Source organism: Gobio gobio (genome assembly GCF_949357685.1).
Source record: "Gobio gobio genome assembly, chromosome: 22".
Classification (NCBI taxonomy): Eukaryota; Metazoa; Chordata; class Actinopteri; order Cypriniformes; family Gobionidae; genus Gobio; species Gobio gobio.
The window spans coordinates 38,478,959-38,540,175 of record NC_137118.1 but is presented as its reverse complement, the minus strand read 5'-3'; the positions used below and the strand labels follow the sequence as shown (position 1 = coordinate 38,540,175).

The 61,217-nt window shown below is 40.1% G+C and overlaps 2 protein-coding genes across 3 annotated transcripts in view; one reads left to right on the top strand and one right to left on the bottom strand.

Annotated features, from left to right (window-relative positions):
* Positions 1 to 9,840: 9,840 nt before the first annotated feature.
* On the bottom strand, positions 9,841 to 57,006 carry antxr1b (ANTXR cell adhesion molecule 1b). Of its 2 annotated transcripts, none has more exons than XM_079804288.1 (18): positions 56,389 to 57,006; positions 47,349 to 47,420; positions 46,974 to 47,045; positions 46,807 to 46,888; positions 46,690 to 46,723; positions 46,510 to 46,589; positions 46,155 to 46,223; positions 45,953 to 46,033; positions 41,698 to 41,758; positions 41,349 to 41,447; positions 38,665 to 38,734; positions 26,982 to 27,195; positions 24,537 to 24,632; positions 24,182 to 24,223; positions 19,869 to 19,964; positions 19,549 to 19,716; positions 14,560 to 14,640; positions 9,841 to 10,612 (listed from the first exon to the last, which is right to left on the bottom strand). In XM_079804288.1, the coding sequence occupies exons 1-18, from the start codon at positions 56,541 to 56,543 to the stop codon at positions 10,166 to 10,168; spliced, it is 2,019 nt and encodes a 672-aa protein (XP_079660414.1). In that variant the 5' UTR covers positions 56,544 to 57,006; the 3' UTR covers positions 9,841 to 10,165. The 2 variants fall into 2 exon arrangements, with proteins under 2 accessions (XP_079660414.1, XP_079660415.1); XM_079804289.1 differs by having other exon boundaries at positions 27,117 to 27,195.
* A 3,749-nt stretch (positions 57,007 to 60,755) lies between these two features.
* Positions 60,756 to 61,217, top strand: part of npffr1l1 (neuropeptide FF receptor 1 like 1) — a gene marked incomplete at both ends in the record, with an annotated part of 10,985 nt that continues 10,523 nt past the window's right edge. Inside the window, one exon of the mRNA XM_079804241.1 lies at positions 60,756 to 61,032. Coding sequence (XP_079660367.1) covers positions 60,756 to 61,032 — 277 coding nt within the window. The remainder of the gene's footprint in view (positions 61,033 to 61,217) is intronic.

Sequence of the window (61,217 nt, the reverse complement as noted above, 5' to 3'; positions counted from 1 at the left end):
AATGCAAACACCATCAGTAAAAAAAAAAAACAGTGGGGAAGCTGAAAACTGCTCCATGAGAATCCCTTTATTCTGCTGTTGTGGCTAATCTGAGAAGTATTACAAACCTCTTGAAATGTTTACAACCTTTTCAGTAGGGCGAGTGTAACCAGGAATAAATTACAGCTGTTATAATCAAGTCAGCCATGCAGTCATTTTGACAGGTCAGTCTGCCACACTTCAGCGAGAGATTAAATCCTTTATCCTCTTAGGCATTTACTATGCTTGGCTCTTGAGAGCTATGAGCTGATGTCATTAGCCACAGGACTGTGGGTCTTGCCACTGAGAATATTGTCTCACATTAAATAAATCAACAAACAGGGCTGCAAAGCCTTTGTGACAGGGACAAAAGGTATTAACAGAGCCAGAAACCACTGCCACGTTGCTTGAACGCTTCATCAAACTTTATTTACCTTACCAGTAGGAGAATGCGAGCATATACTTTTCTGTAAATTGAGTGCGACGGTTTGTAAATAGTAGCGCTCTTGCGGATGCCAATGCAAGTCTTAAATTTTTAAAACATATTTACTGGGAGGAGAACCTTAATGCTTTAAAGGGGTAGTTGATTATGATTTCACTTGTTTAACTTTAGTTAGTGTGTAATGTTGCTGTTTGAGCATAAACAACATCTGCAAAGGGAGATATTTTCTTTTAAAGGAATGGCTTTTTGAGGACTACAACAAACGGCTGGTAGGGACTACAACCCTACATCCGTCTTTTCACATTTATTGCAATACGGTACTTAACACAAATGCAATAGCATGTCATAAAAGCTAGATTACAACATAAGTTATAACCGTAATTAAATTAAACTATACCTGTTCTATCTCCATGCAGCATATTCTCTGGCTCTGTAGGCATCTTAAAACAGTTCCCGCAGCGATTTATAGATTATCATGACAGAATATGCTAATCAATGACTTGAAGATAGTTAACTTCACATCAGCTACATAAATTCATCAACTAACCATTCAGAAACGTCCTGTTGCTTTCTACATGTTTTCACTTCTTCTTGAGTCTCTCCACCATTGTCCGTCTCCGGTTTGAACATAAAAGGCTGAATAGTTTCAGACCTTTTCAGTTTGTGTCGGAGCTGCTAACATGAGCTCTTGAAGCTCCGCCCTCTTCTTGAAAGGGGGCCGCAGCAGCTATAATTTGCATTTAAAGGGACACACTCTCAAAAGGTGACAATTTTAACATGCTAAAAAAATTATATGTGGGGTATTTTGAGCTAAAACTTCACATGCACACTCTGGGGACATCAGATACTTATTTAACATTATAGGACCCATTTAAAGTAAAACATGAAACTGCATTCACAACCCATTTAACTTCTGTATTATGACATCTCTGATTGAAACAGGATACGCAATGGAAAGAAGCAGCTGTTACTTACCAAAATGGAGTAAATGATGTAAATGTGTTTACATGGACCAGATTTTTGGACCAGAGTGTGGAGTTGGATGATAAGTTCACCCTCCAGAACATCTCTACATACACTATATTGCCAAAAGTTTTGGGACGCCTGCCTTTACATGCACATAAACTTTAATGAAATCCCATTCTTAATCTGTAAGGTTTAATATGGAGTTGGCCCACCCTTTGCAGCTATAACAGCTTCAACTCTTCTGGGAAGGCTTTCCACAAGCTTTAAGGCCTTTGCACACTGAGTCCGAAATTTTCGCATGCGTTTTTTCGTATTCGTGATCCGAAAAATTCGTCACGCACAGAGACCTTGCACACTGAGTCCGATGCGTATTAATGAATGCGTTACGAAAAAAAAAAAGCAAAACAACATAAAATGCCGTCTTCCACCTCCTTATCAAGAAGCTGCGGATTATCCAGACCGATTCAAAGTTGAATGTCAGTGGCTCCGTTTGATGCTTTGCTAGCGATACTGGAGCCACATATTAAAAAGAATACCACCAATTTCCAATCCTGAACAGAGACTGGCAGTATGTCTAGCACACACACACACACACACACACACACACAGTTTACAGGGAGTTGGTATGCTATAATTATAGCTGTGATATTGCAGTATTTTTGATACAATAATATTTGTATATATAATTGTAGGTATCTGAGGAGCACTGGCGATTCATTCACCACCATTGCCAGCAGTTTTAGGTTGGGCATCAGCACTGTAGATGGGAAAACCTGTTCCGATTTTTTTTTTTGACGGACGAAAGTTTCGGAGGCAGTGTGCAAGCGTGATTGACACAACGTGAGGTCGAATTTATTTTTTGACGTGCAAAAATTTCGCATGCGAATTTCGGACTCAGTGTGCAAAGGCCTTTAGGAGTGTGTTTATGGGAATTTTTGATAATATAATTATCTATATTACTATAATTATGAATGCTTGAACAAATTATGAATAATTTTTCATAAGTATGCAGTGTTATAACTACATCTCTGACGTTTATAACAAACAAAACAGTTTGAAAATTGGTAGAAAATTGAGCAAGTTATGGTTATTTAAAAAGTGCAAGCACCATGAAAACAATGTTACGAGTGTGCGAGCTGCCTGTGACAAGATGGCCGCCAGGTGCGGACGTCGACCTCAATTGGCCAGCAGCGCGGACAAGACATCTAGCCTTTATTATGTATATCTATGGTGGCGACTGCTGGGATCCAACCTTCTGCGTATCAGTTCAGTGGTTTAACTCACTAGACCACCATCTGTAAACCTACCACAGTACCACGCTTGAATTCAGTGAGGCTCTGAGAGTGACCCATTCTTTCACAAATGTTTGTAGAAGCGTCTGCATGCCTAGGAGATTATATACTCCTGTAGCCATGGAAGTGATTGGAACACCTGAATTAAATGATTTGGAGAGGTGTCCCAATATTTTTGGCAATATAGTGTAGGCCTACTTCAGTGGTAACGCTGCTATTTCAGAACAATTACTCAGTGTTTGTAATCATAACCTTTGTGACATTAACCAGCATTAAATTGCGGAAGCAGCATAAAGTAACTAAATAGCTGGCTATTGATAAACTTTATTCAAAAGCCAATGCAGTGTAAGTGACCATGCAGAGTTTGACCTGAATTTTTGAAGAACGATTGTGAACATAAAGATTTATTTATTTAGTTTGAAAAACGTACACTGATGAATCATGCACAATTAGGAACACATATAAAATTCAATAGGGTGACTATGCTGGATTTAAGGAGACTTCAAAGGGACCTTGAATTTGGTGAATTACAAATAACCATGCAGCATTTAATATTATTTATCTGAGTGGCTTGACTCAAAGGAGGCACATGACTTATCCTTTAGTACAGGAACACTTCAAAGTAGCATTCAAATATTAATCCGTTATCCATATGTGTTCTGCTAATCGTTACAAAGGATGAGTTGATCGCTGTTCATAAAGCCGATTTAGCACCAGTTCTGTAAATTCGATTTGCACAAGGACGTGTGACTCATGGCTCAAGTTGAGTGTTTCCTTTATCAACAGTGTGGATGGTTTCAAGGTTCAAAGTCAGTCACAATAGTTATACTCACCAAAAGCCATTCAAAACATGCTATTTTGCTGAAATTTTTCTTAGCCCATATAAAAAATGCTGACCCAAATGTAAGACGCAGAAATACAATTTTAACATTTAATTGAAGCGTGTAAAAAACATGCTCATCGTTAACAAATAATTTCCTGACACACACTGAACATCTGCAACAGCTCAAGCACAAACTTTCAACCCTGCATGAGAAATAAAAAACAGTTGAAGTTAAAAAAACAATAGTACAAACTGCAAAAATCTAATGCTGCCGTGTGCTTCAATGAATAGTTTGCAGAATTATAAAAAATTCTGTGATCATTTACTCACTATCATGCTGTTTCAAATGTATGATTTTCTTTAGCAGAATATACTGAGAAATATCAGACATTTTTGGAAAAGAGCATCCTCTATTTGTGTTCTACAGAAGAAAGCGAGTCAAACGGGTTTGGAGTGACATGAGGGTGAGTAAATGATCACATAATTTTCACTTTTCAGTGACCTATCCCTTTAACTGCATCACTGGCAAACAACAGAACAAAAGACAACATTTTAAATTAATGTTTTCATGAATTTTTACTCATGAATATCTATTCTTAGCACAGCTGTTTGGAAAGCATTCATATATACAAAATAAAAGCCTGTATCGTTCCTCAAACATTCAACCAGATCGTAACACTGACCTGAAAAATGAATGCGGTTGACATTTCAGTGTTACAATTTCCTTTGGAATAGAGTTGTTCGGTCATGGGCTAACCTGGAAGGCTAATTTACTCTCTGGGATTTCTAAAGGGGACGTTTACACGACAACAGTGTACTAAAAATGGAAAAGTTTTTCCTTTGCATTTTTCACGTACTGACGACACCATTGTCAAAATGATCCCTGTTCATACGGATCCATGAAAACGATTAAAAATGCTCTATTATTCATGCCAGGCCAGTAGTTGGCGATATCACTTTGTAAAGAAACACTACGCGCTTATAAACTGAACATGTAATACACATGAGCATGACGTCAACGGTTTCACAAATTTGTGTTTTTGTAGTTTACATGGAGGTATCGCTTTCAAAAACGTGCACTTTTAAGTAGGTTTTTTTTTTGTGTATTCGTTATTCCTTAATTGTCAAAATACCTCTCAAAATGCTTGCTACGGATGCGAAAAACTTAGAAAATTTAATCTGATATGATTTATTTTAATGGCAGACAAAAGTTTCAGAGGCAAGTGTGTAAACGTCGTTGACACAACGTGAGGTCGTATTTATTTTTTTAACGTGCAACAAATGTCAGACAAGAATTTCGGACAAGGACCTTAAATTAATGGCCAAAACGTGTTGTGTAAATGGTCCCTTAGAATAGCCATTTTCAATTTATGAGTAAAATATGGTCTGTGTTTAACTTAACTTGAAGAAACTTTCCTATGTCAAGGACTACAATGGTCGTCCAATTCTTCAACCAGTCCCTCCAGAAAAACGTGATTATGCGATCGCATGATTTAATGCATAATCAGCCAAAGTACGCATATTTATGCGGGGGCCGCATTTTTTCAAATACGCCGCACTTTCGCCGCGTAAATTGCCTATTTCCGCGTGCAAAATATGCGGGGCTAGCATGATTTCATAATCCCCGCATTTTCGTTGCAAAAAAGTCATATATACATTAGCAGAAAGTTGAAAAATGTTTGTTTGCTTCACACAAGAACCGCCATTTCCTCCTATTGCCATGGGAACGTTTTGAAGTGACGTAATAACCCGACGTGAACGTCATCGAAAAGCTGCAAACCCTGTGGTGAAACCATAGATATCGCTGAAACCATGATGAAGCACGCAAATTCCCATTTGCCAACAAAAATAACAGCAAAAGACTGCGCAAAGCAGTTTCCTGGTGTGTTGACCAAATTTCAAAAAACAGCATCATGAAGCTTCGAAGCGTTATGAATCAGTGAGTCGATTCAGCGGTTTGGATCGCCAAAGTCACATATTTCAGCAGTTTGACATGCAATCCGAATCATGAATCGACTCACTGATTCATAACGCTTCAAAGCTTCATGATGCTGTTTTTTTTAAATCGGTCATCACTATATAAGTCGTTATTTAGGTTTTAGCACAAAAACTATTCTCGTCGCTTCATGAAGTTATTGTAGAACCACTGTAGTGAGATGGACTTTGTAACAACGTCTTTAGTACCTTTTATGGGTCTTGAGAGTGTAAAGTGCAGTGCACAGGGTCTTTCTGAGCCATCGGATTTCATCTAAAATATCTTCATTTGTGTTCCGAAGATGAATGGAGGTCTTACGGGTGTCTAACGACATGAGGGGAAGTCATTAATGACGGAATTTTCATTTTTGGGTGAACTAACCCTTTAAGAGATTGCACTTTGTGCATTGGAAGCACTCAAATGTCTGTTTTGTATAACTACCTCTGTAAAAGGAAGTTATTTATAATTTTTTTCAGAAGTTGTAGCATATTCCTTTTGTAAAGCTACAGAACTTGTTTGACTCAATGTTTTGTAAATTTGAGCCATGTGTTTAAAAAAGGTCTTCAATAAAACAAGATGAGAACTTAAATATTCCCAGCACTTTCTGTGACGTAGTGCTTTTTTTCTCTTTTTCATCAAACCGCAGTTTTTGCAAGTTCCCGCAATTTTATTGCATAAAAATCCTGCATTTTCCATCGCATTTTTTAAGAAAACGTGCCGCATAATCAAGGATTTTTGCCCGCAACAATCACAAAAAAAAGCTGCATTTTTCTGGAAGGACTGTTCAACAAGCAAATAAACTCACATCCTTGTACAGCAAAACCCCCATGTAAGATTAACACTCCTCAGAGTTTATTTGACTCCACACTCAAGTGTGTTAAAAGTAACTCTGAATCAGTGTTAGAAAAAAATTATTATGATTGACCATTACTGATGAACACCTGCTGTTAACAAGATTCACTGAAGGATCAGTGTTTGCTTTAGTTGAGCTTTTGACTTTGACTTTAAAAAAAAAAATTTCCTTGCTGCTTTAATTGTGTTTATAAAACACATTTGTTGTGGCAAAGAAAGCACATAGAAAATGTCTTCAGGTGTGGTTATGTTATGACAGTGACATAATAATCATGTAGTTAACTGAGATCATTCTCAGCCCAATCTCTTATTTTATTTACGTCAAAACATAACCAACACATTTTCTTTGGTTTGTCTGGCTGCAATAACTTAGTTACAGCAGCCAGACACAATCTAATATTAAAAATCAAGGGTCAAACTAAAACTAAAACAAACACTGATCACCATAATGGTGAATTCATTTAGTGAATCTACTTGTTAACGGAAGGTGTTCATCACTACTGGCCAATCATTACTTAATCAATCACTTAATTATATCTAACTTTAACACTGTTTCAGTGTTACTTTTAACACTCGAGTGTGGACTGAAATAAACTCTGAGGATTGTTAATTTGACACTGGTGTTTTTGCAGATGTATGTAGCAACTAAAGGCAAGACACCACTGGTGAGGGTAACATTTATAGATATCATCATATTTCCCCATGTATTACAAATAAACTTTTATCTAGTTATTGATGCACTAATTTGCATATATTTCCAGAACAGAAATCTGAGCGTTAGATTAAAAAATTCTTGTTTCATTTTGTTGACATATTAAAGTTACAGGTTTTTACTGAGGCAATATTTAAATTTTTTATCACCCCATGAATCAGAAAAAAACTGTCAACAGCCAGAATTTTTTTTTTCGGGTAACACTTTAGGTTAGGGTCCAATTCTCACTATTAACTAGTTGCTTACTAGCATGCATATTACTAGGATATTGGCTGTTTATTCGTACTTATAAAGCACATATTAATGCCTTATTCTGCATGACCATATTCTACATCCCTTAATCCTATCCAGTACTTAAACTTCTAAACCACTATCTTACTAACAATTAATAAGCCATAATTAGGAGTTTATTGAGGCAAAAGTCGTAGTTAATAGTTAGTTTGCACAAATAGTTAGTTAACAGCGAGAATTGGACCCTAATCTAAAGTGTGACTACATTTTCACCATGTTTTTAGGAATAAAATGTCATATAAATGAGACCAGTGATATATAATCAAACGCATCTGTAAAAACCTTAAGAATATAAATATCCCAAAATCTCAAAATTGCCCTTTGCATGAAAAACTATGTTTTTCCTGTAGCGTCTTGCCTTGCCTTTTGAAATTAGCATACAAGGTATGACTATAATTTATGTTGTAGAATGTGAAAGTCTCTTCAAATATTGTTAACACATATCTTATTTTATTTTAATCCATTTTTTTAAACTCCCATTGGATATTCCCTGGAGAATTTGTGGTTCCAACATCTTTTTTTCTGGGTTCAGTTTTTGTCAAAGTTCCCTTCCATTTTTGCAGTTTTCCTGACCTATTCAAAAGGCATCAAAGCTGAACATGATCTCTAAAGTATAACAGGATCTGAATACTGATGCTTCTCGTTCAGACTTTTCTTATGTATCTGCAAAGCTAATAAAGATGCTAATAATGATACAATGTAAATAATTTACAGAAACATTTTTACTAAAGACAGTAGGCATTAGAATAACTATCAACAGACTGCCGAATTGTAAATATTAACACATTAGTCTTCTATTATTTAACGATCTATCTGTTTGAATACACCATTACCTCATGTTGATGTGTATATACAGTGAGGAAAATAAGTATTTGAACACCCTGCTATTTTGCAAGTTCTCCCACTTGGAAATCATGGAGGGGTCTGAAATTGTCATCGTAGATGCATGTCCACTGTGAGAGACATAATCAAAAAAAAAAATCCAGAAATCACAATATATGATTTTTTTACTATTTATTTGTATGATACAGCTGCAAATAAGTATTTGAACACCTGTCTATCAGCTAGAATTCTGACCCTCAAAGACCTGTTAGTCTGCCTTTAAAATGTCCTCCTCCACTCCATTTATTATCCTAAATTAGATGCACCTGTTTGAGGTCGTTAGCTGCATAAAGACACCTGTCCACCCCATACAATCAGTAAGAATCCAACTACTAACATGGCCAAGACCAAAGAGCTGTCCAAAGACACTAGAGACAAAATTGTACACCTCCACAAGGCTGGAAAGGGCTACGGGGAAATTGCCAAGCAGCTTGGTGAAAAAAGGTCCACTGTTGGAGAAATCATTAGAAAATGGAAGAAGCTAAACATGACTGTCAATCTCCCTCGGACTGGGGCTCCATGCAAGATCTCACCTCGTGGGGTCTCAATGATCCTAAGAAAGGTGAGAAATCATGGTCAATGACCTGAAAAGAGCTGGGACCACCGTTTCCAAGGTTACTGTTGGTAATACACTAATACGTCATGGTTTGAAATCATGCATGGCATGGAAGGTTCCCCTGCTTAAACCAGCACATGTCCAGGCTAAGTTTGCCACTGACCATTTGGATGATCCAGAGGAGTCTTGGGAGAAAGTCATGTGGTCAGATGAGACCAAAATAGAACTTTTTGGTCATAATTCCACTAAACGTGTTTGAAGGAAGAAGAATGATGAGTACCATCCCAAGAACACCATCCCTACTGTGAAGCATGGGGGTGGTAGCATCATGCTTTGGGGGTGTTTTTCTGCACATGGGACAGGGGCGACTGCACTGTATTAAGGAGAGGATGACCAGGGCCATGTATTGTGAGATTTTGGGGAACATCCTCCTTCCCTCAGTTAGAGCATTGAAGATGGGTCGAGGCTGGGTCTTCCAACATGACAATGACCCGAAGCACACAGCCAGGATAACCAAGGAGTGGCTCTGTAAGAAGCATATCAAGGTTCTGGCGTGGCCTAGCCAGTCTCCAGACCTAAACCCAATAGAGAATCTTTGGAGGGAGCTCAAACTCCGTGTTTCTCAGCGGCAGGCCAGAAACCTGACTGATCTAGAGAAGATCTGTGTGGAGGAGTGGGCCAAAATCCCTCCTGCAGTGTGTGCAAACCTGGTGAAAAACTACAGGAAACGTTTGACCTCTGTAATTGCAAACAAAGACTACTGTACCAAATATTAACATTGATTTTCTCAGGTGTTCAAATACTTATTTGCAGCTGTATCATACAAATAAATAGTTAAAAAATTATACATTGTGATTTCTGGAATTATTTTTTTTTTGTTTAATGTTGTCACAGTGGACATACACCTACGATGACCCCTCCATGATTTCTAAGTGGGAGAACTTGCAAAATAGCAGGGTGTTAAAATACTTATTTTCCTCACTGTATTGCTCAGTTGTTCAAATAACTATGCATTCATTTTTTTTTTTATTCAAATGTTTATATTTTGCTCTAACTCTCTTTGTCGTTCTGTTAATTCGAAGAAAAAAAAAGAAGAAAAAAATTCATAAAGAACATGGCATGGTGATACTGAAAGTCAACAAACCTAGAATTCATAGTTGTGCAGTTTTAGAAAATGAACACCTTTGAATGTTTGTCAACCAATCAGAATGAAGTGTGCAATACAGTCACTGCCATTTGCAGCCCTTGCCAGTTGTATTAATCATGCTGCTCCTTTCTAATGCCTGGAAAATGTAGGGCTTAATTTTTGCACCAGCATAACCAGCAGTTTTTCTTGTGCAAATCTCTTAGATCTACTCAGTCCTGGTAGAACTGTGGTTCCTCAGGGCCTGGGCGTGGAGGTGGACGAGAAGGGGGCGGGGCTCGTCCGGGCGGAGCTGCCTGAGGGGGCGGAGGCAGGGTGCTGGGTGATGAGGGCGGTAAGAAGCTTGTTGGTGGTGGCGGTGTGGGAGGAGAAGGAGGCAGAGTCACATTGATGCTCAGACAGGTAGGAGGAAGAGCTCTGGTTGGAGGTGGCGTGTAAGGTGGAGGGGTTATGGATGTTGGGGGCGGAGTTGATGGCAAAGGGGGCAGGGTGGAGGTTGGAGAGTGGGCGGAGCAGCGTGGGGTAGGCGGCAGGGTGCCCTGTGGGACTGGAGGGCATCTGCTATGGGGGAGGCTGTAGATGTGGCTCGAGGGGTTGTTGTAAAGGGGGTATCGAGGAGGTGGGCAGGATTTCACATGGGTGAATTTCATACAGCGACCCTAGAGAGTAAAAAATGCAAAAGTCCATTTATAAAAGCTTTTATATGATTTTACACTTGAGTGTGCTAAGTTTCTGAAAACACAAAAAGACATTGTTTGGAGTTAGTAGGATTTTTTTGGATTCCCCAAGGATACATTAAATTGAGCAAAAGTTACAGTAAAGCATTTATCATTTTACAGAATATTCCTATTTCAAATGAATGCTGTTTGTTTTAACTTTATATTCATCAAAGAATTTTGACAAAAAAAAAAAAAAAAATGTATGACGTTTTCCAGACTGGAGTAATGATGCTGAAAATTCAGCTTTGCCATCACAGGAGTAAATTACATTTTAAAAATAGAAAACAGTTATTTTAAATTGTAATGATATTAAACAATTTTACTGTTTTTTTTTTTTTACTTTTTTACTGTTTTTACTGTTTTGATCAAATAAATGCAGCCTTGGTGATAATAAGAGCCTTACTAACCACACGTTTAACGATACACTGTAAACCTGAATAAGTTGGCAAAACTAAAAAAAAATTGAGGCAATCAGTTGCTCAAATTTGATAAGTTAAGAAATGTAAAGTAAGCAGAACTTGCAGATTTTTATTTTGCAGTCATACATTTTAATTGCTCTGAACTTGAAATATTTGAGTAAGTTAATTCATACAACTTAAAAATATCGTGTGATCTCAATTTTTAGTAGTGGAAACTTGACTAGCTTTAACTAGCAAATTCCACATTGCTAATTGGTGACACAATGCTTTGGTAGCATTAGCATAGCACTTTTTGAATGAGGACAGCAATATAATGCATTTAACATAAATCTGTTCTCAAACATCTCATGCTCCACTTGTCACCATAAAACCCAACATAACAGAAACTCTTCTAAACTAGCATAACACAACACTATACACTACTAAATCTCCCACTTAATGTTAATCTTGCACAAAAAAAGATAGTATAACACTTAATTTTGGCATTTACTGTCCCTTTTGAGTGACGTGGCAAAGCATCCTGGGAAATAAAAATCCCAGCTCAATTTCGGTTAAATTGAAGTTCTAAATTAAAGGAACACGCTGACTTTTTGGGACTTTAGCTTATTCACCGTATCCTCCAGAGTAAGATAAGTCCATACATACATTCTCATCTCTGTGTGTGCCATAACTCTGCCTGACGCACACACTGCTAGCCTAGCTTAGCACAAAGACTGGAGGTAAACAGCTCCAGCTAGCCTACTGCTCACTAAGTGACAAAATAACGCCAACATTTTCCTATTTACATGTTGCGATGTGTATAGTTACATCATGTACTAAGAAAAAATGAAAAGTTGCGATTTTCTAGACCGATATGGTTAGGAACTATACTCTCATTCCTGCGTAGTAATCATCGAACTTTGCAGCTGTACCATGGGTGCAGCAGCGCAACGATATTACGCAGTGCCTGAAAATAGTCCCCCGCACGCTCTCTGTGCAAGCAGGTTGTCATGTTGGTTATGATGCTGGAAGTTAGCCTATTTTCAGGCGCTGTGTAATATCATTGCGCTGCTGCACCGACATGGCATCCATCATTATGCAGGAATGAGAGTATAGTTCCTAGCCATATCGGTCTAGAAAATCGCAACTTTTCATTTTCCGTCTGTCTTAGTACATGATGCAACTATACACATCACAACATGTAAACAGGAAAATGTTGGCATTCATTTGTCACTTATTGAGCAGTAGGCTAGCTGGAGCTGTTTACCTCCAGTCTTTGTGCTAAGCTAGGCTAGCAGAAGGTGTGTCAGACAGAGTTATGGCACGCACGGCGATGAGAATGGTATATATGGACTTATCTAACTCTGTTAAAGTCCCAAAAAGTCAGCGTGTTCCTTTAAAAGAAACAAATTCATAAAACTCAAAATAATTGAGATGAATTAAAATGTGTCAGTTTTGAGAACTCAAAAGAAGCTGTTGCACTATTACTATTCAAAGCAAGTTTTTAGTACATCAAACTCTTATTTATTATTACCCTTTAGGAGTTTCTACTTGTTTGAAAAAAAATGTTCCCACAGTATGGCTCTGAATTATAAAGATGGAATTCGTGCTGTGAATTTAGTACAGTTTTGTGTCATGTAGTTCACTGCAATTTAATATTGCTTTAAAATGCCAACAGACATTCTTGTTTCCCTGTGAAGATGCAAAGCAGTCCAATTGCTTTAATTTTAAAGGCCATCTGATTTTTGTTCAGCGTTCTATTCTATTTACCACAGCAGATCAGACACCCCAACACTCCCCTCTGTGCATTCCTCTGAGGGAAAGGGGAGGGTGGTTAATGCTCTAAGCAGACTATGGTGCATTCCTTTTGGCAGGAGCAATTTTAGCTGACTGGGTCCTATTGGTCTGAGCCAATGCCAGAGTCCTGAGTACCTTCACTCTGCCTCTGTTTCTGACTGAACTTATTGCTCACAGCTGGCCTCCTTTCATCCTCAATATACCTCACAATGGTTTTCACGTGATCCTCACAATCTGCCTGCAACGTTTTTAACAAGAACGGATTCTGAAAGAACCCAGAGGTCTGCTTTTTTGAGCCTTAACTACTATTACCTCCTTATGTGGAAACAGATTCTGCCTTTTGATGTAGTGTTTTTCTAACTTAAAAAATGTCATAGAGATAAGCAATAAGCACAGATTATAATATGTGTGTGTGTGTGTGTGTGTGTGTGTGTGTGTGTGTGTGTGTGTGTGTGTGTGTGTGTGTGTGTGTATACACCGATCAGGCATAACATTATGATTATCTCTTCATCACGGCACCTGTTAGTGGGTGGGATAGATTAGGCAGCAAGTGAACAGTTTGTCCTCAAAGTTGATGTGTTAGAAGTAGGAAAAATGGGCAAGTATAAAGATTTGAGCGAGTTTGACAAGGACCATATTGTGATGGCTAGACGACAGGGTCAGAGTATCTCCAAAACTGCAGCTCTTGTGGGGTGTTCCTGGTCTGCAGTGGTCAGTATCTATCAAAAGTGGTCCAAGGAAGGAAGAGTGGTGAACCAGTGACAGGGTCATGGGCGGCGAAGGCACACTGATGCACGTGGGGAGCGAAGGCTGGACCGCGTGGTCCGATCAAACAGAGCAGCTACTGTAGCTCAAATTGCTCAGGAAGTTAATACTGGTTCTGATAGAAAGGTGTCAGAATACACAGTGCATCGCAGTTTGTTGCGTATGGGGCTGCACAGCCGCAGACCAGTCAGGGTGCCCATGCTGACCCCTGTCCACCACTGAAAGCGCCAACAGTGGGCACGTAAGCATCAGAACTGGACCACGGAGCAATGGAAGAAAGTGGCCTGGTCTGATGAATCACATTTTCTTTTACATCACGTGGATGGCCGGGTGCATGTGCATCGCTTACCTGGGGAACACATGGCACCAGGATGAACTATGGGAAGAAGGCAAGACAGCAGAGGCAGTGTGATGCTTTGGGCAATGTTCTGCTGGGAAACCTTGGGTCCTGCCATCCATGTGGATGTTACTTTGACATGTACCACCTACCTAAGCACTGTTGCAGACCATGTACACCCTTTCATGGAAATGGTATTCCCTGGTGGCTGTGGCCTCTTTCAGCAGGATAATGCGCCCTGCCACAAAGCAGGTGGTGGTTTGAGGAGCACAACAATGAGTTTGAGGTTTTGAGTTGGCCTCCAAATTCCCCAGATCTCAATCCAATCGAGCATCTGTGGTATGTGCTGAACAAACAATTCCGATCCATGGAGGCCCCACCTCGCAACTTACAGGACTTAAAGGATCTGATGCTAACATCTTGGTGCCAGATACCACAGCACACCTTCTGTGGTCTAGTGGAGTCCATGCCTCGATGGGTTAGTGCTGTTTTGGCAGCAAAAGGGGGACCAACACTATTAGGAAGGTTGTCATAATCTTATGCCTGATCAGAGTATATATACATTTGTGTTATGCTACACTATTTATTACCTTCTCTCCAGGTTGAGGTCTCATCACAGATACACGGTCATATCCTCTCCTAAGCCACACCCACAGGGCATCCAGTTTCCCCTGAAAGATTCAAACACAACAGTGGTTCAAGGAGATCAACATTTCAGAGCTTGCTGGTGTGAAATTCAATACAAAAATCATTGTCAGGGTAATCTATAATTGACTACCCAGAGCTATTCAAAGAGACTGAGGACCAAGGTACTTCATTTCCATTAATTTTATGCAGGTTGTTAATTGAACAGTTTCTAATTTGATAATTTCCTGTCTGAATCAAATAAATATAATAAGTGGAACAGCAATAAGAAAGAAATGCGTGTTCCTAAAATGGGAACATCTAATTGACTGACTCTTCACTTTGTATTTCCAACTCAATGACATTTAAGTTTCTCATTATTTGGTAGGAAAATTCACTGCTTAGGATGAAGCAGACAGAGATGAAGCAATTTTCAAACAGCAGCTGCTACTAGTCTCAGATATTGAGGACTAGGAGTGCCACATAAATAAAAATAAATAAATTATTAATGTATTCAAAAATAATAAAATTTGCCTTTGCATGTCTTAAGTTCATTGGTTGTTCCCACATATGAGCCAGTTGCATTTTTTAAAACTTGTTTAAAGGACACCTATTATGCAAAATTCACTTTTACACGTTGTGTGAACATAATTGTGTGTCGGCAGTGTGTGTACACAACAATAATGGTAAAAAAAATCCACCCACTCATAGTATCTCAGAACAAGCCGTTTGCTTTTGTGACTTCACATATTCTTAGGCCCCGCCCATGATTACTGACAGACTTTACGCTATTAGCATAGACCCTGCCCTGAGTGAGCTGTACACAGTCCGCCATGTTTATCTCCTCGCCAGAGCATTTAACAGCAGCATTCCTATAAGAAATACATGGCTACTAAAGTAATTTAATCAAGAGTGATTTTCTGTTTTTTTTAATTCATATTAACAGCATGTTTAGCAGTAGGTACTATATATTACGCTGATTTCACTTCATATACACATGCAATTTCTTTATTTGCTGTTTACATTCACACAGACACAACCGACTGAGTTTATGTGAACTTTTTGACAGTTTAAGCACAATAACAAGTGAAAGAGAACTTAGTTTGATACTGATGTGACGTGCTGTCTGAAAGCCAGCTTTCTGTGTGCCTTTAGAAAACCATAGAAGTTTTGACTGATATAAAACACATGCAGATAATAAACTTTCATGATGTTGAGGAACTGCAATGTCACATGAACATGATTGTGATAGCGATTGTAATCAAAACCACAGATGTTTAGTTTAGTATCCAAGGCATGAGCTGTACTGGCTCCGCCCTCTTCAGCAAAAAGGGCGGGGAGCAGCAGCTCATTTGCATTTAAAGATACATGCACAAAAACAGTGTGTGTGTTTGTTTGTTTTTAAATGGTATAATAAATGATCTGTGGGGTATTTTGAGCTGAAACTTCAGTCACATTCCTGGGACACCTGACACTAATATTACATCTAGAAAAAAGGGGCATAATAGGTCCCTTTTAACAAGTGGATAATTAAAAATAATTTTAATTCTATGCATAATTTTGTTTTTAATATATTATTTATTGTAACATTTAACAATCATTTTAATCATGATTTATGTGAACATTTTAAAAAGGAAAACAATTTATGTATTGATAACTGATTATTTGTGGAAACAAATCATTAGATGTCTGTAATATGACAAAACATCCAAATATTTCAATATAGCTCAATAGAGGATTGGCTGTTGGAACCACCTATAACTCCCTGAGGTAAATCATTATCTCTAAGAAAACGGTTATCAGTAACATTTGCCACACACTGCCCTGGATAACATCTCACTTCATTTCTTGTGATTTTTTTGTTGTTGTTGCAGAATCTGTCAAACACACAAAGATGTTTTGGCCACACTTTATATTAGGTGGCCTTAACTACTATGTACTTACATAAAAAAAATAAGTACAATGTACTCATTGTGTTCATATTGCAAAACACCTTTGCTGATATTAAGTTGGGATACGGGTAAAGTTAGGGACAGATGATGTGGTAGGGGTAAGTATGTACACAATAGGTGCATTGTATCAAATTATTAATTAAAATGTTAGTACAAAGTAGTTAAAGCCACCTAATATAAAGTCGAAGTTTATCTTTATTTTTCTTAACCTGTATGTGTGTTTAATTTCTGCCTATCATAATGGACTGTCACCCGACATAATCCTGAGGAAAGAAGGTGGAAGAGAAAGAGAAAAGGAGGTTGTTTTGTTGGGAAATGGACCAGCTCTGCAAAGCTCATCTCCCTGGGGTCAGCTCAGTTCAGCGTCTGGTTTAAATTAACCCTCCCCTTCCATCTGACAGAGACATTATGAAACAATGCATTAACCGCTTCCCGGACTAGCCGAGGCCACCACAATAGCATCCCGCTTCTTTTGAGCTCCTTCCAGCCTTCCATACGCTGGCCACATCATTTGTTGTCCACCAGATAACGTAAGCATGACGCTGTACTGGGTCATCCATAGCTGTTGTGTAATGTGTTTTTGTGAGGACACATTGGGATTTGAACATTTTCTGGCTTCGTAAAAGGTATTCAATACCTTTTACGTATAATGCCATTCCTGGCCAGTTGGTTTAAACAAATATGAATTTGGTCCAAGCTGGTTAGAGCCGGTTTGGTTCTGGTCACTGGTTGACCAGTAATGCAATGCTGCTCACAAGCAAAACTTGGTGAATCAAGAATTAAAATTTGATATCAAAAGAAAGAAAAATATAATATATACTACGTAAGTATATACGTAATATATACTGTAATTTTTTGTGAATTAATTTAAGTCGGTTAAGTAAAAAGTAAAAAACGAACCCTCTAATGTGTCACAATACATTGATTTGGAACAATACAACAATATAACGTGTCAATGAACACATAAAAAACTATATATCTTTTAAAATATCTATAACATATGTTAGAAGGCTTGTTTGACTGTTATAAAAAAACATATCACTAAACTCAAATCAAATATTTAATAATTATGGAAGCTTGTTTCTGCCACAAAATAAAACATTTTAAAAGATAGTTGCGACTTTTTATCTCGCAATTGTTATGTCCTATTAGACTGGGTAAACCCAGCTTGATCTGCCGGCGATTTGATTTCGCCTTGCAGCTTAGCCTGGAAACCTGTACGTTCATTTCTACTGCTTCTGTTACACTTTTGCGGGAACCAATCACAGACTGGCTTATCCACCTGGCACACTATTAACACGATTTAACACGATGACGGACAGATGGTGCGTTCAAGTCATGTCGTAAAGATCGTATTTACGAGTTGAACGCACATGAATGCCACCACGAAGTCGTAAATACCAGTGGAAAGTTCGGATTTTCTTTAAGCCCCGATCTGTACGACTTGGGGGCGTGTCAACATGCCGGAATCAATGGATGCAACGTCAGTTGAATATAACAGGTATTTAGCAGTGACACTGTCAGGCTTTGTCATTTACAGCAAAGTAAGCTAGCACTGTAATTAGCCTAATATATAACGATACACATTACAATGGCTTTATAGATGAATTAAAAACGTAAAAGATTAAAACTCAGCTGACGCCCATTCTTTTTCATCATTTTCCATAAGCAATGTTAACAAGCCTTGCTGTATTTTCGTGAAACTCATTAAAAGAAGGTACACCGCCGTCTTGCTCCAACCAAAGAGACTTGAACGCACATGATGTCGTAAACACAACTTCCCACCTCGTAAATACGAACATCCCAGGAGGACTTGAACGCACCAAGAGAAGCGATGGGGTTGCCCGTTGATCACGTCTCTTGTGGTCTGATTGGTTGAAGGACTATCCAATTGCATACAGAGTCCTTTGAATTTTGCTCGTTTATCACACCTCTTGTGCAGTAGAAAATGCATAGCAGACTCCCCAGACCAATGTTCAATCTTAAATTGAGCTTGGTCTGGTGATAGCCAGACAAATGTCCTATGACAGTTTTGTACTGGGGGTATTCCAGAAGAAGTTTATGCAACACACCCGGGTATGTTTAAGAGGTAACTTTCAGAGTATGTAAGTAGCAATAGCAACTCACTCTCTGGACATAGGCCTAACCTGCTCCGGAGGTTATGATAGTTAGTGTAAATACTGCAAATAATGAAATCTCTGATGAAGTCCAGTGAGTAGTTCTTGTGCTCTTGTCTAAAGTGTTAATTCCAACCCTCAATGTTGTTAACTCAAGTCACAATCTTGTTTGTTTTTTGTGTTCAATTTCGTATTTTAGTTGGAGTGCGTAGGAAGGAGGGTGCCATTTTCTTTGTTAATTCTTTTTCTCCTGTTTTTTGGGATAAGCTAGGGAGTTAAGGTGGTGCTATTGTCTTTTTGTTTCTTTTTGTTTTCTTTCGGTGGTTAGGTAAGTTAGATTGCGTTAGACACTGTTTTGTTTATTATTTTGGCTATGCCCCCTCCGGAAGCCATTTTGTGTTCCTCTTTTGATTTCCTCATACAATAAATCAAACTTGCAGTAGTTTTCAGTGGTTGATGGTGTTCTTTAGTGCTGGGACTGGGAATGAGAAGCTCCATGTGGTCTCCCCTTTCGTCTTGTTACGTTTTCCCTCAATCCCCTAGACTAATGTTGAAACGGAGAGCGTAACACAATCCTGTCTTTTTTTCCTCAGAATTGTGAGTTATATAGTCAGAATTGTGTGATATTAAGTCAGAATTGCAAGCTTGTTTCCGCCACAGAATTTCTAACAACTTTATAAGCCCCTGAATTGAATCAAATGCTAAGAGATTCGATGTCAGATGAAGCGCCTGATTTACACCCAAACCAGCATCTGCTGAGGCATAATAAAATGGATTTTGGCCACAAAAAGTAAGACATTTAAATATAAAAACATCATTGCATTAACTAACTGCTTAGTTAATGTGATGAACTAAACCTGTGGTTACTCTTCTTAAACAGATCTACCTTGATTGGCGAGTACCACTTCTGAGGGGAGATGGGTTTTCGCGTGCCATTGTTTAGGGTCCGTGTTGTCGAAAACTCAAACTCTTGCTCAGGCATCTTCACCCGCGCATTCTTGGCCATCTCCAGTTTGGCTCCTTCTTCAGTGGATCCCTTATCTCCCCAGCGCACCTGTAGTTGTGACGGACACACACACACACACACACACACACACACACACACACACACACACACACACACACACACATACACACATTCGTATCACTGCACTGGACCGGAGCGAATGCAAGCTGTTCTTTTCTTTCCAAACACCCTTGACTTACCTCCATCCTTTTGATGCCACCAACTCCTCTCCCACCGTAGTACGAAGCGTCCACTGTTGGCCAGTTCTTCTTTGGGTAGCCTTCATCCTCTTCATCCTTTAGAGAAAGACATTATAAAATTGGCGTTAAATATTCAATGAGAAACTTTGAGCAGGACTTGATTTTATAAATACAGAATTGATTGGAGTGTGAAAATACATATCAATGCTCTAAGTCAATAAATAGTTGATTTTAGTTCATCTTAACTTCTGTTAGCTTTAAATTGCCATTGGTACAACATCTACAAGAATATAGTGAAATATTTACCAATACTTAATAAAAAAAAACAGTGAAAGATAATAGAAAAAAATATTTTTTGCATAGATAATGGTGTAGTTACTGCATCTGCCAGCAGGGGCTAACTGACTTATGCTAACCAGTCAAACTAGCACAGTTATTGTGCATGAAAGAGATCCAAGTGTTTGGAAGAGCCAATTACAAATGAATGCATCCTTTGTTTGATTTAATTGTGCTAAGGGCGCAAAAAGAACAAAGTAATTATATATTCTCATGAATTGAAATCCACTTTGAGTTCAAAACCATGTAATAGTAATCCTTTCCAAACACGGCCAGGAAATGATGTCAGCCTATAGGCTACCTTCCTGTCATCTATCTGGATTTCGGTTAAAAGAAATCAGACGGAATTGGATTTCCATATGTTCCCTCGCAGTCTGAACTGCAACCGTTTTAATGAGCCTGGGAGGACGAACTCTCTTAGAAGAACTTTTAGCACAAGTCTTTTTTATTTTTATTTTGAGTATTACCCTCTGCAGAAACAGAAACTTTTGGCAATCTGGTGAACCACTTCAGTGATCCACAACGTATCTTAAACAGTCTTCAGAGTTTAAGAAAAAAAGAATAAATTAACACATTTTTAAATGCAACTTTTCAATTCTGCTCCTTTGGGTGAACTGTTGACTAACTGACCAATGGATGAAGAAAATAATTTGGCTTTCATAACATTTGTTACTTTTAAAAAATGTGTTACGTTTGGGGACAGTACGTCTTAATATTGTCTTTTTTTCCTAAAATACTGTCTTCAATAGAGTGGTGCAGGTATGACATCACTTTATAGGCCAAAACGCGGAAGCAAGTTAGCATTTTAGCACTTCCGGTTCCCTCGTCCCGAAGTCAATGGGTTTTTTGAATGGGTTTTAGTTAAATGGCTGAAATAAGGTCTGTGGTGAACACAAGCTCAAGACACTTTCACGTTTTATTCCACAACATAAAATACATCGGTATTAGCCCACTCGTTATTTTTTGAAGCTGTTACATGTTTTGTAAAAGACGGATGGCTAAAAGGGTTAGGCTAAGTGGCTAAATGGGACTACAGAGGCTAAACACCATCACACCGAGCAGGTAAATTCAGTCCGCTTTTACAGCCTTATTAGGCTCATAATTGTGCTCTTATAAACTAGTCTAACGTAAACGTTCTGGGAAAATGTTTTAGATAAAACTGAAAGAGTTGTCGGATGCTTAGTGATGGTGACGTTGAAACCATGGGACCGTGGTGTAGTCCGTTTGTAGCCTTTCTTAAGCCATTTACTTCTTGCGACTGCATTTAGTCTTCAAAATTAATAGAAGTTGTGTTATGATAATTATCTTGATGGACAAAACATGTAAGTATCATAAACTTTTGTCGATCACAGATCACTTTAAAGCCTATGGAAAAATCCTATTGGGTTTTTCATGAGGGAACCAGTGCAATGCTAACTACTGGTTGGCCTGTAAAGTGACCACTCTATTTGAATACATTTTAAAATGTCACTTTAGTGTCAAACGAATAATTTTAATATGCTGATTTTCTTCACAAGAATCATTTCTGATTGTTATCAATGTTGAACAGTTGTGCTGCTTAATATTTTGTGGAAACCGTGATAGATTTTGTGACAGAAAGTTAAAAAAGAACAGCATTTTTAGAAATATAAATATTTTATAGCACTGTTAATGTTTTCAATATCACTATTCATCAATTGAATGTGTCCTTGCTGAATAAAAGTCATTCTTAGTAAATCTTAGAATAAAAGTATACTGACCCAAAGTTTTTGAACAGTAGTTATATGTACCTGTATTTTTGAATTGTTTTCAACCATCATGGCCCATCCCTAGTACAGCACAGTTGATCTTTCTGAAGTCAAAAGCTAATCATTTAGCAGTGATGAGCCCTGAGGCAGGATTCAGGGATCAGTTTGTACTTCCACTGCAGACTGTTACCTCAGATACTGCAAGACCTGCTTTAAGCTTGTGGAATTTCCTGTTTTGAAGGAGAAATCTGAGACTTGGAAAGAGGAAGACTTACAACGTGTCCAGGTTGAAATGTGCTATGGACAATTAAATTGTTCTCAAAAATTCATAAACTTGAAGAGGTAGTACAAAAATTAGTGTGGATCTGCTCTTTGTCATTTCGTCTCCAGATGTTTACATTTATCCTAGTCAAAAGAGTGGAAATAGTTCAAAATCCATCAGCATTGCAGGGTGGATTATTGGATCAAATTTGAGACCTTAAAATCACAAGTTTCTGACACTTTCTGTCTTTTGTCATTATCAATTTGGCGCCCGTGGCCACATCTGTGAAAACTTTCCTGAGCAAATGTTTGGAACTAATGTCAGTTGGCATCTCCTCACAAGCAAAACCCTCTGAAGAAATCTTGCTGGAGGAAAAAGGTTTCATGATGAGAACACACTGTGGCTCCTACCAAAACAGCAAGGCATAGCATTGAAAATCGACATTAAATTTAAATTATTATTTGCTAGAAATCTACCCATCTGTTTTGGCTCTCAAATCTAATTTGAGCTGTTTGAAATGTTACTTGAGAGTTACAGCAGAGGGTATGATTTTCACTGAAAAATGCTTTAAAGTCCCCATGAATTCATGGGACTTTTAGTATGAATATATTAGCCTTACTGTTATCTAAGCTAGTGTGCTCCAAAACAACGACAACATTTAGAAGATATAAGCATTCAAAACGTACAGTCCTTCTCCCTTCTGCCAGTTTGGATCAATGATTTTCACTGCACTTCAGCTTCTCATCAGATTTTCTGTCCAATCAAATGCTCTCTAGAATCTAACGCGTCTCGCCCCCTATATTATAAATAGATGCTGAAGCTGCGGCTAAAATCGGTCACTTGTTCACACATTTACTGTTTTCTACATGGTGAATGACACAAAATGCACTATATGGGGGATAGGGAACTATGGAATGATATTCTGGACAATTTTCAAAATGAATGGCAAATTGTATTTGCAATTTCATTTTCAATTTGTGCACGCTTACGTTGTGACAATGGAAACACAAATGCGTGATTTGCAATCGCGTTTGGATTTTCTTTACCGTGTATGTAACATGTCTGCCAAATTTCAAATGGACATGCAGAATACGTTTGCAATTGCATTTACAATATCTTACAAGTTATGACCATTTTGCAATAGCGATGGAAAATCACCCATTTGCTATTTCACTTCCTCCGTGTCCTGCCACAACCCTCACAAAATTCGAATGGAATCGCAATCCCCTTTGCACTTGCATTTCCGATGCCTAACAGACAACTGTCAATCAGTCCTGAGTTTGGGGTTTATTGATAGTCGGAAAGAATGCAAGTATGAACATATTCTAGCTTCATGCATACCTTTTTTATCAACACTTTAAATATGGGTAAGTTTCATAAAAAAAAGTTTCAAAAGCATTCCGTGTTTGGCAGGGAAGCGTTTTCTCACAAATAACGGAAAATTCCGTGTTTGGCAGGGAAGCGTTTTCTCACAAATAACGGAAAATTCCGTGTTTGGCAGGGAAGCGTTTTCTCACAAATAACGGAAATTTACGTGTTTGAAGGGGAAAGAGTTGTTTGGTTACCGTCAATCTTCAAAATATCTTTTGTGTTCAGCAGAAGAAAGAAATTCATACAGGTGTGGAACAACTTGAGGGTGAGTAAACGTCATTTTTGGGTGAACTATTCATTTAGTAGCTCGAGTTACTGTCCATTTTGCATGTACAGAAATAACAGCCTGGACATTTTCCTAACTTATTTCCTTTTTGATTTCAACAGAAGCATGAAAACAACATGAGGGTGTGTAAATGATGACAATTTTTTTTATTTTTGGATGAACTATCCCTCTTAATACGCTAAATTACCCAACATGCAGGTCTGGAGATGGACATAAAATCAGATTTTTCCCACTGGACTCTATATCTTCTGACTGCAATATGTGATCTTGACATTGTCCAGGACTCTGGAAACATGGAAGAAAAGCAAAACCAAAAGAAAGCGTCTCTTACCGAACTGTCGTCCATCATGGGTGGCGGCGGCTCATGGACGATCTGTTGCGAATGAGAAGAAACTGTTTTTACAGTCTTTCATGTCATAGGAATTATCTTTGATGGAATGGAAATCATATTTTAATGCAAAATGTCATTTAAAAAAAAAACTTTCCTTTATCCCATCTCACTTCTTAGCAAGACTTTTTCCATTGCCCAGAATTTCACATTTATTTGCACTTCAAAAAAGACATCATGGGCTGAAAAACTGCTTGAAAACCACTTTTCAGCACTGTAATGACTGGATTTTCGGGCTCCGGTTGGGGTAACTTCTAAATAAGAAAGCTGAGATGAGGGGCTTCAGTGCGAGACTTACCACGGTGCAACAGAGGGGCCAAAACCACCAGAGCGTCGCCATCGTGATCAACAGCAGCAGGATCAGCAGAGCTATGGCCAAAAACGTTCCGTCGGTCTGATGGACAGAGCAGAAACACAGATCCAGGCGAGGCTTATGGTCCAAGGGAAATAAACATTGAATAATCTTCCTCATGCCACACTCGAACCCTTCTGGATGGGGCTCCACTTAAAAGTTTGCGGTGTAATGGAGTTTAGGGAGAGAATATTAATAGGAATTTATGTAAAGAGCTTTTTTAAAACAATATCTTGATCTCTGTGTGAGTGACAATGCCGGGAAACATTTAAAAAGCATCTCATATTCATATTTTTACCTTAAAGGGATAGTTCATCCAAAAAATATTTTTTTATAATTATATATATATATATATATATATATATATATATATATATATATATATATATATATATATATATATATATATATATATATATATATATAATATATACACTATATTGCCAAAAGTTTTGGGACGCCCTGCCTTTAAATGCACATGAACTTTAAGGACATCCCATTCTTAATCCGTTGAGTTTAATATGGACCTTTGCAGCTATAACAGCTTCAACTCTTCTGGGAAGGCTTTCCACAAGGTTTAGGAGTGTGTTTATGAAAATTTTTGACCATACTTCTAGAAGCGCATTTGTGAGGTCAGGCACTGATGTTGGACAAGAAGGCTTGGCTCACAGGCACCGCTCTAATTCATCCCAAATGTGTTCTATTGAGTTGAGGTCAGGACTCTGTGCAGGCCAGTCAAGTTCCTCCACACCAAACTCGTTCATCCATGTCTTTATGGACCTTGCTTTGTGCACAGGTGTGCAGTGATGTTGGAACAGGAAAGGGCCATCCCCAAACTGTTCCCACAAAGTTCGGAATATCAAAATATATGATGAATGTATGTATGCTGAAGCGTTAAGAGTTCCTTTCACTGGAACTAAGGGGCCAAGCCCAACCCCTGAAAAACAACCCCACACCATAATCCCCCTCCACTAAACTTTACACTTGGCACAATGCAGTCAGGCAAGTACCGTTCTCCTGGCAACCGCCAAACCCAGACTTGTCCTCCAGTTTGCCAGACAGAGAAGCGTGATTCGTCACTCAAGAGAACACGTCTCCACTGCTCTAGAGTCCAGTGGCGGCGTGCTTTACACCACTGCATCCGACGCTTTGCATTGTACTTGGTGATGTAACGCTTGGATGCAGCTGCTTGGCCATGGAAACCTATTCTACTAAGCTCTCTACGCACTGTTCTTGAGCTAATCTGAAAGCCACACGAAGCCTGTATCTATTGACTCTGCAGAAAGTTGGCGACTAATGCACACTGTGCGCCTCAGCATGCGCTGACCCCGCTCTGTGATTTTACGTGGCCTACCACTTCGTGGCTGAAGTTGTTGTTGTTCCCAATTGCTTCCACTTTGTTATAATACCACTAACAGTTGACCGTGAAATATTTAGTAGTGAGGAAATTTCACGAATGGACGTATTGCACAGGTGGCAACCTATCACGGTACCACGCTTGAATTCACTGAGCTCCTGAGAGCGACCCATTCTTTCACAAATGTTTGTAGAAGCGTCTGCATGCCTAGGTGCTTGATTTTATACACCTGTGGCCATTTATACATCTGAATTCAATGATTTGGAGGGGTGTCCCAATACTTTTGGCAATATAGTGTAATACATTCATGGCCAGAAGTCTTGGCACCCCTGGTAAATATGGTCAAAGATGGCTGGAAAAATAAATCTGCACCATTAATCCTTTTGATCTTTCATTCAAAATTTTTTGGAAAAACCTAACCTTTCATTGAAGTAAAAGAATTGAAAGTGGGGGGTAAATCACGTAATGAAATAAATGCTTTTCTCCAAAACACATTGTCCATAATTATTGGCACCTTTTTGTTCAATACTTTTTGCAACCTCCTTTTGCCAAGATAACAGAGAGTCTTCTCCTATAATGCCTGATGAGTTCGGTGAACACCTGACAAGAGATCAGAGACCATTCCTTCATACAGAATCTCTCAAGATCCTTCAGGTTCAGGTCAGGGGATTTGGGATGGTCGTGGCAGAAGCTTCCTTTTGTGCTCAGTGATACATTGTTGTTTTTACAGCCATCTTTGATCATATTTACCAGGGGTGCCAATAATTCTGACTGTATATATCTTCTGGTTTTCAGGTGAAATGTGACCTGGACATGTTTTCATGAGATCACTCATATGGTATGAACAAAACAGTCGTGTTCACGCATTCAACACCTTAATAATGGTGTTCAATCAGTTCACATGCTTTTTGGCCTCTGGTGTCGCAGCAAAAACAGCACCAATCTGCTGCAATCTACCAGTGTGCTGTTGGAATGTCACCCCACCAGAGGAGCGTTCGTTTTTAGAGAGGGCAAGTAGGACAGAATATACTGACTGTGTTCAGAGGGTAGACTGAAGATGGAGCTGAACTAGAGGTACTGCCCAGTGTAGAGGTACTGGGAGTGGCTCTGCCCAGTGTAACAGTGGTAGTGGGCTTGGCACTGGTGCCCTGGAGGGTTACTGTACTCACACAGCTGACAGTCGTGATGGTCACAGAACTGGAGATAAAACTCAGGCCGTTGTTCATACTGACATGGAGGGAGGCAGACCTATGAACGAAATTTTTTTATGAAATATTTTGTCAATTTTAATTGTGCTTTCATATTTAACCCTCTGGTGCTTTTCGGTCCTTTTTGGCTGAGGAATTTTATGTTTTTTTTTTTTTAAAGGTCCCATGGCATGGCATTTTTCTATTATTTTATAGTGTTTCCTGAGGTGTACTTATATTGTTAGTATGATTTTTACATCATAAAATGTCATAATTTAGAAATAAAAGGCATTTTGTCTATACTGCTGTTTGCCCTGTGGCTGAATGCCCTGTTTCAAGAGGCGTGTCTGCTGTGAGACTTCAGTAAAAACGCCCACTGTTGTGATTGGCTAACATCTTTGCATTTGAAATGAGCGGAGGGGGCGTGGTTTAACGAGGTCTACCAGGCACGAGCTGCTGCCAGTGAGACGGATGGACCAGAGTTCACTTCTCATCAGTTCTCTCAGCATGTCTCAGTTCAGGGTGAACTGTTGTAGTTACTAGAATATACTTCAGGTTATTAGTTTATTTCTAGTCGGAGGGGCTGTCACTCATGTCAGAAAGTTAGTAACTTTAGTAAATTATGGATCAGCGCTGACTCGAGACGTGAACCGTTTAGAACGATTCAGTCCGATTTGGTGAAACTGGTTCGGTTCACTAAAAAGAACCGATTCAAAAGAATGATTCATTCGCGAACCGGACATCACGGAGACGGAGCGATTGCTAACAAAGTTATTTATAGTAACTACTGAGTTATGAGAGCGCTGTCTGTCAGCGCGAGTTTATTGTGTTTGTATCTGAGAGTTCTGAATAAACACGAGTCTCAGTCACGCCGGGCCCGTCTTCCTTCTTATTCTACCAACTTTGTAACACATGCAATGTACCATTACAGCGAGATGAACGAGTTAGTAAGTTTGATTAAAGCATTATTTCTAGATATGTTCCAATCATATGAAAAGCGTCAGTGACGCGCATTGAGTAACTTACACAGCGCAAACAAAGACACAACAGCAGTAATCGAATGTAATCCAGTTTATTGTGGGGAAAGCTGGCTAGCCTAGCCGGATACCCTCACGCTTACCCCCCTTCTGCTTAATCTCACGCCGCGTTTGGTGCCTCCGCTGTGGGCCAGATGCAGTACTGGGGGTCGGGGATGTTGAAGGCCGAGCTTCGGCGTGCGTGAGGTTTATCTCTAAAGATGTGGCTCTGCCGATGTTAAGCAGAAACTCTCGACTGTATGCACATTTAAGAACAGATAGACGCGACGAGGACGTACAAAAACACTGACTCACAAGATAGAAAACACCGCTCTGTCGGGAGAGAGAGAAGCCGCAGTGTGTGCACGAATAATAAATAATTAGCTACACATAAGAAATCACTGATCACAGATCAGAAGGAACTGAAAAAAGACTTCTGTTTTCATTTGTACATCCAAACACTGAGAAACTGCCAGCATTCACTCGTTCACAAGTAATGATCTCTCGAGCGTTTGCATGGGCGTACCAGATTCTCTGGGCGGAGGAAAGGGAGGTTCCCTTACGAGAGTACTCTCGTATTGCGTTTTGCTAAAACGCTATGGGGAATTCCTTTCCTCGAGATATTGAAGCAAATTTTTATCCAAAAATACCTTTTATACGCAGTGCAGCTGCACAACTCTCAGCAGGAAGCAGCTGCGTGCTGATTGGCTGTGCCGCTGCAACTGCAGCAACCTATAGCGAGACCGTGGGGCGGGACGGACCAATCAGGTCCTTCCAAATTCCCGCCACAAGGGGCAACAGAATTTGCATAGCCTAGGGTATATAAGACCCACTCTCGCAAGGTTAGTCAGATTAATTCTTCTTCAGCGACTTGCAATCGTTGAGCTCCGGATCGAAGCCTGCCGTCGACACGCACCCAGCGGAACACGCGGCCTGAGGACGTCGGATTATCCGCCTTCAGCCTGCCTTCCAGCTGCGCCATCCGGCACTATATCCTTTCATACCTTACTGTGTTTTTCACATTCAAAAAAGAGCACGAGACGTTGTTTCAAATGTCTCGTTCCTGCGCCTCATCAGAGGTTCCATCGCGGACGAGGATCGGCACATCATCTGGATAGGTTTAGTTTTCAACGGGACATGAGAGACTGCAACATCTATTGTCTGTCCGAAACATGGCTCACGCCAGCGGTCCCGGATACAGCCGTGACGCCGTCCGAGAACTTCTCTGTTTTTCGGATGGACAGAACAGCCGAGGCCGGGAAATCTAAAGGCGGTGGAGTGTGTTTCATGATAAACAAGAAATGGTGCGATCCTAGGAACATCTCCATTCTTTCGCGATCCTGCTCGCCTCACTTGGAACATTTAACTATCATGTGCCGGCCTTTCTACCTGCCGAGGGAGTTTTCCTCGGTCATCACCACTGCCGTTTATATTCCACCACAAGCAGACACGGGGCTGGCTTTATCTGCCCTCCATGATGTGACCAGCGGCTTCATAAACAAACACCCCGACGCTGCTTTCATCGTCGCGGGTGATTTTAACAAAGCAAACCTAAAGAAAGTATTGCCAAACTTTCACCAGCATGTCTCCTGTCCCACACGAGGAGCAAACACACTGGATCATTGCTACTCTCCGTTTAAGAACGCCTACAAAGCTCGTTCACAGCCAGCTTTTGGCAAATCGGACCATGCCGCCATTTTCCTCACACCGGAATATAAACAAAGGCTCGTTCAAGAGCCCCCGGTGAGGAGGGAAGTCAAACGCTGGTCATCCCATTCAGAGATCACGCTACAGGCAGCTCTTGATGACGTCGACTGGGACATGTTCCGCGCGAGTTCTGAAGACGTCAGCGAGTTCACAGAAGTGGCGCTCTGCTTTATTAACACACTGACAGAGCAAGCCACACAAACAATAACTATAACGTCCTTCCCTAATCAGAAACCGTGGGTGGACAGTTCAATTCGCACTGCAGTAAACTCGCGCACCACCGCTTACAATGCCGGTCTCCTAACGGGGGATATGAGGGAGTACAAAGCTTCATGTTACGCCCTCCGGCGCGCCGTTAAAGCCGCAAAACTCCGCTATAAAGACCGAGTGGAATCTCATTTCCAACTCAACGACTCCCGGCGGATGTGGCAGGGACTGAGAACCATCTGTGCTTTTGGAACTAAATCCTCTGCAGAGGTGAGAGCTGATCCGTTACTGGTGAACGAGTTAAACTCTTTCTACGCTCGCTTTGATGGTAATCGCGGCAGCGCGACTCCGGCGAGTGACGCGTCAGAGAGAGTCCCTCAGAGCAGCAACGGTCACGTGATCTCTGTCTCGGAGGACGAGGTTCGGAGGGCACTCAAACGTGTGGATGTCAGGAAAGCTGCTGGGCCGGATGGTATTTCAGGTCGTGTTCTGCGCTCCTGTGCTGATCAGCTCGCAGGGCTCTTTACATCCATATTCAACGAGTCCCTTGCTACATCTGTTGTCCCCACCTCCTTCAAACGATCCTCCATCATCCCTGTACCTAAGATCAGTAAACCCTCTTGCCTAAATGACTATCGTCCAGTGGCTCTCACATCTTTAGTCATGAAGGTCTTTGAGAGACTCATTAAAAACAACATTTGCTCCTCCATTCCTGACACTTTGGACCCTCTTCAGTTTGCCTATCGTCCCAATAGATCGACTGAAGATGCCATTTATCACGTCCTTCACTCCTGCCTCACTCACATCGACAGCAAAAGTGGGAACTATGTCAGGCTGCTATTTATTGACTATAGCTCAGCCTTTAACACCATAGTTCCCATTAAGCTAACACACAAACTCCTGGATCTAGGCCTGAATTCTTCTCTCTGCCTCTGGATTGAAGATTTCCTCACTGGCAGACCCCAGGCGGTGAGAGTAGGCCAGTTCACCTCCACCTCCATCACCCTGAGTGTTGGAGCTCCACAGGGCTGTGTGCTGAGTCCCCTGCTCTACTCTCTCTACACCCATGACTGTTTGTCCACACACAGCTCCACCTCTATCATCAAGTTTGCTGATGATACTGTTGTCCTGGGTCTCATCTCCAACAACAATGAGACGGCATACTTGGACGAAGTGGAGCAACTGACATCATGGTGCCAGGACAACTGTCTCTCTCTGAATGTTAACAAGACCAAAGAACTGATTGTGGACTTCAGGAAGAGACAGCATCGGTCATACTCCCCTCTCATGATCAGCGGGACACCGGTAGAGAGAGTGAGCAGCTTCAAATACCTGGGTGTGAACATCTCCGAGGATCTGACCTGGACTACACACATCCAGACACAGGTGAAAAAAGCCAGGCAAAGACTGTACCACCTGCGCCAGCTGAGGAAATTCAGGGTTTCACCAGCCATCCTGAAAACTTTCTATCGAGGGGCGATAGAAAGTGTCCTGACTCAGTGCATCACAGCGTGGTACGGGAACAGCACCAGTCACGACTGCAAAGCCCTGCAAAGAGTGGTGCGCTTATCCGAGCGCATCTCAGGCTCAGCTCTCCCGTCTCTGCAGGACATCTTCACCAAACGCTGCAGAGGTAGAGCTACTAAAATCATCAGAGACATTAATCACCCTGCAAACTCTCACTTCACCCTGCTGCCATCTGGTAAGCGCTTCCGTAGCCTGATGGCAAAGACTGAAAGACTCAGGAGGAGTTTCTTCCCCCAGGCCATCAGACTCCTGAACTCAGTCACGTGACTCACTTCACCCCCGCACACACATAAACATCCAGTCTTTTAACATTAACATCCACATACTGCAATTGCACTGCACTTTACGTCCCTATTGTTACTGCGTAACAACCTGTAATAAACCTTGCACATTATACTTCTTTATATATACATATTATATATTTTATGTTAACCACTTATTTTTAAGTCTACAGTTTATCTCACTTATCATATCCACATATTTTTTATATTTTTATTTTTATCTTATTTCCTATTTTTATCTTAACTTGATTTATTTATAATTCTACTTATGTTAATACTTTTTATTCTAATTTTATTCTATTTCTATTTAATTTCTTGTAACTGTTATTTGCACTGTCCATGGAGCGGACCTGTTTACATTTCACTGCCAGTTGTATATTGTGTATATAACTGTGTATGTGACAAATAAAACTCTTGAATCTTGAAATCTTGAATCTTGAATCATCTGCGTGTCATGTCTCGGACGAGACCACACGCAGACTGCACTCAACCAGGACGGCTGCCCTGAGTGCGACGAACTGGCGCTGCAGACCCTTCGGGCTCGGCTCGCCAGCTTCGACTCGGATCCCGTCCCGTGCTCCCAGCCTCTAGAGCCACGGAAGAAGAAACGTCGTGACCAGAGGCCACCGGAGCGCTCTGACGAGCACACGCCGGGCATGTCCCCGCGTGCCTCGCCATCGCCCGTCTTGTTCGTCGACGAGCAGCACAGCTCCCCTCGCATGGCGGCTGCTGCTGTTTCGTTCGGCGGACCGGATGACGCCGCGGCATACAGAGTTTCACTCCTTCCTCTGTCATCTCCACCGCTCTAAAATGGCCGTGGACAGAGAATGTTATATCCCCGCTGTGGACATACAGAGCTCTCCCTTTCTCTCATTCCGTCGCGCTGAAACGCGCCGCGGACCGAGAATGTTATATCCTCGCTGCGCTGATGACGCCGCGGACATATGGAGCTCTACACGCGCTTCCCTCTCTCTCCTCCGCCGCTCTAAATGGCCGTGGACAGAGAATGTTATTCCCGCCGTGCTAATGGCTAATGGCCCGCGGGGGCATACGGGGCTTTTCACTCGCTTCTTCTCTTACTCAGCCGCCCTGAAATGGCCGCTGACAGAGAATGTGATACTGCCGTCACGCGGACAGAAGATGTGCACTTCTGCACACGAGTGAACATAAACATAAACTCAACATAAGCTAAGCGATCTCAGGCTGCTGGATATACCGAGAACGCGCTTACGTCACAGCCGTTCTCGCTGCAGCGCGCGCTTCTGCCAAAGGTAAACAGCCTTATATGGCAGCGCGCGCTCTCTGCACAGCGCGCGTTCGCTGACTAGAGCGCGTCATAACACGCGCTCTCCGTCTAGAGCATAACGATGTCATAAAATGGCCGCCTAGCTTGCGCCTTTTTTTCCCTCAAATATCACTTCTCCCAGTCCCCCTATTCAGGCGGCTGGAGTGGTTCAACACTGTAGGTAATGTGTCCACTACATAGTGTGCACTCCTGCATAAGCACTGTTAATTCAGTGCCACAAAATCACTCAATAAACCTGATATTCTCCCAGTTCCCTTAGTTCAGGTGACTGGAGATGTAACATTGCAATAACTAGCCTGTGGCCAAACATGCTCAGTTGCACATTGACGCTGTTGTGCGTTTACCTCTGTGAATTCGCTCGCTGGCGTGCGCCGCGAGTACTCTAATGTAGTGGCTCCCATTATACAGTGCGCGCCACCACACATTATTTACAATGAATCAGAGATTTTCTAGTGGCTAGGTAGACTTGCGCCTGCAGAGCACGCGCTATCCATTAGCCCTGCCGCTAACGTGCACGTGGACTAATCGGCAAGAATGCGTCCACTTTACAGTAACACTATCCAAACAAATACACAAATAAAGCGTGCATAAACCATTCAGTGCACGCCGCCTCTCACAGTGCTACTAGCACAATGCATCCGGGCTAACAGGTCCCTGTTACTCAGTGACCCGCCCCACAAATTAATTCAACCCTTGGCTTCGATAACAAGGTTACTCGCTACAGTTCGCTCACAGACCACCGTGCTTTCGCACTGTGGTAGAGACAGCGGTGAGAAGCGACATGAGTCACGTGCTTCGAACTGAAATATCAAACTGTTAAATAAAGGGAGCGGTGGAAACCGTGCACCCCTCACAGAGCGAGTCAGGCTTTTACAGTTGCTACTTCCTTGTGCCAAAAGAAGGGGGGTGGCCTCAGGCCATTCTAGATTTCAGACATCTGAACAAAGCCCTTATGAAGCGCCCGTTCAGAATGTTGAGAATGAAACAAATCCTCGCGCACATTCGCCCGGGTGATTGGGTTTTCACTGTGGATCTAAAGGATGCCTTTTTCCACATACAAATAGCCCCTCATTACAGGCCATTCTTGAGATTCGCCTTCGAGGGGAAAGTTTACCAATACAAGGTGCTACCTTTTTGGTCTATCTCTGGCTCCCCGCACGAAGTGCATGGAAGCGGCGCTAACCCCGCTGAGGCTTCGGGGAATGAGAATTCTCAATTATCTCGACGACTGGCTCAGAATAGCTCAGTCAGAGATACAGTTATTAAACCACAGATCTTGGCTTCTCAACCATTTAGAATGCTTGGGACTCAGAATCAACGTGGCAAAGAGTTTATTGTCTCCCACACAAAAAGTTTCGTTTCTGGGAACAGTATTGGACTCACTGCAGATGAGCGCGCGACTGACGTCACAGCGCGCGCTCTCTGTTCAGAACCGAGCGGTTTCCCTCAGGTCCGGTGCACGCATTCCTCTCAAACACTTTCAGAGGATGCTGGGTCTCATGAACTCGGCGGCGCCAGTCCTCAGACTGGGTCTGTTGCACATGCGCCCCCTACAGCACTGGCTGAATCGCCGCGTTCCAGCTCACGCATGGCTCTCGGGCCGATTGCAAATCAAGGTAGACCACAGCTGTGTGTTGGCTCTGGCTCCTTGGAAAAATCTGTGTGAGTTTGGGCACTGTTACGAAGTGGAAAGTTATCTCGACAGATGCATCCAACCTAGGTTGGGGAGCCCTTCACGAGGGCAGGCCAGTCTCCGGTCTCTGGTCAGACTCGGAGAGGAGCCTTTACTTAAACTGTCTAGAGATGAAAGCGGTCACGCTATCGCTAAGAGCTTTCCTTCCGTACATAAAGCACCACCATGTCCTGGTCCGAATGGACAGCAGGTCGGTGGTAGCCTATTTAAATCGCCAAGGCGGTCTGAAAATTATTGATCTGCACATAATGGCGGAAGAAGTCCTAATATGGGCAGAGCACAATCTGAGCTCGCTGAGAGCGACTCATGTGCCAGGCATTCTGAATTTGGGTCCGGACATGCTGTCCAGGTGCAATTCAGACAATTTGGGCAGTTCTTGGAGAGGCAAAAGTGGATCTTTTCGCCTCACAAGACTATGCTCAATGCCGAATATAATTCTCCAAGCACAAGGATGCGTTGGCCCACGAATGGCCCAACCTTCCTCTTTATGCTTTTCCCCCAATCTCAATGTTACCTCAGGTCATAGAGAGGATCAGGGAGAGCAAATGCGTTGTGCTTTTAATAGCCCCGCTTTGGAGAAATCAACCTTGGTTCTCACTGGCCCATCAACGGGTACATGAGAACCTCTCCGAAAATGTATTGAATACTATTACTGAAGCTAGAGCTCCCGCGACCAGGCGGCTCTATTCAGGCAAATGGTCAGTCTTTTCAGACTGTGTAAAGCGCGAAGTCTGACCCCACATGATTGTGAAGTGTCAGAAGTGCTTACATTTTTACAAGAGCTTCTGGACGTGGCTCGTTCCCCCTCCACGCTCGAATTTATGTGGCTGCTATAGCAGCGTATCACATTCATGTGAACGGACTGTCACTAGGAAAGAACGATCTCATTGTTCGCTTCCTTAAAGGGGCTAGAAGGCTTCACCCACCTCGCCCCCCTTCAGTCCCTATATGGACCTGTCCACGGTCCTGGATGCCATGAAGAGCTCTGCATTGAGCCTCTGCATTCGGTGAGCTTAAAGCTCCTGTCACTAAAGACCGCTTTTCTGCTGGCGATCGCGTCAGTTAAGCGAGTGGGTGATCTGCACGCGCTCTCTGTGAGCGCCTCGTGTCTGGAATTTGGGCCAAACGACTTCAAGTCGTCCTCAAACCAAGACATGGATATGTACCTAAAAAGTGCTTTCAACTCCGTTCAGAGCACAGGTCATTCTCTCTTCAGCACTTTCATCGTTGTTAGATGAAGAAGAGGCTAATTTGCTCTGTCCTGTCAGAGCGCTGAGGATATACATAGAGCGTTCCGCTGCTTAGGCAACTGAACAGCTCTTTGTGTGCTTTGGCGGCTGCACCCGAGGGTGCGCGGTTACAAAGCAGACCATGTCACGATGGATAGTGGATGCTATCTCGCTGGCTTATGAGTCTAAAGATCTCAGCTGCTCTTTAGGCATCAAAGCCCATTCTACTAGAGGCATGGCCTCTTCGTGGGCTTGGTCTACTGGCATTTCTCTGAATGATATCTGTGCGGCGGCAGGCTGGGCCTCCCCGTCCACTGTTATCAGATTTATAATTTAGATGTCCTGGCCTTATAGGCTGGGCTTCTTGCTGTGTACAGATTTAACCCCTTAAGGCTCGACAAGGCCGGTCTGGGTTAAATATTGTATAAGTCATAGCACATTCCTTATACGGCTCGAATTATCTGGCCATTCATTATTCCTGGCCCGACTATGTCTGGTCTATACATTATATTATTACACTTATATCGTGTTCATTCTCACTAAGGGCCCGACTCAGGTCTGGCTCATTTTGGGACTTCTTGATATCATATTTCGGGCCCTCCTAGGTTGGCCTGGGTTTGGTGTCGTCGACTTTAGAGCCGTTAAGCAAGCACGGCGTTTTGCATTGGTCCCCCATAGCGTTTTAGCAAAACGCAATACGAGAGTACTCTCGTAAGGGAACGTTTCGGTTACTAACGTAACCTCGGTTCCCTAAGATGAGGGAACGAGTATTGCGTTTTGCTTGCCGTGCTTGCTCACTTGCTCAGGAGTCGCTTCAGTCGATTAACCTGACTAACCTTGCGAGAGTGGGTCTTATATACCCTAGTCTATACAAATTCTGTTGCGTATAAAAGGTATTTTTGGATAAAAATTTGCTTCAATATCTCGAGGAAAGGAATTCCCCATAGCGTTTTAGCAAAACGCAATACTCGTTCCCTCATCTTAGGGACCGAGGTTACGTTAGTAACCGAAACGTAACCGTTCCTGCTTGGACGTCAAACCAGGAGACTTCAGGATTGGCTAGTCTGGCCTGTCATTTTCTCAAAGGCAGAGAGAGACAGCCAGAACTCGGGTTTACACCGATCAACATTTCTATCCACTTGGGGACAATATTCAGACTAGGGGAACTCATATTAATGTTGAAATACCTCATAAAATGAAAATTTCATGCCATGGGACCTTTAAAGAATTTTTTACTTCATCGGAATGGTACAAAACTTGGTTAAAAAAAATAATGGACATGATTTCAAAAGGTTAAATATTCCTTATATTCAATTATATTATATTGTTTGCATTGGAAACACATTTCATTTATTGGAAACGTTTGGTATTGCGCATAAACAAAACCTTACTGAAAGCAAATTTTTTGATCAACCCTCAAATTTAGAACACAGCTTGTTTAGATTTATGGCTTTGATTTTCTTATGGTTTGTAGAGTAAAACGTGTTTTGAAAAATATATATAATATACTATTTGAAAATATTATATGTGCATTTTTCATAACAATAAACTTACAATTGTATTAAAAAAATTCAAGTTCATTTTTAAAAAAAATGTTTCACTTTAATAATTGAGCAATTATTGCAATAATCTGCCAAGTTTCATCTTTAAAAAGCGAGCAAACTTAAGTATGTGCTCCATATCATTCAAGATTTATGACTGTTGAAGTTGGAAACTTAACTACTGTATAAATATAATTTAGTACCGTAAAATCGCCTAAAAATACAATATATATATATATATATATATATATATATATATATATATATATATATATATATATATATATATATATAAATATATTATTGAAATATAGTACAATCATTTAATTTAAATAAAAAAGGGGTTATTTTTTTACCTACACGCGACAGTACCAGAGGGTTAAATCTATTCTGCATTTTCCCCACAAAATACAACAACAAAAAAATCCAGAACACAATTCTGTAAAAAATATTATTATAACTTGAAATAAATGTTCTCTATTTGAATTATATTTTAAAATGTAATTTATTCCTTTGATCAAAGCTGCATTTTCAGCATCATTACTCCAGTCTTCAGTGTCACGTGATCCTTCAGAAATCATTCTATTATGCTGATTTTGCATTCTGAAGGATCATGTGACTGTATATTTAGGTATATTATCCTGTAAAATCTAAAAATGGTAATATGGTAATATAAGCATAACAACAGATAACAGATATATATTTAATACAATAGAATCGGGTTATGCAGGGACTTCTGGAAAACAACATTTTACTGTTTCCACTGTAAATTCAAATGTGACTACATGCATTGTTTAAATTGGATTTCAATTAACTGTTTTTTACTGTATATAAACTACATATCAAATTATGAAGATGTTTTACAATGCTTCATAAGCTAAAAAGCCTGTGACAAGAATGCCTTTTGAGAGAGCTGGGCGTCTTTCTGTCCTATATTTTAATTTGTTTCTTGGCTTGTGTGTTTCTCTTTCCATTTTAGCTTTATTTGCGTCAGCTGAAGAAAGAGTTTCCAGCAACACTTACGTTCCCTCCTCCTTCAGTACAGGCGCTGGGCAGAGCAGGTACGTGTCTTCGACTACCAGAGGTCTCTTCACTGGAGAATAACACACAGGAAAACAAGAAGCTTGGCAAGTGCCCTTAGGCTTGACATCAGTGATTCTGTTTAATTTAATCATGTTTGTGGTTTGTGGATAATTTAACAGCAGCTGAGCTCAACATATAAACCAATCTGAACCACCCTTACAAAAATAGTTTAATCATACTCTACACCGTTCAAAAGTTTGGGATCAGTTAAAAAAAAAAAAAAAAAAAGAAATTAATACTTTTATTGAGCAAGAATGATTTAAATATATAAAAAATGTCTGAATAAAGACTGTTACAAAAGATTCATATTTCAAATAAATGCTGGTCTTTTGAACTTTCTATTCATCAAAGAATCCTGAAAAAATTTAGAATGTTTTCAGGGTGTTGGGAAAAAAACATCAGGGGGAAATTATGTAAAAACAAAATGGGATAGGAGGAAAAATATATATTTCAATGCTTTTGTGAAAAATAAAATATTGCAATGCTTTTAGGAAAACATTTGTGAGTGAACGCAAAAGCATTGAAATATATTTTTTCCTCTTATCCCATATTTTAATTTTTTTTCCCCACCACCATTTTCCTTTAGACTTGATTAAAATAGAAAACAGCTTTCAAATTTCAAATTGTAATAATATTTCACAAATGACTGATTTTACTGTATTGTTTTAACAAATAAATGCAGCCTTGGTGAGAATAAGGGACCAACGCCAAACTCTTACCAACCCCAAACTTATGAATGTCAGTGTAATAAACTAGATTTTTATATTTCTGTAGCATAAAACTAGCCTGACAAGCCAGACCCACATCAAGATGTTGGGTCTGGGAACACACCATTGGCAGGGCTCAATCCGAGGGGCGGGATAAACGGTTGTCTTTCAAATTCCCTCTGCACACAATAGGATAGCGCCACAACCAACCAGAGCAACGAAGAAGGTGAAGCAGAGCTAGTTGATAGATTACATTTTTAGATTAAACGGCAAAACTCTGAACACATCTTCCTTTTTTAAGAATGACTTCAGTGGCGTTCTTTGTTCTTTCCTCAAAGAAAAGCTTAACTCCAAGTCTTCCAGAGTCGCGGCCAAAGCCAATTCGAAAGACCACTGTTCGCCAGCTTCTTTGTTTACGAGTAGCATGCGGAACTGCCGCAACTCTGCTGTCATCATGTTAAGCCCGCCCACCGACTCTATACACGATGTGATTGGCCTGACCAGAGTTTGGTTTTTCCAGCTCGCAAGCCAACGGAGAGTTGCTAGACAAATGTAATTTGCAGCCGCTAGGGTGCGTCTAGATTTCTAGGCTAGCATAAAACCAGTGCTTAATGCAGAACTGCGTAGATGCTACAGTGTTCTGGTTGGTTGCCAGGGTGTTACTATGCAGTTGCTAGGCTGTTTTGGGTGGTCGCTAGGTGGTAAATTCCTGACTCAAGTCAGAAGTGTCCACACTCAAGCCTCTATAAAATTTTGTTCTGTAGATATGACTCAAATCCCTGTTGAATTGTAAGTCTATGGGGTTGTTTTGCTCATTTTCTTTTAATAGCACACCTCTTCTCAATAAGCTGCATGATTTGAGGTATTATTCATGCCTATACTGCACAAAGTTATTTGCAGACATGTTAAAAGCCCCCAACCCTACGTATGAGTAATGGAGATGCTTGCCTTAGCAATTACCACTAATCATTATTTTCAGAAGAAAAACACTGAAACTACATTGCATATCTTTACCATTCAGGGCTGAAGGGCAGAATTTTTCATTCTCTTGTCATTTTTCCACATGACAAATGAGAAAGTGGAAAATGTTTGACTCCAAAGCCTCATTTACCCTGGCCGAGACTCACACTGGTGAGATGGGCCCTGCATTCCCCTGTGCCATCTGATATTCTTTAAGTAAAACAGCAGCTGAGAGAGAAGGATAGAAGCTCAGCGCTCAGAAATCATTAGGACATCAACACCGCAGCAGACCAATTTCTAGCTGTTCATTTCCAAGATAAATCCAGGCATTCCAGGCGCTGTGCGTTGAGCCATTTTATACCAAATGTAACAGTTATGCAAGAGTCATACGATAGGGAGTATAATTTAGCAGCATACCTTGAAAGTATTGAATTTGTTCACCTGTATGTTTTTTTTATGACATTGGTCTAACTCTTACACATGCATATACAAAACAATTAAAAACATCTAATATCCTGGACCATGTCCTGGTAATATTTTCCACAGTGTTTTTTAATAGTGTGTTGATGTGTATTTGTGCACATGTGGTTTGCGTTCAAGGCAAGTCTTGTGATTTACAAGTGCTGCGGCCAACCTTTCTCAAGCCCATTGCGAAAACACGGCAGCCGTACTGACATTTGGATTCAATTGGCTTCTTTATCTTTACGAAAGACAAAAACAAAGCTGTCTGCACTGCCACATTCATGAAGACAATGCTTATTTTTCTATTTCCACTGGTGAGTTTAGCTTGGCCTGGACACAATGAATAAAACTTTCAGTCATTTAACAACCATTACTTTTGTTTCTTCTCAAATGAGGGTATCGTTTTGGGTTAGCAGCTAATGCTAACACAGGATGGCCTATTAATAATTCAGCTGGCAATGCAAGGAACAGGAATCTGTGCTGTTTTTCACTTACTCACGGTGAGGGTGTTGTTGATATGGAAGCTGCAAAGGATTCTGCTCACGTCGCGGGCGTGAAGGAATCCGTTCCCTCGAACCACCACCTCAAAGGATTCTGGGACGGAGGAAACACATTGTGTTTGATGTTACATACATGTGTCCTGAACGGGAAAAAAACATGCAATCCAATATGACCATTCAGGCTGGAATGCATTTCCTAAAATCCTATTTTAGCACTTGCGGTTTAGATTGGTTTCATTCAATTCAGATTTCATGTGGTGTTTTGCAGTTGTATGTGTCAAAAAATCTGATTTCTGTTGCCTGTCTGAACTAGGTCTTTGCTCCAGGCCATGACATATGTTTACCTCCTGCACAAATACTTGAGGGCTCCACGGCGAGGATCTCTATACAGGATCTCTTGAGAATCTGAGAAAAGAAAAAATTCATGCATTTATGTTAGAATCTTCTGAGCCTGTCATAGATGTAATTTTATTTTAGAGATATCCATTAGTTTTGACAACTTGCACAATTTCTGTAACTTTTACTTGTGTGATATAAAGATTCTGTTCCAAAACCTAGTGAGCTGGCTTGCTCTCTAGTGCATACTACAGTAGGCACCACCCTAAAGCCCGAAGTGTACACTTTAAAAAAAGGTTCTATATGGCACCAAAAATGCTCGTAATCATAGGGGAACCTTTTTTAGTGCTATATAGCACCAATTTTGGTGCTTCAGTGGTTCTTCAAAGGGGCTATATAGCACCTTAGTCAAAGAACCGGTGAAAAACCTCTGAAGAACCGCTGAAGAACCACCTAAGCACCAAAATTGGTGCTATATAGCACTAAAAAAGGTTCCCCTATGATTAAGAGCCAAGAACCATTTTTGGTGCCATATAGAACCTTTTTTTTAGAGTGTACTTTGGCCGTCTGTGTACAACAGCACATGTGTGAGTGACTTGACTGCTTGAAAAGTCCAATAGATATTACCAGCAGCCATATCACTTTGTAGGCCAAGACTGGTCACCCATATCCCTTTTCCACCAGCATGAACCTGGTGCTAGTTCAGAGCTAGTGCTAGTGGCGTAATTTGTATAGACGGATATTACAATCGTGCAGCTATTAGCTCGATTAGCTGCTATTTCAAAAATCGCGGTCACAAGATTGTGTTCGTCTTGGGTGTCAAAAGACAAAGAACTGATTTGAAACTAGGCTCTGGCTCCGAACCAGCACTTAAAATGCCTTTGTGGAAAAGCGGTACCATTGAAGCTAAGCAGGGTTGAGCCTGGTCAGTATCTGAATGGGAGACCTCCTGGGAAAACTAGGTTGCTGCTGCAAGAGGTGTTAGTGAGGCCAGCAGGGGTGCTCACTCTGTGGTCTGTGTGGGTCCTAACGCTCCAGTATAGTGACGGGGACACTATACAGTCAAAAAGCACCGTCCTTCGAATGAGATGTTAAACCGATACCCTGACTCTCTGTGGTCATTAAAAATCCCATGTCCTTCGAAAAGCGTAGGGGTTTAATCCTGGCATCCTGGAAATATGCCCATTAGCCTCTGTCCATCGTCATGGCCTCTTAATCATCCCCATATATACTGATTGGCTTAATCACTCTCCTCTTCCCCAATAAGCTGGTGTGTGGTGGGCGTTCTGGTGCACTATGGCTGTCGTTGCATCATCCAGGTGGATGCTGCACATTGATGGTGGTTATGGAGATTCCCCCCTTCCATGTAAAGCGCTTTGAGTACAGAGTAAAGTGCTATATAAATGTAACTAATTATTATTATTTGATTGCACACATGCGTGTCTTTCTGCATTCACGGCCAAAGGAGTGTACTTTGAAAGGCTTGTGCACTAGGGCTGGGACAAAAAAATTGATGAATCGCTATTCGTGGATTGCTGAGATTTTCCGAATGCATTGCGATTCTCTCTCGAACCGATTCTGAGCGTAGTTTTAGGAGCAGATGGCGCTCTAGGCTAGTTTTTAACTACCCACTCAAACGCTCACGAAGAAGATCATGTATTTGGCTGAGTCTGAGAATGTACCTCTGAATGCTTTTATGACGCGAGATTAAAGGGGTGATGAATTGAGAAATCAACTTTTCATTCAGCCTTTGATATATAAAAGTTCATCGTGAGATAAGAATATCCTGTACGTTTCGGAGCTGAAAACTTCCTTGTTAGTCAAAGAAAAGCTTTTATTGACACCAGGCCCAGCAAACGCTCGATTCTAAGAATGTGCCAACCTGTGACGTCAGAGTGTGGTGAAACTCCGCCTCAACAGAAGAAGTACGTCTGATTATGTAGCACCGCCCACCGACTCGTGCAAGAAATGTAACATAAATAACATAGGCCTACGTGGAGCTAAATGGATAGTACTACCGAGCAATAAACATGCAGATGATAGCAAGATATTGCGCTGTGCCTGGTTGTGGAAGAACACAGTCGCTGCATAAGCTTCCTTCGGATTCTAATGTGTGGTTGAACTTTATTTTTAATGAATATCCAGCTCACGTGGGGAAGACATTGCACGTTTGTCCCTTCATTTCACCACGGATTCGTTTGTAAACAGGAGACTGGATTTGCCAACCCGTTCTCACTCCCAAGGCGTCAAAATCCGAAGCATGGTCAAGTGCTTTCCGCATCACAATAAAGACGCTAAAGGTACCATTAGGCGTCACTATATCATTTCAATGACAAACCTTTGACGTCATACACAGACACGTTGGGCATGGGAACGTTATCGTCATGATGATCATATATTGGGTTATGATTTTGCCATTATGACATGTTGGAGTGTGATTCTCAATTTAATCAGCCAGCATAATTTTATTTACGCTATCTAGACACGTTTTAACATGTAACCCAACCCCATTCCATCCCTAAACCTACCCATTTGTGTGGTATATAAAACACATATATAACAGGCAGATACAACTGCATGCAGAATTTATTCAAAAAGTACAAATATTCCAAGTGTTCCGAGGCCAAACGATTGATTTGTGTGAAGGAAATCCCCAAAAGCGATCAGCATCTCCATCCACAGAAGATTATGAACACATTCAATTTCAAATATTGCCGCCCGTTACATCAGTTTTCAAAGTGAAATTGCATTGGCTCTCATATTTCTCGTGACCAATTGCGTCATTACGTCAGCTTTGATTGTAAAATGTCATTGGCTCTTGTGTGTCTTGTGACTGATTGCGTCATCCTAAAGAGTTGTGTGTATTATTTGAATGAGATATGAATGAGTGCGTTCACCTGTTTTTGCAATAAATATATGTGTCTGTACTTGTATTTGCCTGCTACGTGTTTTATATTGTTTAGAAGTGGGTAGGTTTAGGGTAGGAGCTGGGTTAGCTGCTTCAAAATATTAAAGTAACCTTTAAATATTAATAATATCATGTCTGCTTTTACAAATGCAAAGAATAAAATACGTCTTGATCTGACGCATTGGGTAAACAACTGAAATGAATGGAGCACCCAGCGCGTCGATATAGTGACGCCTAGGGGTGCCTTTAGCGTCTTCGTTGTGACGCGGAAGGCACTTGACCATGCTTCGGATTTTGACGCCTTGGGAGTGAGAATGGGTTGGATTTGCAGACAGGATGAGATTACATGAATGAATGAATGAATGAAGCAACACACTGTGAGTAAAATTTTTTTTTATATGTGACAGTATTGCGTTGTTACAGATCGTTTGATGCCATATCTATTGATTATTTGTACGTGTCTAACTGAACATAACTTAGCACGCTGTCACAGGCTGGAGAATCCTTTATTTGAGGTGTTGTTGGTTGATTGTGCTGCGATTCGTGATCAGACTCGGACATGTATGGGCCAGGGCTCGCAAAACTCAACGTCCCGGGGCTATGTTTTTTCCAGACGGGCTACCAAAACATTCCTTTCTTGATGTGCGTTGTTCACTCTCTTGACTTGATATTTGAAGGAAAAATACAATTGCGGAAGTTTTGATCATGCTGATTTGTCTGACTCTGCAGTGAGGCTTGTGCGTGTGCATGTGTAAAAATAGAGTTCAACCATGCATTACTAATATTGTAATCCGAAGGGCTTAATTGCTTGGAAGTTCGATCCGGTTTAGCTCCACGTAGGCCATGTTATTTATCTATAACATGTCATGACATGTCATCGGTGGGTGGGGCTACAGAATTAGGCGTTTGTCTTGAGGCAGTGTTTCACTGAACTCTGACGCCACAGGGAAGAACATTCGCAGATCGATCGTTTGCTGAGCCAGCTGTCAATGAAAGCTTTTCTTTGACTAACAATGAGGTTTTCAGCTCTGAAACTTACATGGTATAATTATATAACGATGACCTTTTATATATCAAAACATCAAGGGAAAGTTGATTTTTCAATTCATGACCACTTCAAAAGATAAATGTTGATTTTTTTCACGGAGTCACCGAGCCAAGAACCATTTTTGGTGCCATATAGAACCTTTTTTTTTTTTGAGTGCATGCAACACTGCCTTTTTGTCTGAGAAGTGCACATTTGATGACATAAAATGCTGCCTAGGCAGCTCACAAGGTTTGGAACATAGTTAATTATCAATAAAATGATCAAAAGAAAGATGTGAGAGTAGTTTAATTTGATTCGATCCACTCACTGAATCAATGACCCCTTGTAGCGCTTCAAAGCCATCATTAACAGGAAAGACGTGATCTTTGCTGTCGGCTATTGTTGCCAGCTGTGACCAAATGAGAAATCATGAAAATATGCTTCTGCATTCATTTGCTCTTCAGTTGCATATCAGTTGCTGAAAAATTCAAATTGTGGTGACCTGCTCACAATGAAGGGGCGAACCTTACCTGGGTTTCATTAAAGTCCTTCACTCCAACACAGTACACAGAAGCTCCCAGCTGACGCGAGCGACCGGCCTGCCATTTCATCATATCAAAGACAGGGTTCAAAAGATGTGCTGGGTTGCATACACTCAATTAGAGCCAGTACGTATGAAATATCAAACTATGCAAATATTATCTAGGTAATAAAAGAGGTGAAAGTCTGAGAGAAAGAACGTCCCGAGTCCAGTTTATTTTTATGAATAGCTGCTGCCTCTGTGGGTAAAGTCAGAGCTAAAGGCTGTTGGTTCTAAATACATTTTTCATGCTCGGGGGAGAAAGAATAAGAACATATGTCAGGATCTAAGGTGTAAGGTCTCACCTCTCTGGCTGCCAAGTCAAATTCATTCTCGCGCAATTCTCCATCTGTCAGAGCAATGATGACACTCGCTGTGCGGTATCCTAACAAGAGCAGAAGTCGAAAATTGAAATCATCTTACCCAGACTTAACCATATATAGCTACTGAATTTAAAAAAAATGATAATTTGATTCATAACGTACTTTCACCTGTTCCATAATAGATTTGCTCGCTTGCCTAGAAAACCACACAAATATTTTTTTTAATAAACATTGCATTTGTTTTGATGTACTTTACTGTATTGTACAATAACCTCTTACCCTCTGAAAACCTTTGTGCATGAAGGTATCTCCACCTGGTAAGACATGCTGAAGTTCCTCTAGCCCAACACGAATATGATCCCTGAATATTAAGATTTTTAGCATTTTTACAGTTTTGCATGGCAATTTAGAGATGTTGGCAGTATGAAATAACAGCAAACTCTCGCCTGTCTTCTGTAAGTTTCATCAGGATCCTTCCCTCCGTTGAAAAGACTATGAAGGACATGCGGAGCTGGGGGCTGGAAACAGAGCATAATAAGCAAAATTAACTTTTTTTTATTTGTAGACCATTATGCTGCAGTTGCCGCCAAGCTGACATTAATAGGGTCTACTTGGATTTCCATCATAGCTATTCCTGCTATACAAGCTGCCATTATCCCTTAGTACTTAAATTGGCTTTGCAGCCTTTTAATTACAGTATATAATTTTTGGGGGGACAGTCAACTTCCTAAAACAGTTTTTTCATAAATACATTTTAGTAATAATGCCAATAAGCGGATCACAAAGAATAATACAGCATGCTGAGCTTCTGCTGGAATCACCTGATGAACTTGTGTGCAAGGTGATCGACGAAGTAGTAGATCTCATTCCAGTGGTGCTGTACACTTCCAGACCTGAGAATGATGTCAAAGAGTTTATGCATTAAGGATTCAGTATTAGGATTGCACAAAAGAACAATGTAATCAACACTGGTTTGTCATACAAATGCATGGACGCTTAAGCAACATTAAAAATGAATTAATCATTTCATTAGATTAAATATCAAACTAAGAGGTGTCTGCAAATAAATACTGCAGGAGTTTTGTAAACAACTAGGGCTCTATTTCTTAGTTTGATACCTGGCGCAAGTGTTTTTTGTGATTTTCAGTCCGACGCGGTTATCACTCTCACGTCCTGTGCCACGTTGTTTAAATTTGACGAGGTGTGTTAAGGCACATTGTTGGTGTGTTGCTATTTTGAGGCAACTGAAAACGACTGCGCCATTGACCAACAAAAACCTGGTGTAAAGTCAATAGCGCACTTTTTTTTTTTTTGTTATTTAAAGGGTCATGAAACACCCTGTTTCAGCAGCCGTCAGTTCTCACCACAGTTTTGAAAAATGCTATAAAAGTGGGCGTGGTTAAAGGAATCACCCAAAAATGAAAATTAGCCCATTATTTACTCACCCCCAAGTCTTCCGAGGTGTATATGACATTATTCTTTCAGACGAATAAAATTGAAGTTGAAGTCCAGGCTAATCCAAGCATTAGAATTTTTATTCACAGTTGCTCTGTTTTTGAAGTCCATAAAAAGGGCATCTGTCCATCAAATAACGTGCTCCACGCGGCTCCGGGGTGTTAATAAAGGCCTTCTGAAGCGAATCGACACGTTTGTGTAAGAAAAATATCCATATTTAAAACTTATCAAGTAAAATTTCGACCGACCGCCTTCCGTGGAAAAGTGTTGAATGTTGAAAGTGAAACTCAAGATGCATACGTGACGTCATGACGAGCCGACCTGGTCGCGTTAGTCTTTCGATCGGCCGGGGAACTTTCAACAATTTTTCCATAAATTGAACAGAGAAGGCAGTCTGCCGAAAGTTTACTTGATAAAGTTTTAAATATGTATATTTTTATTACACAAACGCATCGATTCACTTCAGAAGGCCTTTATTAACACCCCAGAGCCACGTGGAGCATGCTATTTGATGGGCAGATGCACTTTTTATGGACTTCAAAAACAGAGCAACTATGAATCCAATTCTAATGCTTGGATTAGCCTGGACTTTTGTAATATAACTCCAATTTTATTCGTCTGAAAGAAGAATGTTATATATACCTAGGATAACTTGAGGGTGGGTAAATTATGGGCTAATATTCATTTTTGGGTGAACTATCCCTTTAAGCTGCGGAGTGGAGACTGACTGACAACAGTTTTATGAGCCGTTTGATCGGTTAATGGGCCGTAAAGAGCGGTTACATGCACAGTGTGGATGAATCGCGTTTGTTTCGAAGACTCAGGAATTACTGAAGAGAACTTATGCGACAGAAACTCTTACAAAGCAAAAACAAACACTCGTTTTTGACCCATTAATGCGATCTCACTCTTTGAAGCGCCTGTAAGTCAACGCGTGCTGCTGTGTTAAGCGAGGCATCTTCTCATAGGATAAGGACACGCAGTCTCATGAATAATTCAGCGAGTCGTCTTCTCATAGGATAAAGACAGCCAGTCTCATGAATAATTAAGTAAGGCCTCTTCTCATAGGATAAGGACACACAGACTGATGAATAATTATGAGACAGTGATTGAGTCATCGCCGTACTATCCATAGTTTTCAGTCACGTGACTGTCGCGGAGCCTTGGAGGGCAAAACCGCCATAGAACTCCATTGAACGGCAGCACAAACGTGTCAAATTTCCATCTTAAAACTAAAATATGTGAACAAGATGCACGTGTTGGGCACTTATGATCCATATACAGCACCTGCTGCAGTATTTCAATCACTGAAAACAGTGGGACGTTTTGAAAACGCTTAACGTGAAAAACACTATAGGGTGAGCTGCACCAATAAGGATTAAATTAAGCAAAGTTTAACGGATTTGTTGATATGGGTTTTATTTTAAATCGAGTCGTTGCACCACTTCATTTTAAACACAGATTAATTACGCAGTAAAACCGTTATCTGATCAAGCAGCAGACGGAGGTGATCTGAAGACAGGCTAAAGAATCATTATTAGTGCAACCCACCCTTAAAGTGCCGTAATGTACTAAAACAGTGACATTAAAAGATCAAATTCAGTTTACACCTTTTTGATGATGCATACAATATACAGGCGAGTAGATGAGGCAAGAATGTGAACGCAACGCGTTTTCTTTATAATGGGTTTCGATGGGGAAAACACCTAACGAGAAACCTCGTGTTGCACTAATATTCTGTGTTCGTCTGCTTTCCTGTACAAAGTATGCAACATCATTGAGGTGTATATTGAATTTGGTATTTTAATATCACTGTCTTACCACATTAATACTGACTGTGACAAGAAAATGTCACATTCTATGACGTTGATACAAAGATGAATTTAACCGCGGAAGTTGAATACAGCGCAAAAATCTTTACAATGAACTCGTTTTCTCCAACAATCAAAACGAATGGATGGTAACATTGACTTCTATGATGCTCAACACTAACAACACAAAATTTGACCCTTTAAAGAGCACGTTAGTAATATGCGCCTAAAGACGGGTGCACAATGCGTGTACACTCTGCTTATAGAGGGTATGCATGTGACGTCACTGTCACCCAGAGTGACTGCGGTTATGTCTACTGAGTGGCAAAAAGACAGAGACAGCATTGGTTTTCAGCGTGAATGCTGCGAAAAACACACAAAACCAGGCCTGTCGTCAGAGGGGGGGTCAGGCGATGATTGGCCACGGACCCCATGGATATCCCAGGGCCCCAATCTGAACCGAGGGAGATGGACTTGATAATAGCGTGTAATTTTCTCAAACCACTGCCGCCTGCTGTTGCTACTGATTGCTTTTAGACAGAAAATCCACCTAACTGCTGGTCTAGGATCTGTTTTCTTCGTAATAATAGCATATTATTAGCGAAAAAGAGTTGGCAAAAAGATCCAGTGCGTATCTGTATTTGCGCTCATCAAATGATTAGCCAATTAAAGGGGTTGAAGTTAGAATCCACTCACCGCCCAAGCTTTTGTCCAGCGCTGAGTTATGCACGTGCGCTAATGTAAATGTCAGGAAGGCATGTTTCCTGGCAGCATGTCAATATCCATGGACCACAGGATCTTTGGTAAGTTGTGAGAAACACTATATCAAGTCCAACCTTTAGTTTCAGCGTCATCATCAGCGTTTCATAGTTACGCTGATGATATTCAGATTTATTTCACATCGGAACCAAACTCAGCTTATCCTCTTGCTTGTGTAAACTCCTGCCTTCAGGAACTTAAAACCTGGATGACTGAAAACATCTTGCAGCTTAATACTGATAAAACTGAAATCCTGTTGATTGGCCCTAAATCACAAAATTTGCCACGTGATGACGTTTTTATTGACATTGATGGTGTCCAGATTACACCTTCAAAAACTGTGTGAAACCTGGGAGTATTGATTGACTCCACGCTATCTTTCGACTCACATATTGGTCAGACAGTAAAGTCATGCTTTTTCCACCTGCGAAATATTGTTCGTATCCGTCGATCCCTCAACTTTAACGATGCTGAAACTGTTATTCACGCTTTTATAACCTCCAGATTAGACTACTGTAACGCCTTATACAGCGGCTTACCAACTAAGGCTATTCATCGCCTCCAAATGGTGCAAAACTCTGCTGCTCGAGCGCTAACATTTAATAAAAAATCCGTACACATCACTCCCATCCTCAACCAACTTCACTGGCTTCCTGTGGCCAGTCGCATCGAGTTTAAACTGTTAGTTTTAGTCTATAAAGCCAGTCACGGCCCTGCACAAAAATATAATGCTGAGTTAGTCCAACCTTATGTTCCTGCCCGGACCCTCAGATCCAGCAATGAAAACCTGCTTGTCATCCCCAAGTTTAAACGCTCTACTATGAGAGGAAGGGCTTTTAGTGTTATTGGCCCTAAATTATGGAATAAGCTGCCCCCGACTATCCGTAACGCACCTACTCTCCAGATTTTTAAATCCAAAGTTAAAACTCATCTTTTTTCTCCATGCAGTAAATAATTATTTTTCTCTCACCGTCTCTGCCTTCAAGTGATCTCACACCTCTTCATGTTATGCTACATGACTAGCTACTGTTAATTGTTCTTTGATTCTATAACTTCTTTGTTGTTGTTGGAGTTATTTGTTGTTGGAGTTATTTGTTGTTGGAGTTGTTGTTGTTGGACTAGTTGTACACCTGCTTGTTTTATTTGCTATAATGAACAGGCTGCTTTTCTGATTGTAATTGATTGTACTCCATTGTGAAGCGACCTTGGGTTCTTGAAAGGCGCTATATAAAATAAACATATTATTATATTATTATTATTATTAGTTTAAACTGATAACTGTTTGTTTTACTCACATTCTCCCCCAATTAACTCTAGTCAGGCAGCCGCTCTTCTGCCACTCAGTCCGGGGGCATATTCCGGCGGGAAAGTGAAGTTGATGCATACCCTCTTTTACAAACACAGGGACGCGCAGCAGCACACAAACATTTTTAAATATTAAAAATTAAATTCCTCTCTGAAGAAGTGTTGAGTCTTTCCGCTCACAAATTCCGCCATGTAAATAGCGAATCCGCCATGGTGCGAGTGCAACTGGCTTTTAAAGGAAATGAGAGATCAGACTCTGATTGGTTTATTGCACATTACGCCCAAAACACACCCAAGACTCATTAAGAGACTAGGTACAACCCTTTTGGACCATGCAGCGGGCGCCCTGACCATTTTTCCGTCGTTAAACTAGCAAAAGTGGATTCTAACACGCCCTAAGTGCACTTGCACCTCGTGCTTCAGACCATGATCTCATTTTCTTCATAACGTGAATCGTGTTTTGGTTTTATTGGACGTACAGTATATGATGTCAGTACCTCTTCTGTAGTATTTCAGATTTTCTTTATTATTCAAAAACAAACGTCTTTTGATTGAAAAGTGTGCTTTATCTTTTTTTTCTTGACAAGCGCCACTTGATACTTTGACGTCTAATGCAGTGACATCCAAATAATCTTTTTTTAGGCCTCTGGAAAAGACAATCAACTACCAGGAAGGAAAAGCATTGAACGTGGTGGAATTAACACACACATGCGGGATGAATAAAGTCAGTGAATGCAATCTTCTAGGTGTCATTTTGTTAGAAACACCTTGTGTCATATTGATACTGATATTGGCATTACAAGACTAGAGGAGATAAGTCTGCATCGATTGTCTAACAGCAGAAGGTGTGACATTTGCGCCTGAGACATTACATCATCTGCCAAAGTACCGATCCTACTTCGGGAGGAGGGGACTCTTTGGAAAACTTGTAAAGTTCACATGATGGATTAAATCCACAGAAGGATTTAGGCTGGTCATATGTTGTGGTGGTGATTTTCCCCTGATATCTTCCCACTCTTTCCCACTCTTGATATCCAATTAAAGGATTATCTCAAGATTCATTACAGATTTGCATGGCTGCATGTCCCTGTCCAACTGTCTTAAAAAGTGGTTTTCAAAAGCTTCTGACACTGAGAATAATATCTGAGCATCTTGTCGGTAACTTGTCGTTAAGTGGGCTTCTTTAATGGCTCAGCTTGTGTAATAGCTCATCTGGCGGGGCAATTGTGGTGGAGACAAATCAAAAAAGAATGTTAAGCTTACGTAAGCAACGTCGAAGCCATCCAAAGTCAGTATAAGCTTTCCTCTGTGCACATCCACCCCCACAAACAGACCAGTGCTGCTAATTCAGTCTTGATAAATTCAACAGATGGTGATACACATTGTTTTAAGAATGTGGACAGTCTATTATTGTCTCTAACTCTGTTGCCATTCGATTTGTATATAGTTTATATATATATAAATATTTGGTGTGAAGATATGAAATTGGAGCCAATACCAGACCATTTAAGACCCAAGTCTAAACTTCTCAATGCTAAAATACAGACAGAGACATGCATTTTAGAAAACGGAAAAAAAGACTGAATTTACTTTATTCATATGAAACAACTTTTTTGTACAGTGGTCGTTACATGGATTTCTTGCAAATTCTCTGTAATACCTCACCGACCTGTGGTTGAGGTCACTATCACCTTTAATGCTTTGGAAATAAGTTGTGGTTTTGTCTGAAACCATAAGTCAAGATGCAAATCCAGGCCAAGACTTTAAGTTTGACACCCAGACCACTTTTTTTTTTTTTTTACATTTATGCATTTAGCAGCTGCTTTTATCCAAAGTGACGTACTAAAAAGGAACAATTTGCAAAAGAGCCAACAATTTTTTTAATATATAATTGTTGGTTTATTAGACATCTAGGTCCAAAAAGATGGCTGTCCATTTTAATGAGTTAAAAAATTCTGAATGTATTTCAAAACGCTGAACCACTTGCCGATCCATGGTTGATTTAATTATCACATTTAACACATTGGAAATTGACTGTGGTCTTGTCTGAGACCATAAGCCGAAACCTAGACCAGGACGTACATTTTTGAGACCCAAACCAAGGCCAAGACGCTGAGTAATGAGAGCCAGAGCAGACTTTTTATGCGTCCTTGAAAGGTCTCAAGATTAAGACTCCCAACTCTTCTCTAAACAAAATGAACAAGTAGGCATATTGATTTTCTATGGAGACTTATTTCTGCCATAGAATAAAAAATAAAAAAGGTAATTGCTAAAGTTATAACTGATTTTATATCTCAATCTGGGAAAAGAAGTCAGAATTGCGAGTTTATATCACGCAATTCTGACTTTATATCTTGCAATTCTGACTTTATATCTCGCAATTCTGACTATATCTCGCAATTCTGAATTTATATCTCACAATTCTGACTTTATATCACACAATTCTTACTTTATATCTCACAATTCTGACTTTATATCTCACAATTCTGACTATATCTCGCAATTCTGAATTTATATCTCACAATTCTGACTTTATATCTCACAATTCTGACTTTATATCTCGCAATTCTGACTTTATATCTCACAATTCTGACTTTATATCTCGCAATTCTGACTATATCTCGCAATTCTGAATTTATATCTCACAATTCTGACTTTATATCTCACAATTCTGACTTTATATCTCACAATTCTGACTTTATATCTCGCAATTCTGACTTTATATCTCGCAATTCTGAATTTATTTCTCACAATTCTGACTTTTATTACACAATTCTAACTTTATATCACGCAATTCCGACTTTATATCTCAAAATTCCGACTTTATATCTCAAAATTCCGACTTTATATCTTGCAATTCTGACTTTATATCTCACAATTCTGACTTTATATCACACAATTGTGACTTTATATCTCACAATTCTGACTTTATATCTCGCAATTCTGACTTTATATCTCGCAATTCTGACTTTATATCTTGCAATTCTGACTTTATATCTCGCAATTCTGACTTTATATCTCACAATTCTGACTTTATATCTCGCAATTCTGACTTTATATCTCGCAATTCTGAATTTATATCTCACAATTCTGACTTTATATTACACAATTCTGACTTTATATCACGCAATTCTGACTTTAAATCTCAAAATTCCGACTTTATATCTCGCAATTCTGACTTTATATCTCACAATTCTGACTTTATATCACACTATTATGACTTTATATCTCGCAATTCTGACTTTATATCTATAAAATATAATATTTTGAGATTACGCTTAAAAACACAGACATCGATCTTTCAGCATATCAGCCTTGTGCATGTACTCTGCAGTGTTCCAATAGGAAAATGAAACTTGCATTTTGAGCCAATTCTTTGCGATGACCTCATCAGATAAGAACCTACAACCATCACTAAAAAGACTTTTCCAAAATCTGGGCTGCAGTCCTGCACAATGAAGGCATTGTTTTACTCTGCCACCAATGAGAAAGCCAATATTACATTTGCATAATGCACTCTAAATTCATCACAGGATGTGTGTTTTTCACATGTCTTTTCTCGGAGTTCATCTTTGCTTTTAAATGAAGAATGTTACAGTCATGACTAAACAATGGCATACATTCTCCGTCTCTCCCTCCCTCCCGGTCTCTTTCTCATCTCCATATCATTTGCGCTCAGATTCAAGACAGCTCTGAGACTTTGGAACATCTGGCCCTGCTGGTGAAAAGGTTCAGCAGATGAAGAACCCAAACAGCCCTAAACGCTACACTCACCTTCACCTCATGACACCTGGTTTTCTATTAAATAATGACCCTAAAAAGTGACTTCAGACTGCGGTATTTATTATTGAACTGAATATTTCAAAAATCATAGTCAAACCGTCAGGAGAGCCAGACAAAGGAAATGAGTATTTTTCACTGATCATCTTCTGGTTTTTCTTTTCTTTTGTCTATGCCATGATCTTTCTGGAGGTTGTCCTCATAGTTAGTTTGTATTATAAATGGTTATGCATCCACGTAGTTATGAAACATACAATACAAAAGTACTGCAGTGCAATTCTGCGTTTGAGGATTTGATCTGCACATGTGGAGCTTGTATAAGTGTAAAAGTGACAGATTATTATATGGTTTTGACCAAGTCAATATGTTTTCATGCTTCCGCAAAATTGCCCAGGTCATAAAGGAGTTGACCCTCTTAAACGTCTCTGAAATGCTGCACAGAATATAATTTCCATGTAAATTATACATTTCAAAGACCTTCAGGGTGCAGGAGAATGATGCCAGGTATATGGGCACATTCAAACCTAAAATTTCATACATGATTTGCAGCATCAAGAGGATGAAAGACTGTAATGATGCTTCAAGCTGTCTGAATCGCTGGCTGATGTGTCTATTTGGAGACATAATGACTATGATTGCCTGCTTGACCTTTGGTTGTCCGTATGGATGTTGTATTGACAGCGTCAGATTCTCAAGTGCCATTACATTGCCTAAAGGCACCCTCAGAGCTTATGGAAATGCAAATACTTACTTGTCCAGCACAAAATAGAGGTCAAACCCTCCATAGCACGATGACCCAGCCTCCCAGCGTTCATAGCTCTGTCCAGCACAGCAGCTGAGCCTCAGGATGAGCATCACAAACAAGCCTGCAAGCAGCCTGTCACCTCCACGCCAGTCCATGGACATTATTCCAGTATGGTAACGGCAGCCTTGCACAAGTCAGTGGCACTTCCCAGCACACCCTCAAAGCAAGACATCCAACTTTGGTGGAGATGATTTACTCTGCAGCCTCTTTTGTCTGTGATCCATCCAGGTCGGAGCAGGTCTGGTCTCAGTGCATATCTGTGGCAGAGTCCCAGAGCTGCAGTCAGATCCTGAGGCGCTCCAGTCAGACTGGCCGGAATCACTCCCTCGCGCTCAAATAACTCTAATACTGCTGTGCTGTTGCCACAGATGTGTTTCAGGCTTCTTCAAGTGCTGGCCCTCAGCGTGCCCCTGAGACATGTGTTGACAATGACTTGGGATAGTTTGAAATCTTCATAAACTAATTTGATTTGGTCTGGTGGTGTCTGGGTCTCTGTGAAAATGGGGGTTTATCTTGAATAAGAGGGAGTGACATGGTTACTTTTGGAAAAACGTTCAAAACAGTTTTACACTGACTCTCTCTCTCGCTCTCTCTTTCTTTGTTGCGCTCAACTCTCTTTCCCCCAAATGGGCTTTTTGTTGCAGGTATTTTTCTTCTCTACTGCCACAGTGTGGTGACTTCTATTTTTGTTGTAGCAAGGGGGAAAAATTAAACAAATGATTTAAATTAAATAAGCACAGTTTATTAAAATTAGATGATGGAAAATATATGTTATTTATCTTAAGTTACAAGAAACAAAATCCCAAACGAATAACGGTTCTTTATAATGGATCAAAAACATTCAGTGCACGCATGTAATAAATTCTGAATAAATTAAATATGGTACCACATTTTTTCTTTATTATTTGTATTTAAAATATATTTAGGATGATTATGTAACTGCATTTATGCAGCTTGTAAAAATACTTTTTAAAAATACTTGGGAAAAGGAGAGTCATCATTTACTCACGCTGAAGTTCTTCAGCTGAACACAGAAGAAGATTTTGAAGAATATCGGTAACCAAACATTGACTTCCATAGTATTTTTTCCCGATACTATGGAAGTCAATAGGGCCCATTAACCCTCTATGGTACGGTGTTGCCTCCAGGCAACATAGTCTATTTTTTAAAATGAAACGCCAATTTATTGGTCAAACCTATCTCTGGGGGGAGAACTCAAAAAAACAATGTAAGTGCAAAAAAAGCAAAAAAAGACCCATTTTGTGTCCTGGGACAAGTTCAAGCTCAAACCGGTGCGCAACGTTTTGCTACGGTTTCTGGGTTGAACGACATGTTTCCTGGAAACGGTGTGCAACGGTTTTGAGATACGTTTCTCTTGTTTGGTGGGTGTGTCAAAAATGTCAGCCCAATCAGCAGCAACATGTATATAAACCACGCGGTATTAAAGAGACAGCTCGCACAATGGGTCCAAGTAAAGTAATTTACAAATGTGTTTGCTGCAATTGAAGATATTAGAAGACATGTTTGTCTTTTCACCCTGAAATGCGAGGCAAATGTAATAATTAGGAACCACAGTTTCCACAAATCCCTTCACTCGATTGGGATGTTCGACTTTTATTCTGGACGGCAAGGGCAGTGACTGTAACATTGAGTGTATTTTGCAGTATTAAACAAGTATTTATATTATTTTAATCAGGCTCTGAAAATTCTTCAAAAAGAACACAAAGAATGGCCTTCTCAGCTGCCATAGTTACAAATTGGGTAATCAGAACAGGGTGTTCAACGCACCACTGTTTCCGTTTAAAAAACGTTGTGCAACATTTTCTCCAATGAAAAGTGCATTTTTCACTCATTTGTGTCCAGTTAATCACCCACAAAAAATGTCACCTTCACTGGTAAGTAAAGAAGTATTTTCAAGGACTTTACATTATTTATCATCACTTGTTTTAGTAGAAATAACAAAAAACGGTGTTGCCTGAAGGATGGAATCGCACAAGGCCATACCAGACTAGGTTGGATACAAACATATTTGTAAGGAAAAGAGTTAGAATTATCTAAATATATTTGCATTTTTGCATGATTTTGTAATGCACTTACAAGAATAATAATTCACATACTATAGCTGAACTTATTATGAGCTGAACATTTTCTATAGCACTTAAAAAAGGTGTAACACTCAACTGCCAGTTGATGAGGGTGAGGATGAGGTGTCATACTGTAATGAGGAAGATGCGGTGACAGTGACAATCCAGCAGGGAGAGAGTGAGGGTGAGATCAAAAATGGAGATGAGGATGAAGATGGATATGATAACTTGATATGATGGTTTGGTAATACTTGTGTTCGACGATGGTACAATGTTGCCTGAGAGCAACAGCTGAATTTTAAATGTTACTTTTTATTAAATATGAAATTTATAATACGTTAAAAACTGGATAAATGTTCAAGTGTCTGGTTAAAGAAATCAATGTTTTCAATAAATATATTTATTTTGTGTCAAATGTTTCAATTTGTCCGTTGCGGTACAATGTTGCCTGGAGACGACAAACTTTTAAAAAATAAAATAAAAACATTTTTATTGATATAGTTATAGTGTCAAATTTTAAGCAGGAAAAACACCACAAATATTTTTTTCCTCATTGATATCATATTGCGTATCATAGAGAGTTGACTGTTTGGTTTCCCATTTTCTTCAAAATATCTTCTTTTGTTTTCAGCAAAGGAAAGAAACTCATACAGATTTGGAACAACTTAAGGATGAGTAGCCTAAATTAACTATCCCATTCAGTCAGTTCAAACACACCTGTGTAAGAAATGAATTATGCTAAATCCATCTGTTTTGAAATCTGAAAAGATTTCATCATATGGCAACACCACTTAAGGCAGTAATGTAGTAGCCTAAGACTTGCATTCCTTTTCCCCTTAAATATCTCCTCAAAAGTAGGCTAGGCAAAGACTAGAGCTGTTAAGAAACCGGAATCGATCACCTTAAATATTACATTAGTAGTTTGTAGCTGAAAATTAAGTTAATTTAGCTGAACTGTAGGCTACATACACAATCATATGGTATTTATTCATTCGTTCATTCACTAGGGCAAAAACATCTAATAAATAATTAAATGCAACTGTACGTTTAAATGAGATTTACGTTTTACGTGAATAAAACTATCATAATCGATGACGTCACTGGACACACAGCTGTCACCGCACCGCACTAGTGGAATGTATTGTCGCGTCGCGCGCATGTTTCCAATCCATTGCGCTTTACTATGAAGTGAGAGTTGCGCATTGCAGCCAGAGCACAGAACAGAACACAGCAACCTGCTCATCAGACGAGTGGATTTAACACACACACACACACACACATACACACGCGCATTTCACGTGTCAGAAGCAACAGGTGAGCATTTCTATTCGCTTTTTGACTAATATAATCTCTTCTATGATGTGCTATGTTGTAAGCCTTTTCATATTTTGTCTTTAGTCTATTCACAGTATTGTCATAAAAAAAAAAAAACTTTTAAAATACGAAAAAATATATTTATATTGAAATGATCATACTCCGTGGCTATAGATGCTGAGCTTTGAATAACGTATGCACGACAGTAAAAAAACAAGTTTCTATTGTTTTATGAATTAGTTATGCAATCATTACTTTACAGCAGCACAAGCTCTTAAATAAATTAAAGGCTTTGTTAGAAATATTTGACCAATGAATAATTGATTACAACAAGCTCATCTTTAACGTTTAAAGTCCTTTGTGGTGTGGTTGAGACATTTTCATCAACCAAATATCATCAATAAATTGTGGGCATTTTAATTTTGATATTTCTGTGCATTATGTTTCCGTTTTAGACAAATGGACAAAATAATATTAGAGAATGCACATTGTTTAACTCATTTAAGTATAATATAAAGACATTGCTTCTACATAATCAACAATATTAATGTTGCTCCTTTTGTTATTAGCCTATTATTATTTAACCCATAGCAATACACATATATTGTCTTTTTGTATAATGTGTTGTTTAAGAGTTGTTTACCATTTCTAGTTGTTCTTTTTCTCTCTGTTCTTTTCTTTCGTTTTTAGGCACAATGACATCTGGCAAATGGACTACCAATGAGTACTAAAATCATCAATACCAAATATCATCAATAAATTGTGGACATTCTGATTTTAATATTTCTCTGCAGCTTATGTTTCAACTTTTTAAAAATTGTTATCATTCATGAATATTGGGTAATATACACTGTCCCCTATTTTTGTAATTAAATAAAACACAAAAATTACCCTGAATTTAAATAAAAATTAAAAATGACCCTGAACCACTCTGCTGACAACCTCACTTCGGACAACTGCACGCTCCTGCCGTATTACATCCACTCGGCAGGGATGGCGATCAGCTACATCTTCTCGTACCTGCTGGTGCTGCTCCTTTGTGTCGTGGGGAACGGACTTGTCTGCCTGGTGGTCATCAGGAACCGCAACATGCGTTCGGTCACTAATCTCTTCATCCTGAACTTGGCCATTAGTGATCTGCTGGTGGGCGTGTTCTGTGTGCCCACCACACTGATTGACAGCCTCATCTCAGGTCGGTGGGTCATCATCTTCATTATCATTGCCATCATTATCAATATCATCTGCATTAATGTGACCATCATACACTGATAAAAATGAATCATTGAGGCAGCAAGTGTAACATAAAAAAAAATTATTCAAATAAATATTTGTTTGTTACTTTACTTGGATTATTTGAGTAGCTCACTTAATATGGAT

Bases quoted from the DNA above. Each gene is read 5' to 3' on its own strand.
- antxr1b (XM_079804288.1), bottom strand. From the start codon at position 56,543: ATGTCCATGGACTGGCGTGGAGGTGACAGGCTGCTTGCAGGCTTGTTT. The intron at 46,224-46,509 runs GTGAGACCTTAC...ATGAAATGGCAG, and splicing joins TTGACTTGGCAGCCAGAGAG to GCCGGTCGCTCGCGTCAGCT. The intron at 38,735-41,348 runs GTAAGTGAAAAA...GTTATTCTCCAG, and splicing joins CAACAACACCCTCACCGTGA to TGAAGAGACCTCTGGTAGTC.